The sequence below is a fragment of the Perca flavescens genome, chromosome 1 (assembly GCF_004354835.1).
Source record: "Perca flavescens isolate YP-PL-M2 chromosome 1, PFLA_1.0, whole genome shotgun sequence".
NCBI lineage: Eukaryota > Metazoa > Chordata > Actinopteri > Perciformes > Percidae > Perca > Perca flavescens.
In genome coordinates this window covers 15,014,153-15,086,241 of record NC_041331.1, presented here as the reverse complement: position 1 = coordinate 15,086,241, position 72,089 = coordinate 15,014,153, and the positions used below count along the sequence as shown (strand labels likewise).

The 72,089-nt window shown below is 40.2% G+C and overlaps 1 protein-coding gene across 5 annotated transcripts; it reads right to left on the bottom strand.

The window, feature by feature from the left end:
• Positions 1-28,666: 28,666 nt before the first annotated feature.
• Positions 28,667-51,823, bottom strand: LOC114559515 (kinesin-like protein KIF23). 5 transcript variants are annotated; one of them, XM_028584174.1, is made up of 23 exons: positions 51,714-51,823; positions 50,998-51,064; positions 50,667-50,795; positions 46,801-46,906; positions 44,058-44,194; positions 43,830-43,942; positions 43,523-43,693; positions 39,978-40,090; positions 38,870-38,991; positions 38,642-38,744; positions 38,426-38,505; positions 38,204-38,323; positions 37,763-37,922; positions 37,453-37,617; positions 35,989-36,155; positions 35,634-35,807; positions 34,312-34,515; positions 33,774-34,067; positions 31,801-32,034; positions 31,498-31,586; positions 29,790-29,850; positions 29,516-29,556; positions 28,667-29,388 (listed from the first exon to the last, which is right to left on the bottom strand). In XM_028584174.1, the coding sequence occupies exons 1-23, from the start codon at positions 51,725-51,727 to the stop codon at positions 29,373-29,375; spliced, it is 2,880 nt and encodes a 959-aa protein (XP_028439975.1). In that variant the 5' UTR covers positions 51,728-51,823; the 3' UTR covers positions 28,667-29,372. The 5 variants fall into 5 exon arrangements, with proteins under 5 accessions (XP_028439975.1, XP_028439983.1, XP_028439991.1 ...); XM_028584182.1 differs by having other exon boundaries at positions 37,778-37,922; XM_028584190.1 differs by having other exon boundaries at positions 37,453-37,614; positions 37,778-37,922.
• Between the last annotated feature and the right edge of the window lie 20,266 nt (positions 51,824-72,089).

Here is a 72,089-nt window from a genome sequence, read left to right as displayed (position 1 = left end):
TGATGTGATACTTAAGGTCCCAATACAGAACACCACACTGACACAATTACGTACCAAGAAGCATAGTTGGAGGATCTGTAAGAATGCAAGAATTTGGAAGCACCACAAGCCAAATCACAGAGTGATTCAAATATGTAACTCAAAATAATCTTTATGATTGTCAAGTTCACTTATACTGTTCGTACTGGAAAGTGTCGTTTAGAACAGCAGATTACAGTATATGGATTTGTCAATATAAGTATTTAAACATCTGTAGTTGGCTGGGTGAGCAAACACTGACATATTCTTCCGAGAAATGCAGTGTGCACATATATACCTGTACTGTGTATCCTCACCCTACAGTAAATTACACTGGCAGTTAAAGAGAGCAAAGATGCAGAGGGAACTTTATTTATTGTTTCCAAGAGCTGAGTTAAACATTAATATCATATAGCCATATACACCTAACTGTCCTACACCTATTTGGTCAGGACAGCTATGGCAGTGTTATCTTGACCAAATGACTCATGATCCTGCCCCCACAAAATAGGCTAGCCTCGAAGATGGATAAGGGGGATATAAGCAACATGAAGGTATTTAATAGGAATGTTAAAACAATATAGTGGAGAGGAAAGCAAACAGTACAGGAGTCTCCCATCTGCCCCAATTGAGGTTTTCTAACAGGAAAACAGGTTTCTTAAAGGGGTGATAGAATGCAAAACCGAGTTTACCTCGTCATAGTTGAATTACGACAGATTGGTGGGTAAAAGGACATACAGAGAACCTCAACGTCCCATTGACACCTCTTTTCTATGCAAATCTCACAATTTGAAACTGCTGCTGAAAACTCTGCTATTTTATTACTAAATTCACTTCTGAGACTTTTTTTATACGAGAAATCAACTATGTAGAGCTCAAACATGGGCCGTTTTACAAAAATTGATGGCTAACTGCAAATTTTGTCCGACTGTGTGTTGGAGTTCAGGAGCTCCACAGTCTAACGTGACAGCGGCCGGTGCTGCCTGGTTTTCTGCCTTGCTGCCCGGCCTGTCCTTCTTCACAGACCCCACTGTGAGTTTCAACATAAATTTTGTATATTTATACTTTGAATTTCTTCACAACATTTATGTCACAGCTACCCTAAGGTCTTACAAAGCTAACACTTTTGTCCGATTTTTTAATTTAATGCATTTTTGGGGAATTGAGAGGTCACGTTAGGAGGAGGCCAGCTAGCTATATTTCCCATTCAATCCTATGGGAAAAGATCGCAGCTACACTTTCTGGTGTGGGTGTGTGGGTGGGTGTGTGTGTGTGTGTGTGTGTGTGTGTGTGTGTGTGTGTGTGTGTGTGTGTGTGTGTGTGTGTGTGTGTGTTTGTGTGTGTTTCGCTCAACCAATCAGCGCGCAGCTCATTTAAATATTCATGACCATACCATCTAAGGCAGAAAATCAGTCATTTCAATCAGGCCTATTTTACAGGGTTGCATTAGGGCCCATAGAACAGCAGCCGGGCCATATTCAGCCCAACCAATGCTACATACCCTATTAGGAGACCTTAAGGAACAGTGTGAAATACCCTATATAATCATTCTATCACCCATCACCCCTTTAAAAAAGGGGAATTACCAACCAAACCTAAACCCTACCAAAGTAGTTGCAATAAAAGTCAAAGCAAACAAAAACTGTTGATACTGTCCTTGCTGTAGTTATGTAATACCACATCAAACTTGACTCATTTTTTTCTGAATGTTAGTCAAAGCCTTCCCAGTATTCTGACCTTGTGCATATCAGCTCCACTTTTATTTGCTAAACAACAACGGGGATTATGATTTTCCTTTGTGAAATGATAAATAAGTGACTTATTCTATGATTACACAGATGCTGGCACATTTTATTAGTCTTTTCCACAGAGATAAGCAGATTACATTACAGAGTAGATTAGGTTCAGCCGTTTCTAGTGGCCACAGCTATGCTTCTTGAAGATAAGAAAATGGTTGAAATGCCAATGTGGTTTAATGAGGGTCTGCTTAATTCAGTGTGTTGCAAGGGTGTCCAAATTCATCACTGCAGTAAAAGGAAATTTTCACTTCACTCAACTTTTTAACCTTTAGCAAGACCTACCCAGGTTAAATTCAACTTCTGGCAAAGCTATGGCTTTCACAGTTAAAAAGATAAACCAAATCTTGATAACTAAAGCCATGTCCAAAATAAGCCAGTTTAAACAAAAATGTTTCTTACTTTTAGAAAATCATTCACTCCCTAAATTGTGTTTTTTCTCCAGGCATTTCAAAGTGTTGAGCCGCAAAGGAGCAGCCAAAATTTCTTTAAAAAAACAAAAACAAAACTTCAAGGCCAAATGTATCCGTATATCACTTTCAAAACGCTTTATGGCATGTTCCCAATACAGGACTTTATCACTAATTTTCCACTGAACCTCCCTGACAAAAGTCCTAGATTAGAGGCAAATTGGAGTTGGCTCGGCGCTCATGTGCACACGCTCGAGCGCAATGTATATACTGTTTAAAAACGCAAGACGAGAGGCTGGCCAGTGACTCACAGATGCATTCCAGATATCTAGCTGGCTAAATATGTGGAGCTGTCTGGGACTCTGCCGGGGAACTACAGCCAATGAGAGCCCAAGACACGGGCTGAGGGGAAACCAGAGGGAGGGGTCACCTGTAACTTTACTGTATGTGTTGCATTTGCAACACAGACCAAAGTTGTTGTTGTTGTTGTTGCACCTAAAGAAAACAGGCTATAAATAGTAAAAAGAAAAAACGCGGAAACGTTTTGGTTATATTGCTGCAAATCAGCCACCAACAACTTGGAGCTCTTGTTTTTGGTGGACATGTAAAAATCCTGTCTTGCGTAAGGTATCACACCATGTCTCATGTCACTTTTCACACGTGTTTCCGGAAAAAAAAACGTAGGTTGGAGAGTCCTAGATTCCCGTTAGTGAATAATCTAGTAATGTGTAGGGATGTAAGAAAAGAAATCTATACACTTGAATATCGCAATATTTTATTTTGCAATACTGTATTGATTTTCAAAAAGTCAAAATCATGTAAGACATTGGTTCACGTTTATGTTGTGTTTAAACCCGCTACCGCTAGATGGCTATGCTGAGACGCACCACTAGTGTCCTTGCCTAACAGTGCCTGACTTTTTTTACAAGAAGCAAACAATGTAGCTATGCCTGAACTTTGGCCTACTTTAGCATATGCTCTCTAAGAACCTGCGAACCACAATCCAAAACTGGCAGTTTGATTTTCTGTGTACTGAATTGTTTACCTAAAGTAATTGAGAATTAATTTGACTTTTATGAACATCATGTCTTTTTTTAAATATTAGTTTTTCTAAAATTATACATAAAAAAAAAAAAATCTCAATATATCGCCTTACACACAGTATCAAAATATATTGCAATATATTGAATCGTGACCCATGTATCGTGATACGTATCGTATCGCCAGATTCTTGCCAATACACAGCCCTAGTAATGTGTGAGCCCCTGTTGCCGGTCAGTCAGGTAGTGTGAAAACACTACAACAACACAGCAAGTTGTGTAGTGTGAACAGTAACACAAACTGCCAACTTTGCAAGTCTTGTAGTGGAAATTTAGCTTTACACATTAAGGGGCAGTCCAAACGGAAACGTTTTTTTGTGCAAACGCACATGTTTTGCATCGTTTGGGCCAACCGTCCAGACGAATCCTGCAAACGCACTGCCTGAAAACACACTTTTTTGAAACCAGGTCTCAGGGTGAAAAAATCCAAAAACGGCTCTCGTTTGGCTTTGTATGGATGGTGAATACGGATCCGTATTGATGATGTCATCGCCACACCCCTCTTTTACACCCTCTCCCACGGCCGCTGACGCACACACAACTGCGGGGAAGCTAAACGAGCATGTCCCATCTCCATGGTCAAACCAGCTCACTTCATCTAAATACTGCGTCTCTGCTCCCTGACCCTTCCCTCTGGACTCTCTACACAAGATATATTGCTAACGTTATGTAGCCAACGTTAAACATCGCTAAAGTAGCTGACCGCTAAAATAGCTGATTGCTCCAGCAGCGAAGTAATGTTAACGTTAGCTGCTATGGCTATCTGTTTATAAAGTGGAAGTAGATAACTTATCAACTAGCTAGCTAATCTGTCTGCTTATCAACTCCTTGAACGGATTATAGTAACTTTTACCACGGCTTATTGTAGAAAGGCTACTGCAAGAAAAACGTATAGATTATTAAAAAGACATCATTCATGGATCATTGAGGTTTGTTTGACTGCCGATGTTAGAGCTAGCGAACGTTAGCGCGCTAACGTTAGCTCGCTGCTAGCGCGCTGCAATCATGCAAAATAAAAAGCAATCCAACAGCACATTATACAACGTAAACAAAGACACATTTTCTTGCGGCGACCTTTATAAAATGAGCAGTGGTGGAAGTTATTTTAGTCCACGGATGTATTAAGAGAAAATTATAATCTAGCTAGTCATGTTATATTGTTACGATGGGAAGTGGAAGTGACTATGCTCTTCTTCTCCGTTTTTTGGTGAATTTCTGTAGCAGAAACAGCGCCGCCTATAGGCCTGGCATATGAGGTAGCGTATTGAGTCATTTGCAAGTGGATTCGTTTGGACGCAACTATTCTTGAAACGAATCCAGGGAAGACGGGTAAAAAAAAGATCGTTTTGGTACGTGTGGACGGGGCCTCAGATAAGGACAATACAGAATCTCACACCACCCCCATCCCTCCTCCACACAGTTGCTAGTAAAATCAAGGAGGACACAGAGGAAAAAAAACAGCATGGACTCTTCAGAAGAGGTAATTATCTTGTAATTTTTATGTCCTCCTCGTCTCCAAAGCTGCTGTTGTTCATTATCAGCGGTGACGTAAAGCGCATCACTCGAGCTTCTGGGCGCAAATGTCACCGGACTACACCATTTTGTAAACATAGTCATACTGAAATACAGAGTGTTTTGTGGAGCTGATAGTCTTAACTAGCTTTGTATCAACTCATTTGGCAATGGTTTGAATGTAACGAACGTCCTTTAATATAAAATAATTGTGCACTATAGCATTAAGATTTCAGTCCTGGTTGATTTAGAATTTCTATTTTGAGTGAAAACAAGGGAATTGTGCTGAGAGTTAAGCAGTCTGGAGCATATAAATGTTATCTTGGTTTAGTAAATCTAAGTTTATTGACCAAAATTAAACCGAGTTGAACATGCTAAAAGAGGGGGGCTCCTCTGTATTCCTTACCAAAACATAATGGCTAATAGCTAGCTAAAACGTCAGTAAGCCTATGTTTCTTTACAAAACATTTAATTGCTTGCTAGCCATAGATATATCTAAACTTAGCACAAAAAGTAAGGAAATTTGTGTTTGGTAGATTTCTCTGTGTAACAATGCTTTTTAGCAATAAATCTTATACTGTTGGAAAGCCGGTTTAGTTCCCTTTCAAATGGTGCCCCATTTGTAAGGAACATGCATTTGTGGGATGAGCAGCAGCGCTGAGTATGTGGGTTGCGCCCATGAAAAGTTTGCCAAATCTTGCAGAGAAGATTTGGCAACCCACATACTCATGTGTTCGGAGTTTTGCCAACCAGATACAGCAAAAGTTTAATCTATCAACTAGCTCCGCTACCTTCTTCGTTGCTCTGGTTGGTTGTAGCGCTATCCTATTGCGTGCAGAGGGAATTTGAAAGACAGCCGTTTATCCCGCCCCTCGGATTAAGCCCTGCCAATGGTGAGTTCCCAGACCCAACATCTAGATGTGGATCTGGCTTGTCAGGCTAGCCAACTCTGGGACGGACAACTGACCCGTTCTGACTGATAAAAGACAGACTTTTGTGCGACTTTTGGATGGTCAAGCAAAAGAAATACCAAAACTAAGCAACACTGAATACATTTTACAGATGAAAAATGTGTTTTACTGTTCACTTTTAATAGTGGATCACAGTTAAATTGGAGTTTAAAGTTTTGGTGCAGAATTCAGAAACAGAATTCAATTTAATCTAGATTAAGAGTAAAAACTAAACTGACATTTAAAGAGAGGTTTAAATTTATTCTTTCTTAATTTTAAGCTAGTTTAAAGTTTGGTGCAACACGATTTAAAGTTATATAAAGTAACATGATTTAACCGGGTTTAGTAATATTTATAATTCTGGGTCCTAAGTAGATGGTTGAGAGTGCTAAGTGACATAAAGTAGAAACGATAGAAGAAAGTGCTGTGTGCGGTGATGCAGATGGATAATTTGCATTAATAATGTCAGAAGATGTAAAAAACAGGACATGGCTTCTAAATTATTTTGTAGTGGCGTTTGGACACCACAACAGCATAGATAAAAGCTCACAACTTCAAAGTAAAAGAAGACTGGGAGTTTAAAACAAGGATGATAAAGAGAGTGAGAAAGCAATAGAAAACCACACATACAGTACTAGACCGCAATGAGTGAGGGTGGATGGAGATCAGCCTAAACACTGTCATCACAAAGATAACCACAGCCAGTAAAAAGTCAGCCTGGGATTCACAGCGCCTTAGCAATACCACACCACTGACAGCTGTAGAAACTGAAGGCTCTGCCAGGAACACAAGGAAAGCATCCAACCCACTTTGGCTGAAAGAGTTTATCCCTCAACAATGCCTTTCAATATTTTTGTTGATGCAAAAACCCAGAGCTTTCATTGTTCTTGGCAGGGAACTTCATGTCCTGGTTGGTGTTGACGAGGAACCGGCTTAACGGCAATCACTAGCAAATGTATTTATCTTCTACAGCTCATGATTGCAACGGTTTTCCACCCAGGCCAAAGCCAGGGAGTGTGAGTTGAGGTCATTATTTGGGAATTCCTAAAAGGACAATTCATTTTACTTGCATTTTATCCATTTGGGTTTTAATATGGTTAAAAAAAGGGTAACAACCCAGGTGACTCCGTGAATTACAATGAGCTATTTTAACAGTTTAACAGCTTTTAAGCCAGGGAGTCATTACCCAAAGACAGAGGAATGGGGATGACAAATGAGGCCTCTAAATGAAACAAAGCCAGATTAGCACATAACTCTCCTCTGAATAAATACAGAGAGCATCATTTTGGGTGGATAAAGGATAAGGCCCTGTGTAATCTATTTATAGTATTTGTTTGTATTGTGTTTGTGCTGTGGCAGATGGTGTAGCCCTGCTCGGAGATAGCATTCCTGAATGGGATTTTGTACAAATTCAAAAGTTATGGATATGGCATTAGTACTGTGCCACAAGCAGATACATTTTTTGAGAGCAGCTTTTATTTCATAATGTTACCAATATGGTAGTGTATAAAGCACAGCACATTCAGTAATGTGGGGATTATGGCTACAGAAGGGTAATGCATAAATCCAAGGATGTAAGATATTGTCTTAGTGTTTCCCCTATCGACCGTCCTCCCCCCCGAAAGAATGACAAAATTATATAATTTGTTAAATATAAAAAATAATGGCTACATTGCACACATAGCGTATGTGTAGCAGACGATCCAACACTACGCTTTCACTAGAATACATGAAACTGGCTACACCGGGCACGAAAGCAGTGCGTAGTGGTGCGTATGCTCCGCTCTACAAGCGTAAAAATAGGTTTTCAATTTATATTTGTTACGCAAGGTGTGTGCGGCCCATTTACACACAAATGGATCATAAAGTGTCATTATTTCTTTTTAATTAAAGTACAGACATACAGGAAACGACTTAATGACTGTAAATGAGCATATCGGCAGTTTGATATTGAGAATTTCTGTGTTTATTTCTTGTTTCCCTCACCTGCGTCCTCTAATGACAGCTGACAGTAAATTGACGTTTTCACAGTGCTGTGCCAGCTCCAAAAAACTCAAGAAACAACAACAGAGCAAAAGCTCTCCATCTCACCTGTGACTCACACAAACCTACGCCGTGTGTGCGCAGAAGGTGTAGGCAGTTAAAACGGCACATGGTAACAGTCCGCATAAGTTACACGTTCAATGTAGCCAAAGTCGTGCAACCTTGCCTCTATTTTCAACTGTTACTTACTGTTGCCATATAGTTGTGTGATGTGTAAATCAATGTTTAAAAAAAAAATAATTAAAATAAAAAATAACTTCCTCCTCCGTGTTAAACGACAATGCTCTAATTGCTGTTCATCTTCATCCCAATGTCCCCCTATTCCAACACATTAGCACCCAGACAGTTGCAGCCCTGACATATTGAGATGTAGTGCAAGAACTGTGCTCTGGGCACCAGACAATGTTCAGCTAATGCACTTTGCTAATGTATTATTTAGAAAGTGGCCTCGCTAATTGAGTTTTAATGTCAGTGGCCGCTCTCCCACATGTGTTTGACCGAGCACAGGGGAAAGTTTAGATGTTGATCGATTACAGCTGGCCACTTGTGGCAGCTCCAAAGGTCATGGGCAATGCTGGAGCAACCACTATGACCTCAGCTGTTTTTTAAATAAATCAGGCTCCTTTATTCACACCTTTGAACATTTTACTCATGTTTTAAAAAGCAGACATTATTAAACCAGCTCTCCACTTGATAAAACAAAGTGTGGTATATGAAAAAGCTTTAACTGCATTTTCATAGCTATGTTTAACACAGCAAACACTGGGTTTATTCAGAGATAATGCAGGCATCAAGTAGATGTGAAGGCTTCTAATAAGATACTCCACATATATATATATATAAAAAAAGATAATATTAAAGTGCAACTGCATCACTCAAGGCATGTATGTGAAAAATATGAAAAGCTCATTAAAACATATATAACACCTCCGCAGGGCTAAGAGGAAACTGGTAAATGTTTGTAAGGAGAACTGAATCATAGTTGGGAAATGGTACAAGGTTTGTAAGTTGGAATTTGAATATGCTCCCTGAATAAACAAGTAGAAATTTGCATTTTAAATAGCAACACATTATGCGCTGCAGCTTTGTGGAAATCATTAGTTACACACTTCCTTGCAATTATTTTGCAAGTTCACCCCACACGTTGTCTATGATAGGAAGGCACAGAGAAAGGCTCTAGTCTTTATGAGAACCACTCACCCAGAGCACAAGATAAGGAAGAGCAATAACTTATTTTAAAAAATCCCAACTGGCTAATTAACATTGTGAATTCAACCAGAAAGTCAGCATTCCTTTGACTAGTTTAATTGCATTGATGTGTGAGCCACAATTTAACAGCTCAAATAGAGAGCTGCTTTGGCTCCCATAAATGACGGTATTTCCTCACGTCAAAGACTAACAGGAATTTTTTTTTAAGCATCATCAAGTTTAGCTTTACCTGAGCTCGTTTGATGATTTAATAGACTTAAATGAGTTTTCCGCCCAAGGTTAATTATGAAGCACTGAATTAAATTTGCCACTATGCGATTGCTTATTTATAAAAATGTATTCAGTTCTGCTCTGAGGTAATGTGATTATTGGATTGAACGGAATATCAGCCAAAGCGTGTTGTGTGTTTAAGCATGCTGATGAGTTTGTAGGGTTACTGAAAATGAACATATTCCTTGGCTGTAACAATCAATGCATGTAAAACGTGTGGTCTTACCACTACATTATAGACTTTAAATCAAAATAATGACTACAAAAAGGTCCAGTCACTGTTTAGTTTAAATTGCGTATAGTTTGTCACTGGAATCGGCCATTCAGTTTCTAATCATTTGCACAGATCAGCAGGCCTGTTGAACTTTGGATTACTATTCCAGCCAATCAGCACCAGGTGGCGCGTGCAAGCGAGTGATGGAGGCGGGGGGACAGGGGGGAGGCAGCGGACGGCCAGGAGTTATCAACAAGAAGACTTGGCAGCGAAACAGCAAAAGGACTATAGAATACAAATTGAAAAAATAAGTTGTATGACCGGGAGAGCAGGAAGAGCCTTGTTAACGTCAGTTAGGCGTTTCAACCATGGTTTTAACGCTGCAGAAACCTCTTTGATTTCAAAGGAATAAAAACTGATGAGGGCTCTCATTATGGACGAATTAACAGGTCAGTTTAACCTCGTCCGCTTGCTATTGTTTGTGATGGCTGCTCCCAACTGGCTGGCATTGTGGAAGTGGTTGCAATGGCAATGCGCGTCCATGAATCTGGGGGGCGGAGATTCTGAAGGGGGTTGTTTTGTTTGGCTGTGGAGTTCAAATATCAACAATCTTCGCGCAGCATCACGTACTGCACCTTTAAATTAGTTTGTAGATGCCATTTTATGTTAGAAGAGACCTCTTCAAGACTTGCACTACTGCATCTACTGTGTTTACGGTAACGTTAGCAGCTGCCCGTTATTAATTGGATTTAGGGAAGTTTACAACTGCAGCCACGTTACCCAAGATAGTGTTACATTAATCAAAATCCTCTGTTAGTCCTCATTGTAGTGTGTGAATTTCTTTGCCTGGGACTTTAAACAGAAAAGGTGTAGCCATCAAGTGCCTATTTAAGCCTTAACCCTTTTACAGGGTTCTAGTTTTAAAATTAGTCAGCTGGAAAAATTAAAAAGACAGCTCAAGAATGCATTTTCAACCAATTTATGATGTTAGTCATTTCAGCCGGGGAGAAATGAGATCTGCTTTTGTCCACCCCATCCTGAACTCAAGGACTCAATATTTTTTTTTTTTTTTAAATGACTAAAAAAAATATACAAAAAAATGACAAGCATAGCAACAGTAACCAAGGGCATAGGCTTAGTGAACAATCATTACATGGATTAAAAGAAGAACCTAACAAAAAACAAAATAACCAAATAAGCCAAATTAGCAAAATATGTACCAACAAGACCTATAGATGATGCATATAGATACAATTAGTTTTCAATCTCCCCACTCCATCTCTCTTATACCATAATCTTCTCTTTCAGCCAAACAGTGCTCTAGCCATCTATCTGTGACAGTTTTTTTTGTTTTTTTATCTTGGAGTTTTAGAACACCTCTAACATTGTAAAGCGTTGCTCAGAAAGGCCACTGGAGAACCAGTGCTTATATTATGGCACACCTTATCAAACACTACATGGTCAAAAAGCAGAGCTCTTGATATGTTAGACAAGTTTAATGGCTGCCATTGCATGACCTTATCCACAGGGCCTCCATGTTAGTCACTCTCCAGCAATTTCAGATTAAAACAGAGCCATAGCAACTACCGAATATGTGCAGAGAGAGGAGAAAGAGAAAGCACGTATGAGGGAGAGCAAACACAAGAGATTCAATCCCCTCTCTTAGGGCCCCTTTCTTCTGTCGATGCCTGGTATAGCTGACAGGAACACTTGAAACCATCATTATTAAATGGTAAAATGATAGTTAATTAAACTTTAATTAAAAGTTATTATACTTTTAAAGAACAATGAATTGATGATTTATAATGTTTACTAAATATTAGTTATAATTTGTTATTTTATAATAAATATATATAATATTTGTTATTAGTTTAGTGCAATATAAAAAACTAGTTTATAACTTTAGATAGTTCATATTTTGTCAATGGTTGTTTTGTAAACCATCTATGAACATTATTTGGAAAACATAAAATTGCAACTAATGCTTGTAATTAGTTAATGATTAATAATTGGTTTATAAAGCATCAAGTAACATTAATTTGGCCCCATTAAATCTTTTAGTGATCTATAAAAGATGAGTTTTATTTGTGCACTGATAACTATTCTAATAATGTTTATAGATGATTTCTAAAGTATGTATTAACCATTAAGGTATTATCCAAATAATGTTTATTGACACATTCCAAATGATTTCTTAAAAAGGTTTACAAATATTTTGATAATTAACTGTTAACATTAATTATAACATTACTAGTAATTAGTAAACATTATTAATCATCATTTCATTGTTAACAGTAAAATAACTTAACTTAAGTTTCCTTAAAATTTGTTTACTATTTATTTGTTATGGTTATTATAAAGTGTTACCTTTGACGGACATGGGAATGGGTGTCCCAAAAGGGTGGTAGTGTGACAGTGTCTTAGTATTTCACAGTGCAGTGTTGTGTGGGTACAACGAGGGACTAAAGACCACCCCACTTAGGGTTCGTCTGAAGACTCCATCAACCGTAGCGAGCCTCTGCGCCGAGGCTTTTTGCTATCAGGTGCATGGGTACTGCTGGAGATTGGACTTCGATGTTCACAGTGACAGCGCATCAGAGCAAAGCAGCAGGTGAAAATAATCTATCTTCCACTCTGTGATTTATGAATGTAATTCTTCCGGTTTGACACCGGTTGCAGTTGCATCCTTAGAGCAATCTGTGAGTGGTAATAGACTTTGGTGGAGGACTAAACGAATGAAAGTGTATACTAATGAGTTTTTTGACAGTTTAGCATGAACCTTTAGCACAACATTGTAAAGAAAATACATAATGTTTGAGGCCTAACGAGATTAGTAAAAAAGGAACAGAATGCTGTTTAAACTCATTTAGGCTACATTTACATTGCTAGTTTTGTTTTTTAAGCAGTTTTGAGCCAAAAGCGATCTCTGTGCACACAAGTGCTTTTACCTCCAGTAGAAGAACTAATCTGCGTTTAAACTGACACGCCCAAAGCGCACATCTCATAAACATTCTCGTATACTGGGCATGCGCGTGCCGGGGTAAACAGCATGTATAGTCCGCCCCTTGCTGGTAGTTGCCATGGTAACGTTAGTAGCTTAGTCTCAGAGAATGAGAAGTCATGACCGATAAGACCCAATCAGGCAGTGAAACTTTGGCGTCAGTGTCGGCGTTGCCAAAAGGTCTCCGTTTGCGTCCGTTGAGACTGCAACCACGCAAAGTCGAAACCAAAATGGGTCAGAAGTTTTTTTCAAATTTTGAAAAACACCAGAGCAGTGTGAATGCGAGGTGTAACTGTAGCAAAAGATATTAGTTTTCAAACCAAAAAGTAGCAATGTAAATGTACCCTGAATATCAAACAGCTCATCATCCGTTTAGAACCATTAAATAGAACCACCATCCGCTTCTCATTATCACAATACCCCTCCACCCTGAACGACCTGCGATTACCCTCATCCTGCTTATGGCCACCCTGGCATTCATAAATGAATCAATTGACAATTACAATTATGGAGAGTGACTGAGCTCATCCCTCAAGTTCCAGCACCTGCTTCTGAAACATGCAGCAGGTTCTGTAAATGGAACAATTAAGATAATTGACTGTACAAGGCCCCATTAACAAAGCCTGCTTTCAGCTCGGAGCTGCGATTAGATTAATTCTAATAATGGACCAGCCCTTGTTCCTCCATTGTTCTCCATTTGCCCTCTTCAGTCCAGGTGCCAATCATATCCTGTGGGTAGGTTTTCATGTTGGACTGAGATCACGATGATTTATTGGACATCAAGAGTGAAGGACAGCAGAGTCAATGTAAAAGGTCACAGGGAGAGGCACATTGCTCATTGACCTATCTGACGTGTCTTGACTAAACAAATTAATTTTTTTAAATACTTCAGCAACAACTGTGTGAATGTTTTAATGCATTTAAAAGTTATATCAAGTAGTCAAAAAGAAGGCTTTCTACATGTAATAACAATCTTTCATAGGCACGATAAGACTTAATGGATACAAAAAACACCTCTCCCAACACTTGCCTGCTAAGTTAATGTCTCATTTTTGAAAAGGGAAGCAAGCACTACAACTAAAGTCAAAACCACACTCTGCGGGCATGGAGGTGGCAGGAAGGAGGTCCTGTTTGGCAAGGTTTCTCTTCTGCTGCCCAGAGATTGGAAGTCGAGTTTGAGACTCGGACTTGAGTTGCAACCAAGTAGCACACACAGTGACTTCAGACTCGTCTTTAAAAGACTTCAGACTCGAGTCAGACTCGAGATGCAAGACTCGTGAACAATCTTTATTTTTTGGAAACGTCTGATGAGCTGAATGTTATTCCCCTCACTGCGTAACCTCTAACCTGCCTACGCAAAACGTAATGTATCTGCTGCGCACGGCCACTGACCATACATCAGAGAGGACCACAAACATGTTGACCGCTTTGGCTTTAAAAACGTCATACAACAAGGCCCAAACAAAAGAAGCGCTGAATGCTAAATATGTCGTAACAAGATAAAGGATTCTGGCTCAACCACGTCCGATTTTATCAGGCACCTGAAAACCTTTTCTGATAGGTTAGCTAACATGTTTAGCTCAGCATTGGCCATCTAACTTGAGCTTGCTTCTTGCTTAAGCTACGACCTACGGAGGTAAACTCAGACTGTCGTTTACTAGATGTTATGAAAAGATTAAACTTTTCGGGGGATTTAACGCTACATAATCATTTACGTCCTGCTGGCTGCCTCCACGTTAATATTAACGTCAGCTGCAACCCGGTTACAGGTTTATTGTTTATCATATAATACTACAGCTTCATTAAGTTAACGTTACACTGGGTTTGAGAGTCTGGGGAATGGGTTGACTTACAGTAGTTTATATGCTGTCATTAACTGTTTATATGCTGTCATAATTATGTTACTGGTTACATGGCGTTTGTCGTTCGACTGGCCATGACTGTTTTCACAAGATGGCGCATGCATTGATACATGAACGGTAAGGTCTTTATAAACTTTTAGGTTTATTAAAAAGGTCTTTTTAATAAACTGTACACTTACAAAGTTCTCAATGCTTCGGTTTACATGTAGGGACCCTCATTATGCTACCATCAAAGTGTGGTGCTATTTTGAGCCTTGTTAGTGGTATAGAAATAGTGATTTCTTTTTTTTATAGGTTAATTTTGCACCAGATTTGTCCTTTAACGTGAAAGTAAAGCATTCTTGGTGGGGTTTTTTTGTCAAATTGCCTGTTTACTAGGGGTGGGAATCACCAGAGGCCTCACAATACGATATCATCCCGATACTTATGTCACAATACGATATTATTGCGATTTTAAACACATTGCAATATTCTGCAATATATTGCAATGTATTACCTTTTTTCCAACTTCAGATTTTTCCTAATTTCAAATGATGTCCCGAAAGGACAATTTTGTCAACATCTGTTGTATCTAAAAAGATGTATTTCTCCGTTTGTTCATCTCACTTAAAATTTTATTGGTGCAAAATGTGATTGTCAAGCAGACAAACGGACCAACACATATATCATAAAAGATCGATACTTGGCGTGTATCGATACAGTATTGCCCCAAAAAATATCGCGATACTATGCTGTATCGATTTTTTTCCCCACCCCTACTGTTTACACTTATTATATACCAAACAACTAATCAAAGCTAATACTGTATGACAATAGATACATGAGTCTGAATAACATATTACATGCTTTAAATTCCTTATATATAGCTTTGTAGTGTTCTGAGCAGCCTGGATGAAACGCAGCCGGTAATAACACTCATAATGCTCAAAGACTTGAGACTTGACTTGGACTCAAGCTCAGAGACTTGAGACTTGACTAAGAGACTTGTGAGCATCTCTGCTGCTGCCACATTAAGATGGACATTCTGGTTGGGTTGGACACAAGAATCAAGCAGCCTTGGTAGCCTGCCAAAAAATAAGTTTAAAAAAAAAGAAAAATAGTACTAAAGTGTATGCTGCACTTTCGAATGGCGTAATCAATGCAGACTTAAAGGTTGCTCTGGCTCAATGACTGGATTTAATAAGAGCCCGATATAGTAATGCCATTATTGAAGTCAGATTGTGCAAAGTTAATTTACCAGCTATTACAAAAATGTCCTAAGCAATACTTGCCTTTTTTGCCTGATAATATCTATGGACTGTTTATCTATTGTATCATGTAAAATCTGAATAGGATTATTCACATGAAATACCCATGCATTTACTTTACAAAACACCTGAAACTTTAAATTAGTCAAAACTGTACTATAAGAATATAAGAAGGCACACTGAATCGGCCCAGTTTATTATATGTTTGGCTGCATTGTTATAACACATTTTTTTCAGTACTGCCCAACAAGCATCAAGTAAATAATGCAAGGATGAAATGATGTTGTGAGTCTGACTCACTTCATGTCTTATATGAGCATGTTGTGTTTCTAGTGCTCATGTTACAAAGAGTCACTCATGGCCTGTGTGTGTCTGAGAGGTCATTATCTTAGTAATATGAACTGTGTGTGCGTGTGTGTGTGTGTGTGCGTGTGTGTGTGTGTGTGTGTGTGTGTGTGTGTGTGTTTTACCGGGAGGAACTCATTTTGTGATGCTAGTTCCCATACCTTTCTTTGGTCAATGTAAGAGGAAAAGTGTTAAGTTACAAGCACTACACACACACTCTCTGTATGGGTCTCTGTGTGTTCGGCCACCCACAATATCTGCATGGTAGTCCTACACCTTTCTATACTACCGCCTCTCAAGGCCTGGCAGACATCCCTTTTATGTGGATGGAGCATGGAGATTATGCCTGAAGCTTTTGCTATTAAATTTTCCTTTTCTTCAGATGTTATTCTACAGAACACCAGGCTCTCTTTTCTGCGGTCAGTGCCTGTCCAATTCATTCAAGAATGATATGCATACCTCAGCTGCTTACAGCTAGCTGCACTCCAACAGCTCAGGGCCAAGCAGGACAGGTTGAACTGCCAAAGGCAAGACAGCTCATAAAGTGGCTGCACTTATTGGACACTGGTTTAGTAAAACGAATGATAAAAAAGCCATATAAGACACAATACCACAGTAGCAAATTGTTAAACATATTACTTGGCAGATTGACAAGTATAACTTTTTCTTTTTGAAGAAACAAGAGTACACAGCTGATTCAGGTTTGTCCTATTTCTGACCATCTGCAGTAAGAGCCCCTTCATGATGTCTGTAACAGAAGACAAACCAAATACCATCTGAATCAACACAACCCTGATCCGTCCAGCCGTTGAAAAACAAATAAACATGGGCTCACGCTAGGCAGCACTGGCAAATCCACTCAGGAATTTCAAACACTCCTGAATTTATTTTCCATGAGGTCTTTGGAGCAATCTTGGCAATCAAAGAGGTCAATTTTGCTTTGGAGAAGAAAAATATTAGGTAAATATTTTCAGGGAAACAGGTCATACTTGAAATGGAATGGTTTCCCTCACCCCCTGCCCTCTGTTTTCCAAACATGTACAGTGTACGCACGCAAACACACACTTTCGTTCTGAACATTGACAAGTTGCGTTTGGGACACCGATACATACACAAATGTTTTTTCTGCAGTCCATTTTTTTGGACTGTTTAGTGCTACTCCCCTGTCGCCAGACCGACTGACACGCTTGTTTATTTTTCCCATGCCCACTTTAAATTCCATCAACACCCCCCCCCCTCCGCACCCGCCCCAACTGAAAAGGCCTATGTGTGCCTGACCAGGAGGACAAAAGTTAGGAAAATATCAACAAATCGTCATTTACATCAGAACAAAAACAAACAAAACCCAGGAGAAAGGAGCTGCTAAGGAGGTCCAAGGCTTTTTTCCACCAGAAATCCTTCTCATGTGGCTTCAGGCAGCCTGCCAGCCAAATCTAATATGGATTTATATACAAAGAAAGTGCTTAGTTTAACACAATGAATATTTAATCATGCATGGATCCTGTAAAGCAATTTTGTAGAAATAATTGAAAGCAGACTTTGTCTCGAGGCTTCGAAAAAAAGCAACAGCTAAACTGTTGACCCAAAGGAGCCCAAAAATCTCACGCTGGATTAAATGTTTACACTGCTGGCATACACTCTGATAAATGAGGTTAGGAATCTGGGGTGGAATCAACGGGTGTTAAATCTGCTGATTCTGTCAGGGCAAGAGAACACACAGATGCCTGGCTGTGCAAATAACACATGCACTTGTTGGACAGCTCCATCCCGCACCCCCCAGCTGTCTAACACTGACTATTTTACACTGTGACTATTTGTATTCCTTCATTCAGTGAGCCGCGAGTGCAAAAAGGAAAAACATTGGTAATGCAAAACCACCTGTTTGAAATTTAAATGAACTCTTGTGTAGCGTACATTTCCTATCTTACTACTGAGAACATCCAGCGATATTGCCGATGAATGTACTGTGACAGATGGAGGAGAGATACCTCGGTTTTTAAATCACTGCCTATACAGAACTATTTTAATAAAGCACACAATAAATAAAGCTAATCACTCAGCCCCAGGTCCACCAAACAAGACAAATGAACAATTTTCAATAGGAGAGCAAAGCCAAAGTACAGACAAGATAAAATACAAGTCTATCAAAAGAGCAATATTACATCATATGAAATACTTTCCACAAGCATGACTTGTGCCATTCACTCTTTTGTAAATTATTAGCTCTCATAATAGTATTAACAATGAGACTGTGACGATAATACTGCACGGTCTAGGGTCACAGAAAAATACAAGAAATAGCTAAACTTGTATAAAATAGGGGGGTGGGGGTGACATAAGCGGATTTGAGGGAAAGTGTTCACTTATGCAAAATAAAACAGGTTATCAGGTCTATTTGGTGATTCCCAGGCACCCTTAATAAATCAGCTTAAGGTGCGGCCTAACGGCTTCATTCGCCCCACAAATCTCTGCACTGCAATAACATGCGCCAGCGAGCACAGATTAATTTAATAACTCTTTAATATTCTCTGTGAAAAAAAAACAGGAGACCAGCGAGTCCGGAGCATATGGGGTGGGTGGTTAAGGGGGCTATCTGTGGAATAGGATATTGCTGCAGCAACAGATTGAATATTACATAACGATGTCATTTATATTCCATTCGAAGTGCTAGCTTCCCAGGCTGGAGACTCAAACAGAACTGGGGATTTGTCTGTGATAGAGCGTAATAGGGAGAGAAGAAGTTTGTGGGTATAGATGGCATGAATAAAGACGAACGTGAGCTAAGAGGGTTACAGTGCACTGATTGGCTGTCTAACAATATCTGAATTTGTCTTACTGAAGACGTAAAATCCTCACTAAAAATGTCTCAAGTATACATACCGGTATACTGTATGACCAGCAACTCACCATTAAAAATAAAATGATACCACAATACAGGACGCCTACATTCAAAAATATTCAGAATCCTTAATTAATCCAACAACGGTGAAATTCACAACATACAACATTCAGTAAGATGAAATAATGTGTTAATGAATGGTTTCCTACTTCACATACTGTATTTATGTCAGCAGTTATCCTTGGTCCCAACCCACTCCCAACAGTCATACATAACTTATGTGTGTATACAGCTATTTAGCATCGTTGTCTAGTGAAAACCATGCATCTTCAGATTTGCTGATTTGTTCATTTTCACATTAACTAAATAAATAGTAACCTTTTGTGGTCTTAACACCTTAATATGAAGCAATATATCCCCTTGTGACCCCTTTTTGCAGGTTTATATGAGCGGTCCTCTCAGGTTGTTTTATTTGAATCATTTTTATCGTCTTAAAAAGGGTAAAACTAAAGTATTTCAGAAAAGGTATAAAAAAATAAATATTGTGTGCAGCAATTTAGTCTTTCATTTCCTGCTTAGGCAACTCATTTTGCAAACCACTACATTAATTTCTCTACCCCTTGTAGCAGTCCAGACCACCAGGTTGGGAACCACAGTTTAGGCTAAACAAACCAGTTAACAAACCAAAGGATTGCATTGTCACAAAGCTGAAAACAGTTGTTTTCGTGGCTCATTGCTCAAGCTGGTGTTTTAGACATACATGGTTTTCACAACCACAGGAAAATAATGTCTGATGCCTGCTTCCCATTTGTGCTAAAGTTGATAAATATCTTCTAATCAGCAAAACAGAGCATATCAAAATGACAGGTCTGCATTGAAAACAAGTGTTGAACAAATCAGATGGCGCAAGGAGCGCAGGTGAAGCTTGGAGAGAATAAACAGAGCTTGCAGACGTTGTAATGAGAATTTGCTCCATTTGGCAGTCGCCTCCAGCAAAGGTCTCCCATCTGTTTCCTATTGAAAAGGGATTCAACCGTTTGGAGGGGGAAGGATGAAATGCAAGAATGAACGGGCCACAGTGACATCTTACGGCAGCAGCTGATAACACAGTGTGGATGGATGCATGCATGCAATTCCGACCTGCGTCCCTTTGCTGCATGACACCCCCCCTTTCATGTCTAAGCTGTCCTCTCAAATCAAGGCCTAAAATGGCAAAATATCGTAAAAAAAAATAAATAAATTGTTAAACCAATGAATTAGTGATACAGGAAAGCATTAATTAATTCACTTGCATTTAGTTTCAGCTTTGTGTGCGTTACTTTAAAAATGGCAATTAAAGGGCACCTAAGTAAAATGGGAATGCTAAGAGATCCTTACACTTAGGTAAAAATCTAAACAAAACAAATGACTGCAGTAGTCACAGGTATTTATCGGCTTTGATCGGGCAGCGATGGAAAAACTGACACCACGATGACACCCTAACTTTCACCCCTTTTTAGGCATGCTGCTATGACGCGCACCATCTCAGCCACAAATTCCGTCCAGTCTCCGTGCAAGCAGCACTCAAACATAGTTCCAAATTAGTTGGCACCCAGTTTAAAAGAGACTGAATAAGTAAAATTTTTTTTTTTTTTTTTTTTAAAAGACGTAACCGTAACATTTTCACTGGCCTCCATGCTGCTTTATACTGTTTGCTAATCGTATGTTGTAAGCGTATCTCTTTTGGAGAGTGGAGTGCATGTTAGGGGTAAAAGAAAAAAGAATTGATACACTTGAGTATCGCAATATTTTATTTTGCAGTACTGTATCGATTTTCAAAAAGGAAATATCGATTTTTTTTTTTTTTAAACGTTCAAAAATATTCATGCAAGACAGTGGTTCACATTTATGTTGTGTTTAAACCCCCTACCGCTAGATGGTTATGCTGAGACCCACCACAATTGTCCTTGCCTAACAGTGCCAGACTTTTTTTTTTTATTCGTTTTTCTAAAATTATACTTAAAAAAAATTCCAATATATTGCCTTACGCACATTATCGAAATATATTACAATATATTGAATCGTGACCCATGTATCGGGATACGTATCGTATCACCAGATTCTTGCCAATACACAGCCCTAGTGCATGTGTGCTGACAGAGTTTGGTTTCACTCTGAGGTGAAATGATTCTGGCTAAACAAGTTTTAATTTTAGAGCAGCCTGAAAAAAAAAAAATAAATAAATAAAAAGAGTTAAAATATAGCTTTAATTAGCAGCCTGAACATTTTTTCAAATATAGCTTTAATTGGACATTTTCAAAGCTTTTAATTTTTAAATCCTACATCAGAATGGTCCGATATTACCCGAGTGACAGTCTGGGGTTGGAAGAGTGATGGTGAATGCAGAGCGTGCAGTCTGAGTGGAGGAGTTTAGTTTAGTAGCAAAAGATATCAGGTGAATGTTCATCAGAATTTGCAGTTTTGTGCACTTTATTGGAACGCTGTAGCAGAAAAAGTTAACACCTACAGTCCTTCCCCTATGATTTACAGGCCAACGGGAACCCCTGCCAGGCCAAAAATAACGGCATCTATTGTGTATCCCCTATATTCACCGCCATGAACTGCAGTGACATACTGCTGTGAGTCCATTAACAAGGCAACTGTCTGTGGTTAGTTCATGTCTGTAACGGAAGGACAGCCGAGTGCATTATCCAAACTACTAAAGTCAGTTGAAACATTGTCAGTAGCCTAACTGTTACAAACTTTAGCTAAGCTGGACCAGAGAATATGCGGTTAGAACAGATTGGTGATGCTATTTTGCCCTCACTGTCGGTGGATCCAATTCATGGCGATATAAAGAGTGCTTCATGTGGATTTCATAAAGTAACTGACAAATATTTAAAACAACTTGAAAATGTTACATTTACTCTAACCCACTGTCTCTTATTTGCACATATCTTTAATGTACATAGTCACTCCTTGCCTTCAGAAAGAACAGAAAGTGGGAGACAGCTTTCTCACAGCAAAGCCTCCAACATCACCTTCAGGCTGACCTCAAAACTAAAACGAAGAGCAAAGACAAAAGAACAATACAATTCTGAATGACAGAAATAGAATGTGTTACAATATCTATAATGTTTGATGAAAAAAATGTGTAAATGATTTTAAAATAAACTTAGATCTCATGAAAATGCAGTCCTGCCCTATTTTTAGTTGACACATAATGCCATAGGAGCACTGACAATAACTTATATTGGCTTTAGGGTCTAATATTTTAATTATTCCAGAAACAAAGAATGGTCTTAGCTTTGTCCTTGTGTCCGCCTTCTCAAAAGAACATAGGAGTTGGCTGACAGTGACAAAAGATTTGTTTGCATTTCAAGTGACGGTCGTTTGTGCAGGAAGATTAAACACTAAGGTCAATGTTGAACCTGTAAAAGCACTCGACAAAGAATGGCATTACAGTTGTTATTAATGTGTGTGTTTAAAGTGGGTACACACACTTATGTTGTGTGTGTGTGTGTGTGTGTGTGTGTGTGTGTGTGTGTGTGTGTGTGTGTGTGTGTGTGTGTATAGTGTGTGAGAGGCTTTTAGCAAAATCAACAGGCAAAGCAGCTAAACAGGCTGAACTGTGGCGATCACCTGCGGAGGATGTTATGACTTTACTTAGCACACAAGCCCTGCCTTTTAACTTTCAAACTGTGAAAGCAAGATATTAGGGGATTTTCACAAGTCACATAAAGAATCATCTTAGCTGCTGTCACAACTATACACACGCAAAAATATTCCTGTGTCCAACATGAACGGACTGCTGTCACAATGTGTTTTGTTAAAAATCCAGAAGAAGTACTGCTGTGTTACAGAAGACACACATTATTGTGTACTACTGCTTATGGGTTATAAACACTGTCAGTCAGACCATTTATGGGAAGTTGGAAAATAATTCTCACCTGACACCAAGTTGGATTTGATGCCCCCTTTATCTACATCAGTAAATGCTCAGTTCTTTAACAAAACACTTGGGTCAGAAAGGAAAAACTACACAAACAACTATTACAGAGTACAGACTGTGACTTCTCATCCTGAAACGTGTCCTAAAATTAAATTCTAATAATTTGCAACAAAAAAACAGTTTACATCACAATTCCCACTGATGGCATGATTTGCATTTGGTTATATAGGTAACTCCAAGCGCTTGGTTAAACTTGGGGGAAGATCATCACCTTAGTTAAGTGTTGAAAAAGTCAACAGTGACATGAGACAGGGTGTGTTTACTTTCCCAAAAGCAAAATCTCTGCCTTACCCTAACCAGAGCAAACTCTGGTCTATGGTGTCAAAGCCAGGCACATTGTATGCCCACCATCCCCTTGACTACCTGCCTAAAGTACTACTTCTGTTCTGTGTGGTACAAGAATGTAGCACTTCTTGCCAGTGAATCCAGGCAGCAATTATGTTGTTTGTTTCAGTGGTCTGTAAACATAATTTTAAGGAGACAAGGTTGCATTTGGCTGTCATTCCTCATAACGCCTTCCTTCCACCCACAATGAAAGCGTCCCATTGGTTAAACCCCATCCTTGCTAAGTGCAACATTATTTACACTTGCTACACATTTGTTTTACTATCACAAATGTGATAAAACTGTGTTGACATTCACTTAACAAGGTACGGTCTAAGGCAATAGGTATGGACCACTGAAAATTAAACGGAAAACAAGGGAAGCCAGTCTAGCTTCAAACTAGAGTTTAGATTCTCTGCCCGAGCCCGTTATTTTCCGCCACTATCCTTTACACATAAAGAGATGCAATGGTGTGGGCAAGTTGCTACAGGTACCAGTGGTAAGATGCAATATGATCCAGAAAATAATACTATGAGGCCTGATTTACAAAGGAAAAGTTATCACACCAACAATCATTTTATCCTGTGTTGTTATGATTGCAAAGTAAACAGCAGAATTATGCCTTATACAGTTACAACGTAATCTCTTAGGAATGTGCTCTTGCAGGTACTTGATTAGCCATCATTGACAGATATCGATGCAGCAAAAGTTGAGCCAGGTTCAACTTTTTTGCCAGAGCCCCTGTATCAGCACCCCCACTGTGCCTGCTTTCGTTCTCATTGAAATGAATGAGCAGGCCATGTATTTTTTTAAGTGATGTTATTGGTCTAAAATACTGCCCTACAGTACACAAGCACGAACAACTACTAAGCAAATCTGACAGTGACACATGACTCAAACTGGGCCCTTTGCCAATGCAGTCTTGAAGAACCCTTTCCTAACAAATAAGGGATAATAAACTGTAGCAAAAATGAAGCTATGTTACAAATAGGCTAATTTTTAAGAGCACAGCACAGCACATCTCAACTTACTCATCTTGTCTGCTGCCTTCAGTAACATCATCAGATGACGTGGGCCGGGTTGTTTCTGATGGCCATGTGTTTCAGGTTTCCAAACATTGCTCACTTAGCCTGAAAGTAAAATATAAGAATTCAATATCAATTTACCAAATGTTATTGTAGCATCAGCACTTCCTCAGAAAAAGGCGTTAACTATACATCTCAATCTTTCCACTATTCTCAGCTAAATTAGTTAACTTAACGTGAGTTAAGAATGCTACTTTGCATTTATTGTACGTGCACTAGCTAACTACATGTCATTAACGTTAATCGAACTGCAATAAATTGAGCTAGCTAGCTAGCTCAATTTATTGCAGTTAATTAGCTAGCTAGCTAGCTAGCTAGCTAGCTAGCTAGCTAATTAACAGTAACATTACAGCCACCAAAATAAATCAGTATTGACGTTAGCTAATGTTAACGTTAACCTTGAAGCAGTTACATTAACAAGCTCACCTTTCGCGTGACAGAAATGTGTGTACTTCTTCTTTATCTGTTCCTAACGTATTGTTTTTTTTTAATGACCTAACTTGACTTAAAGAAATGAATCGTGTTAGCCATGATCTTGACCCTAATCAATCAAACTAGCTACTGCAGGTGCGGACTAGCTAAACCATTTGCGCCGTGAACAAATAAAAAAAAAAAAAAAAAAAAAAATAAAACATTTTGTGCAACTTTAGGGCCACAACTTATATATACACACAATACAATATTTTTATATATATAATTATTTTTTTTCAAATACTTCCGGAGCCAACAACACAAACCCAGTCCCACCAGCAAAATTACGAATCACACTATGGCCACGCCAAGACCCGCCCTACGAAGCAGCTCGATTGGTTGGGGTTAGGCATTTCACCTGGAGTGGTTAAGGTTAGGGTTAGGGGATTGGTCAGGGGATAGGACCTGTACATGTAAGCATGGACGTCTGGCCAATAGTAGTGTGTGAACGCTATTGAAGGGCGGGTCTTGGCGTGGCCATAGTGGGATTCGTAATATATACATTTTTTTTTTTTTTTTTATAAATACTGTATAAGAATTAAATGACCTTAAAGCAAAACAGGAGCAATGGTTTTTGGTGCACAACGCCCAATCATGTATGTACTATTGAATACTAACTGATGACCTTCTGTCCTACAGTGAGGGTCACAAGCCGATACTCCACCATATTATTAAAGTCAAGTGGTCGCAGCTTTTTTCATTGGTCTGAAAGAAAGTCCACAAATTTAGCCTCTCACGCTACAACCTTTACAGAACAGCATGCTTGTTTTTTCCAACACATCTTTGTGTGTACACAGGCCAACAAAACCCACCACACACTTTGTATCTACATCATACTTGTGTCACACCAGAAAGAACATTTCCCTGAAAGTAACAGCTTGAGAAATCAAATAGAGCAGTTTGTAATCTTTCACTTTCACTGTACAGAAGTACACAAAAAAGGTGACCTGTTTAATACAATGCACCAATGCAAACATGAAGTCCGCAGCGGATAAGAGGAGCCCTGTTTAAGCAGTCGTTAGCAAGTGTTTGAGTTAAAGAAGCCATTAAGTAAAGCAGTCTTGTCATGGGGTATTTGCTCCGACACTGCTTAAAGGCTGGCTAGTTAAACAGGCAGGAAGGAAGGGTCAATATTTTCACAGGCAAGCCTAGAGACACAAGGGTTGAGATTGGCTGATAGCTACTTCCCACATTCTTACCAATTCCAACTGGTGCTGGGCCACAGACAGGATGGACATCCTGCGGTCAACAAATATCAACACAGGATGAAATGACCAACTAATATTTGTCAATTTATGGTGAGAAGTAATGCATTAGCCTTGTCATACAGGTACTGTATGTCAAAATCCCTGTTAACATACTGTGAGCCAGGGAATAAGAGGAATATTTATTGACACTTGTTTATAGCTTTATTGGTCTAAATATACAGCACTGTGAACAAAAAATTGTATTTTATTTCTAGGTATTAAAGTTAAATATGATGACATTGCAAAGGACATACATATATAATGGTCAACAAATATCAACATACACAGTAAAGTATATAGTTTGCAAACTGCATGTAACCAAACAGAAAATCCCAGTATCGCCTGAATAAATAAACAAAATAAGTCTCGTCTGGGGAAAATAAAAAAATAAATCACCAAAAGCTATTCAACACACCAGGCGTTTATTATTTAAAATCTGAGATCTGAGCATTCAGTCTGTAGGACTTCATGTTCAGTGGCCTCTAAATAGAAACAAAATAACCTAATTGCCTTCCATAGTCAATTAGCCAAGTGCACATTGCCCATTACCACGCACACTTTTCCGCTTAATTTACTGTGTGGAGTAAAAATGTGTCAATTTCAATCATAGGGCGACATTAATGACAGCTCATCATCCAGGCAGAAAAGTAGTTCAGCAAATCAGTGACTTCATCATCCTGGTTGTCCAGGCATTCACTGTGAAAGGATACCGAATAGGCAGCAGAGCATCCTGGGAAGAGCAAAGCTGTCTAAAGTCAGTGGCAGTGAGTGAGTGAGTGGCATTACACACCTCCTTAAATGGACAACTGTCAAACTATCACAGATCAGATTTGACCTGAAAAGGATGTAAGCCCAAACTTTAGCCATTTGAAGCCAATCTAAAGCACTTACTGTATTCCTCAATTACCAGTTTGAAAATATTTGCTCTCTAAAGGAATTTAGTTCCACCTGCTGTTCACATTGTAAACTACAAGTGTTCTGTCCCCTCTGCTAAATGGATGCATGGCAATCACTTTACCTGACCAAATAGTAAATTGTCAATAAATGTTACTGCATACATACTCCTTTCAGCACAATATTAATAAAGCATACTTCTTAACAAATTAACTTTGGAATGTAAAGTTTCTGTTTGGAGATCCATTGATGCCAATTGTATATTTAAATTACCTGTTAGGAAGGTCAGATTGAACTTTGTAAAACATTGTTTTTCTCATGAGTATTCATAGAGTACAGCACAATACACTGGCCTAAATGAGCCTTTGGGAAACTAAAGTATTAAAAAAAAGAAATATTAGGATGAAAAAACTGGTTCTGTGCAACATGCTTTGTATTGGATGGAGGATGGCATACCACACCTAGAAACTGATGCTACAACAATCAGTAATCCAAAAACCAACATCCTCAAAGCAATTGAAACTGGAAACAGGAGTGTAAGCAGAGTTCCAGTTCCACAGGACTTTAGCAGTGGTGAGAAGAAAAAAAATATACAGACTTGCTAGTGTATGCTTCTACCTGGTTGTGTAGTTTGGTTTGACATTTGTCAGCCGTTGACAGGTGAAACATGTTGCACAAACAGGCATGAAGTGTCTACTTGTCAGCAAGGCAAACTGTGTGCTTAGCCTTAAAGTGAGCCTTTGACTGTAGGCTGACTGGGTCACTGTGGCTTTGACAGAATGTCAGAGTAAATGTGTGTTTGACCTATAGCTTGTGGAGTTTAATCTCTCTTTGTACAATTTATTGACCCTTGCCATTAAGATTAAAGGGGAACTATGCAATTTTTTTTTAGCTTAATTTACCTTAACTGAACAGCTTCGGAGTCATTGGAATGGTTATATGACTTTTTCGGGTTGAATGGTGGTCGTCTCGCTTCCCCCTAATGCCTGTGAGCCAGCAAAAAAGAAGCAGAAAGAATTGTTGGAGGAACAGAGAAAGAGGAAACGGCAGACTGACTGCGCGAGGAGTCACAAGTAAACATCGGACCTGCGTTTTCAGAATGGAGACAAACCGAAACCTGCAAATCCGATGCTGACCTGGCATTCTCGCTGTTGCACTTGTGTCTTTGGGATAACCTCAGTTTAATCTTTGTATTTCTTTTTATTGTGACCTCAGGATGTATTCTATTGTCTGTAAAGGTTTTTATTATGATCGCTGTCAGTTATGGGCTTACTAGCCGTCTACCTGAGTGGACATGACTTTGTGCGTTCGCCAGCTTCTATGAAAACAAATGCACATGACCAGAGGAAGAAGATGGGAGGGGGGACAGTCGCCAATGAGTTTTTACAACAGTGTTGCCAAATATCTATTCTGAAGCTGTAGGGGGAGCTCTATAGAAAACCTGCGAGCAAAAAGCAAGAAAACAGCAAAGAAATTTGCAAAACTACATAGTGCCCCTTTAATTAAACGGTACAATTCCCAGCACAACATGGATGGAATTCAATTCAGAATAGGGATTGTAGAATGTATTCAATATTTTTCATTAAGTCAATCTAAAACAGATACTAAACAAAATTCAACAAACAAAACACACAGCATTTGTTGTTTGTCTTGTTTTCTTCTACTCTGATCAAATAAGTGGAGAACCTTCCAATACCGATTGTTAACACTGTAAATTAACTGTCAAACACAGCTTGATAAAAGGAAAACAAAGGATGTCTTTAGGGTATGTTCAAGGCCTTAAAGATGGAGACCAAGCCCTTCTGTCTTACCGGATTATGAAAAGATGACGGTGACACTTGGTGTTTGAATAAATTTAATGCCAGCAAAAATGGTATTGTGTTACACATCTCAGGAATGGTTTCAATAAACTTAAGTAAAAAAGCTTCATAATACTTATTTACAGTTAGTCAGATTGATTACAGCAAAACCTACTTAGCAGCTTTATTTACAGGTCTATACATTGTAATTCTAAAATAACTATGTTCTTTACTCTATTTTGTATTTTTTATAATCAGCCATATGCTCAGTTTAACATCCAATAAAGGAAAAACCTTTGAAAAAAATGGCAAGCAATGCCAAACAGTCAAAATAATAAACATGTTCTATTGTTGAAAAGCTCAAAAGCTCAAATATTCTAGTCTTTGGGTAAAAAAAAAAAAAGCTGTGACAAGATTATGTAATACATTTCTCACAGAATATCCATGTTGTGCTATTTAACATATCCATGTTGTGGTAATATTTCTAGCATTCAAAAAGAAAAAAGGACACTAATCCAGCAAATTACAATGGATATATCCTACATTGTTTAATCAATCATTTCGGCAATAATTAAATTAGAATTGCACTCTAATAATTTGCAAGAAGATAATCATAAAAGAAAAATGCCCCGACTCTCAAAAAGATGCATAGTTTCACATGGTAGTCCCTTCATGGTTCCAAAAGTAAGGCAAAATCTTACATGTTTTCAAGAGGAAAAATAGTTCCTTCATATGTACAGGAAACTTAAGGCTTTCTGCGTCTGAAAGAAAGAAAACAAGAAAAAATACAAAAGTTTATAACCCTCATTTTAAATCCAAGGCAATTGCTGGAATCGTATATACCATGGTAAACAGTGCATGCAAACAAACATGCTTTTATTGTCTTACTTTTGATACCAAAGGCTTGAACTTGTGCTTGCCACTGGAGGCTAATGGGAAGAAAAAAAGTTGAAAAGAGGGGACTGTGCACACAAACACATATCAAATTATCCAATTCATATTCAATTTAGAATACTATGAAAAATAATTTGCAAAAGACCCTAATTATTGATGTCTAAAGATGTGTTGAAAAATATTAAAAACGATCATATGGTAATTGCACACTAAAATGACAAGATTTTTTATTTTCATGTCATGAATTTTTGTTTAATTAAGAGCTTACCCTGTTTTCTATGTCCTCCATTTGAGCTGCTCCTTCTCCAGACCCGGAACGCCTCTTGCGACTGAAACAAAACACACAAGGATTGTCCAACTTGAATTACATTTTTACAAATTACTCACAATACTGAACAGTGTAATTAGAATGCGTTTACGTTCATCACTTAAGAAACCGAGGCTTGATGAAATAGTGACTTCAAAATCGCTGTTGGCGTTAACATGAACCTACTGACATTTTAGCTGTTCAGTACCACAAACCTTTAATTTCCAGTTTAACCATACTAGTACAGTACCCATTGAAAATGTGCCTGTTTGGAATGGGCCGATTTCTTGGCCTGTGGTATTGCTGGTTGTAGAATTATACAAAACCAAATTGTAACCCAAAATTACTTACATAAGGACCCCAAACCACTTAATATGCAACTCCACTGTATATCCTCCTACTGACTTACATTGTACAGTGTTCTACATCAGAGGAAGACATTGTACTACTGTATTTACCTGACAGAGAACAGGGCAGATTCAGAATGTAATCACAAAGAAAATGTGGAGTAATCAGACATTAGCTTCATGGACTACTGGCAGTGTGCTACCCACCAGGCCCGTTAGGAGAGCTAATCAGCACCTATCTGTGTTAATCAACCACCAGAAAGAGACAATCTCACATTTACACATTGTGTGTGTGTGTGTGTGTGTGTGTGTGTGTGTGTGTGTGTGTGTGTGTGTGTGTGTGTGTGTGTGTGTGTGTGTGTGTGTGTGTGTGTGTGTGTGTGTGTGTATAGAGAGAGAGAAAACATTTTAGTGTGGTCTTTTTTTGTCACCGATATTGCATGTTGGTATCACGTGCATGTTGATTAACGACGGCTGCGTTGTCTCGTCTTATTGTTAATGAATTGAACACTTCAGCAGAGTGGCTTGACAGTTAAAGTTGAAGTATGGATTTGATTTGCCGGGGTATTTTGCCGACGGTAATGCTATTAGTATAATAAGTTAGCAGTAGGCTACACTTAATTAACCGGACCCAGGGTGAGTGATGAAAACTGCGGTCTTTGGCCGGTCAGCTAAGAGATTTTCTCGCATTGCACAGCGCTGTGGAGGAAGCTCCGGGATTACATTATGTTCTGCCTGTGTTTAGAAGTGGTGAATGTACAGCTCACAGCAACTTAATACGATATAGTGTCTGGCTTTGGTTTGATATTTAGTGTTGGCAAATGGCTTTTTATGGAGTTTCCTCTTAGTGAAATAATACACGGAAAAGCCAGCTTTATGTGGCGCCTTTTTCAAAGACCGACGCACACACCCCCACACACTTTTTTTTGGTTTGTATTCATTTTGATCCTTCCAACATTACCCACTTCTCTGTATTCATGTGTAAAGAGGGCAAAACTCCAGCAACACTTAGACCAATAAAGCTGTTCTATATACAAGTGTTGCTGGAGTTTTGACCTCCTAGACTTCTTTACCCTCTCCATGCACATTGGAAGTATGTGAAGTTATGCCAGAAACCCCCCTCTGTTTCTCCTGTATAAATGTTTAAACAGTTCTTGCTGCAAGGGGAAAAAAAAGTATGTGGCACCTAAATACATTTTTAAACTCAAATAAAATAAAATATTTTGGTTGGACATGAAATTGTGACATGATGTCATCAAATACATTCAATCATCACACACACAGAAATATCACAACCTGTAGTACTTGGGCAAATACTGTACCTTGATGTTGTTGTGCACTCTTGTGTTAGAGTCTCAATGTCAGTGAACTGCACAGCTTGTCCTCCGCCTCTCGTCTTAAAAACATTGCCCTGAGAAGGTCAGAAAGAAAAAACATAAAACTCAGATGTCCAAAGGAGAATATAGGAAAAAACCCATACTCACAATCAACAGCTAAAATAATAGCAGTGTCCCAGTAATATCTAAAATAGGATCTCAATGTGATATCATACAGAAGTTGATATAGCCAAAGTCATGCAAGACATAAAATAATCAGTCTCAAATTAAGCAATTATGTAGTTTTACCTTGATCAATTTGGTCTCGATTTCCCCGTCTGAGGCAAGCTCTTGATGTCTAAGCACATACTTGTGGCATTTCGACAGAGCTTTCTCGTTCGGGGTCGACACCTTGATTGCATTGGGAATGATTGGCTGCATGACAGTGTCTAGGTCCAAATTAGAGGCTGGTTTGTGGTCTACCCATTTCTCCCCACCCGCAGAGTGTGAGCGCCTGTGCGTTGGATGAACTGGAGGGGCCGTCTGGCGATCCCAGTGTAAAAAAGACAAACCAGGAAGTTATTCACAGGGGACACCAGCAGGGACCATTTCAAGTTTGTCGGGTGTTAGTAGTGAAGGTTGGTGATTAGAGGGTGCTAGCTTGTGTTGAAAATAAATGTACTACTGGAAGTCCGAGAGGGACTGTGCATGTCCCACTGGAGAGAGTTTTAAACATTCATCTTTAGAATTCCAGGGGGAATAGGTATTTCCATGGTGTTGTAGCCCTCTACATGTAGACTCAAATTACATCCCAAAACAAACAATATTCTGGCCTTCCAGCAATACATATTTCCATAAACTAACTAAAAAATACAGCATTGACAACAGCCCAGTAGAGTAAATACAAAATGAACATGCAAAGCAGTGCAAAAGTAGTGTGGAAATTAGTCTGGCAATTGAGACTACATGCTAACAGAATTGAAATTGATACAGTGAATTATTAGACTATTATAAAGATTATTCTGTTTTGGTCCCAACATACTGAGCGCGTCAATAAGGAACTCCACTTTTACTTGGTGCTCCTAATTGGAAGTTTTGTATGGCCTGCTGTGGTTCAAAGAGTAAATTTTGACATGGTAGTGGTTAAAGTCAGCCTGATAATCAGAGTGAAATTTTTCGTTTCACTTCATTAATCATTCATTATTTGAAACGCTGAAAAGAATCTGAGACTTTGGCAGCAATTCAGAAGTCTGGAGCCAGGCTAGGTAAAACTATAATTTTACAATACAAAGCAAATCAAAGGCATGAGTCGGACTTTGACCAAAAGACCAAACAGTTGCACATGTACATATTTTGTAAGAAGCCAAGTATCTCAATATGGAACTTCAGGTTTTAAATTTGGTGGTATATCGTGTACAGTCATGCCATTTCTAACTCAAGTAAAGGTTGTAGTTCACATGTACAGTACATGAGGGTACCCAAAATCAATATGTTTGCTATTCCCATGAGGACATTAAAAAAGGAGCACTAGATGAACTGATTTTTTTGATTATAGGAATTGTTAAAAGCGGGACACTTAGGAGGTTTGTGCAAGATGAGTACACTGAAAATCATCAGCGTTGAGTGCCACATCAAATCACTCCATGCAGAGACTAACCAAGCTCCAACATTACAGTTCAATTCAATTGAAACAACTTTATCCCTAAAGTGCAATTCAGTTATATCTTAAAGAGTCCAATGACGATTTTGGTTTTGTTAAGTGTATTTTTCCTTACCCATTTTGGTGTACTTTTTATGAATACCTGATACCTTAATAAACGTGAACTTTCTGCATCAATCTTTTAAAATGTGAAATACTGCTGCTACCTTGACAGTTTTCTGGGATAAACAGTCGTTTGTGTGCATTTATTTTTGTGGCGATTTTTTGTCATTTTGCTACTGAAATGTGTGATAATACAGTACAATAAAAAAGCAATTCTAGAGAGCAGTTTGCAATAAGCAACAGAAAGAACAACAAACATGATATAACTACTGCTACTACTGAGGATGAAGTTGCAAGTCAAGAGGATTTACAAGCGAGACAGATCAGTGTGCCTTATAGTCTGGATAAGGATAAGGAAACACTAGCCTACACTGATGCAGCGTTTCTACTTGATGCATTTCTAAAACAAGCAGACATCTACTAATAACATTACGGGTGCAGTTCTAAACTTAAGTTCAGGAGCGCAGAGAAAAACTAAACACATCCTGAAGGACATCTAGGCTCTAACACACAAACTAACCCTTGTGCCTGCCTCTAGGTCGAGCCCATAGACAAGAGTCGTAGCAGGGGCACCAGTGTCTGTGGCCAATCGCTGGCCTCTCCTGCGACCCACGCTGCTGGTGCCGTGGCATTGGGCAGGAGTCCGGCTCCTAGCTTGGCTGCTTGAGTCTACAGGGAACTTGTGTTCCCAATCAGAGATGCAGGAGGCTACTGAGGGATAAGCTGAGGAGGAGGTGATGGTGGAAGTGGGGTAAGCGTCCTGAACTGCCCTAACATTGGCTCGATTTTGGTGGGAGGGAGTTTGGCTGAAGTCCTGAAAAGTGAGGGGATGGGGCCAAGCATTGTGGATGTTAGAGGCTCAAGATGAACACAAATACAAAACAGGGTAATATAGACGCTGTGTACAGAAAGCATCGAAATCTCATACAAGTCATGATTAAGATTTTCACAAATGATGATTAGCGGCATGCACAATTTAACATTAAATAAAAGTTTCATAAGAGAGTGATGCAGTGCACACTGAAGGAACAGGCAGTGTTACGGAGTAAATCACTTACATGAAGTGGTGATGGCGAGGCAGACCTCTTCTGGCCCGTGCCGTGATCTCTCTGCCTTGAGGGCCTCTCAGGGCGCTCGGTGGGAGTCCCATTGCTGCCACAGCTACTGCTCTCTGTAACAATGGCCTTGAGCTGTTTCAACTTTTCATCCTTCACCCACAACTTGTTCTGCATCTCCAGCTGCTTGGCGTTCACTCGCCTCTCCTGATTAGAAAAAAACAGCGGGAAACAATTCAAAGAACGGTGTCATCATCTAATCCAATACGAAAAGGTTGTATGGCCATAAATGACCTCACTGAAATGTAGAGGGACGCAGAATACACAATACACAATACACAAGCAAAAACCTCTGTTTTTCCATGCACAAGAAAGAGTAATCTCACAATGTTTTGGTGGTCTTTTACTTGTTTAGCAGTGACTGTATGTCACTAACAACTGAATGTAAATGGACTGTTTTTATATAGCGCTTTTCTAAAAGTTTTATTTTTTTTTTTATAAAAAAGGTGCTCTAAGTGATGTGACGCGTCTTTTAGGCTACAACATTTTTTGTCACATACAGCAAACATCTCCTCACTATCTGCTAGCTGCTTGTCCCCTGAACACACTGTAAAAACACGCGGTCTCTGAAGACAGCTAAGGCTCCACAAACGGCAACAAAAACAAACCGTGCCAACCTGCACAACGAACCATAACAAACAGTGTTCCAGCCAATAACAGACAAGAAGGAGCTGGTTGAGTCATGAATACGCATTGTGGAAGTAGCCTACGTGCTAACGCTGCTTCAGTGATGGCTCAACCAGCTCCTTCTTGTCGGTTGTTGGCTGGAACACTGTTTGTTATGGTTCGTGGGGCAGGTTGGCGCAGTGTGTTTTTGTTGTCGTTTTTTTTTTTTTTTTTTTACAGTGTGTTCAGGGGACAGGCAGCTAGCAGATAGTGAGGAGATGTTTGCTGTATGTGACAAAATGTTGTAGCCTAAAAAAACGCATCACCTTTAACGACTCCTCAAAGCACTTTTACATAGTACAGGAACCATTCACACACACTCGCACACTGTGCCGTAAAGGTGCCACCTGCTCACACACATTTACACATATGGCCCAGCATCGTGGGCAACTCTAGGTTCGGCGTCTTGCCCAAGGACACTTCGACATGGGACTGCAGGGCCGAATGGCAGGCGTCCGCTCTAGCACTGAGCCACAGCCACAATGAAGAGGACAGCATGGCACAAACCACTCCATTGATGCAAATTAGTGACAAGTATGTGCTAGCCCTCAATATACAAACCCAAAAATAGTAGGGTTACTGTAGATAAATCCACTTACACACTCCTTCTCCCACTTGAGTTTGGTGTCTGTGACCATGCCATGCATTTGCTGCTCCATGCGCCTCCTCTCTGACAGCTCTCTCTGTAGCCGTTGCTCCCGGGTCTCCAGCTCATGCTGAAGTGAGCGTTTGTCATGCTCATACATGTCCGTTGTCTTCTGCAGGATATCGACCTGAAGAGAAGGACCAGTAGTGCAAGAAGAAAAAGAAAAAAAAAAGTCAAAACAGTAACTTCAAGCTTCTCTTTAAAATAAGTGAATTCACATATCATTACTTGTATAGGCGTGTTAAGCATGTTGTAAACCAAATGTAGAAAAGAGTAGAATAAGATGATTCTCTAAGTGAGGGAGACACCTTGTATTCCAGGGTTTTGGATTTTTTCTCTAATCGCTCTAGCTCTGTCCTCTGGTTGATGATGAATTTTTCTTTCTCGCTCAGTTTGCTTCGCTGATCATGGAGGAGCGTCTCCTTTGCATTGAGCTGACTGTCAAACTGCTCAATCATAGACTTCAGTGTACTGGCTGCAGGAGAGAACACATTAAAGTTAGACGGTAAACATTTGGCTTGAACTGGTTTTTAAACTTTACAGTGTTTCCCAGACAGACTAATTTGTGGCAGTGCGCCAGAGAATCAACACCGGCCACCACATATTGCGTTTCGTTATTCTTTTTTTCTACGCTATTTCAAACTCAAAGCGTAGACTATTCGTTCAGTTGCATTTACTTTCCCTGCTCTCCCTCAGACAGACAGTTCAAACTATCTGCATTTATAATGGCTGATAAATTAATATTTTGTCTGACATGGAACAAGATATGACAAATATTGAATGTTACTATTCTAACTCATTTTACCTCAAAATAACTTACAGAAGGTCCCCAAATTACTTAAAAAGAACTGTATACTACTGATTTACTTTGTACTTCTACTTCAGAGGAAAACGTACCACTACATTTCCCAAATGTTACGGTTCACATTTCAGATTCAACTCACAAAATATAACAATTTTAAAATGACGCATTATTATTCATTAAGCTATCCAGCATTATATTAGAGTTGAAAGCTGCACCGTGAACAGACATTAAGTAAATTTAAGTACATTGTGCTCATAATGCCTCTTTTTCAGTCTTCACTTTAAGTAAACATTTCAAAGCAGGACTTGTACTGTGCCGAATTAATATTTTTACTTTAGAAAAAAATGTTTTGAGTAGGCCTACTTCTTTTACCACTGGGAATACCAACATTTTGCCAGTTAGAGAAAGTGTAAAAAGGAAGGACGCTGTTTGCATGGGACCCAAGTCGAGTGGGAGCCAACTGACTGAATTTACATTGTGCTTTTATTGTGAAGGGTAGAACTGGAAGAAGTGATGCCATTGTTATACACTATGGGAGTTAATAAAAGTGTGTGGGCCTTCTTGGTTCAGATTACGGATCCTCCGTGTTTTAGTTTTATTATCCTCGGCTACAGCAGTTAGCTCAGAGGGCTAACTTAGCTTGTTACTTTTGTAAATGTCTTTGTCAGCCTGAACGTCCCACGAACGATAGTACACAGTGGCCTCCATCTTTACTCCGTTAAGCCAGCGTGCTGCGTGTGGCATTTTGTTATTTTGCGCATGCAGGTCAGATATCCGGAGCGCTGCCGGAACGACAGAGACTCCTGCTTTTTATAGATAGATAAAAGGCAGGCTTCTAAAAAAAAAAAAAAATACTGATGCATCATGCTAAACTCAATACATGAATTAATTCATTGCTGCCAGACATCATAAAGTATGTTCTCTATGATCCAGACAATTATTTGTGGTGTAGAAAATGGGCCTGTACCAGTTTTGTTGAACTGCTCGGCCAACATCTGACGGACACGATGCCTCCTTTCCAGGACCTCAATCAGGCGGGGCAACGTCTGATCATCAGCTGGGTCCACCAGCTCACAACGAGGCATGGCTGGAATGCTTTCCATCAGCTGATTCAGCAGAGCTGGGTCATCTACTGTGTGAATAAGAATAAGTCATGGAAAGGTTTGTGTGTAATTAGTGACATACAGTAAGTAAAACAGCAAAAATTCTGAAATGCATATCCGACATGTAAGAATACAGCATGACATATGCACAATGAGCTAGTATTAGAGATTTACAGGCATTACTGGGACCTCCTTGCTCTTCCAGGCGACGTGACAGCTCATCCCTGAAGGCACGGTTTCTGTGCCTGCGTCCTGCAGCAAGGGCACAAATTGTCCGGTCAACCGGCCGCGCCACCTCCACCTCCTGGGTCATCTCTGCAAAGCGCATCACCAGCTGCAGCACATTCGATGGAAAACCATTAGAAATACACTCCCCAACTTCCTTAAAGCACCCAGCAGTGCTACAAATCAAATACTGATGTTTTGAAACTCAACAGTGAGTATATGTGATGAAATTTGTATATTTGGGGGACCAGGGATTATATATTTAAACATCCTGTCAACTTTTCATTGTGGTTCAGACTCAAGATAAGAGGATTTTCTTCTAGGAAAGCAAGTCACATTAGATGAGATTTTACATTCAAGCCATTCTGCATCACAAATGCAATGCCTTACCATAGTTTCGTCATAATCATCAGCCTTTGGGTTGACACACACGATCATCCTGACTTTTCCTTCTCCGTCAAAGTAGTTTTTAAACAGATGTGTAACTTTAGAGTCCCTGTATGGCACCATCTGGAATAAAATAAAGGCTCTGTGAAGCTGCACCTACTAGAAAATTACCAATGATAACAAGAGAATCATCATATACAACAATACACATGATAAAATACCAACCTTATTAGTTCCACACATCTGGTTTTCACGTAGAACTTCCATACATGTGCGCAGTGTCATCAAGGACTGGTTAATATTACCTGTTAATGAGACATTACTAGAAATGTTTGGTGCCTGAACAAACATAACTTAATACACTGAAAATCTGCCAGATACACTGAAAAAAAAACTTATGGTTGATGTTTAGCAGAAGCCCACAGTAAGGAATTAACTGACCTGCTTCACGGAGACGGCTTCCCTCTGCTCTGGTTCTGCTGGTGCGTTCACTGCCTGCCAGGTCAACCAGACAGAGCTGGCTCACATTCACCTGGTTTTTGTCCTGCAATTTAATAACACGCTGTTAGCGTCACCAAACATCGGCTGGAATCCTTTGTGATGTGTACGTATTTGTCATTTGTCAAATGAAAACCTTTTTTAATATGTAACTTTGGAGCTGCGTGTCACCTGTAGAATGTGGTCCCCATCAGCATCAAGTGGTGCCTGGGCCAGCTTTACTGTGAACACACTGTGTGAGCGACTGGATTCACGGTTAAGTTGTGTGTTGGCTATCCTCCTTTTCTTTTGCCCTGGAGACACAGCAAGTCATCATTAACAACCGTAACAATATAAGTCAAATCTATTCTTTATTAAAGGTCCCATGACATGGTGCTCTTTGGATGCTTTTCTATAGACCTTAGTGGTCGCCTAATACTATATCTGAAGTCTCTTTCCCAAAATTCAGCCTTGGTGCAGAATTACAGCCACTAGAGCCAGTCCCACAATGAGCTTTCCTTAGGATGTGCCATTTCTGTGCCCGTAGCTATTGAGGAGGAGAGAGGGAGGGGCAAGGTGGAGGGTGGGGGTGTGGCCTTGACCAACTGCCACTTTGCTCATTTGAAAGCCATGATGCCTCTCTCTCATGGGTGGGCCAAATTCTCTGGGCGGGCAAAGCAGAGAAAGGGGAGGTAACCTTGCTTGTTATGACCTCATAACAAGCAAGATTCCAGATCGGCCCATCTGAGCTTTCATTTTCTCAAAAGGCAGAGCAGGATACCCAGGACTCGGTTTACACCTATCACCATTTCAAGCCAATTGGGGACCATAGGCAGGCTGGGGCAACGCATATTAATGTTAAAAAACCTCAAAGTGAAATTTTCATGCCATGGGACCTTTAAGTCAACAGATTTATTGCTTTGTCCATTTTTTACTGAGGATATGATTGGTAAACTCAATAGGAATGCTAATAATGGTCAGTGGAAGTTATAGCTCAAAACTGCAATCTCTGCACAAACATTGTAACAAAGAAAAGTCCTGGCTGCCTCCTTATCCGCAATACAGACGTTTAGTTAAACTCTTTAATAATCATCCTGTTAAAAGTATTTTAATGGTTTCCATCACAAGAAGATACAAAAAGTTTAGAATAAAAATATTTGAAAATAGGTTAAAAACCTAACCAAACCTGCCAAACTTTGTAATTCAAATTGGTCGGCATGTAAGGGGATTCCACATAACACAATACATAAAATATAATACAATGCAAGTATGCAAGAAGAAAGTTATTATTAACACTCACCCTTCCAAAAAACCCCAAAGGCCTCCTCTGTAGATTTGACCTCAACTTCAGTGCAGCCAGCCACATACATGTTATGATTCTGATCTTCCCGGAGAATCTTGGATTGGGGCGGTCTGAAACAAGTTAATGAAAAGAATCAACATAACGTAACACACTTATGTGTCCCTTTAGTAAGACAAGCAGCAAAAGCTAAAAATGCAAATGCTTGATTCCCCGCTAGATACAATCTAGGAATACACAAACAGGTGTAAAGACTAGGGGTATAACGAGACACGTAAACGTATTGAACCATTCGGTACGAGGCATTTGATTAGGTACGCATTACAAACCGACAATCCTATTTCATTTAGAAAAAAATAAATAACTAGAACTGCAAGCAGTTATGATGGGGCCCAAGCCTCCGATGCCATTCGCATCTGATGCCATTCGCCTCCGATGCCAGTTGTCCCCGACGCCCCGGGGAGCCGCGCCAGTCGCCCCAGATGACCCACAAAGCTGCGCCAATGCGGGACCCGAAGCATTACGTAGGGGGGGCAAACGTTGGTGAATATCGAGAGGTTTGATGCAGGAGGTCTGCGGTACTCTGCCGTTGCAAATGTAGTGGTTAACAGTTCATCTCCATGCATAAACAGACTACTTTTAACAATTCTCTACTATAAACAAACTTCTTAACCCCAATGACCACAGGGGACAGCAGAGAGAAATGAGAGAGTGACTTAGAGGGTGGAGGTACCAGCAGGTATGGTGGTTGAAAAAGCAGGGGAGGTGGTCAGGTTTTTGTAAATGGTGTCATAGGCGCCGATTGATGTTTTCCTCCGCGGGTGGTCACAGGCGCACGTCGTTCAAAAAAAAAAAAAAAAAAAAGTAGTCAAAAGTTGTTTGCATTTCAAAACCTTAGGAAAGGGACAGTGGCCGACACGAACACACGCGCCTATTAACTCGATAATAAAACCGTAAAGTAGGCTTTCAACTCAGGACAGCGCCACTTCTCACAAATACAGATAGGATTGGAGATGAGAAGTTTAACTGACACGTAACCGCGATCACTTTCGTGGGAAATTAAGAATCAATGCCACCAACATACCCAATCACACTATGACAGACTCTCCACTTAGCACCAACTGCAATGTTTAATTGCACGGTATCAGGGTATATGAATGGTGTTGACTTTGAATTGAAAAAGTCGGAGAAAAGAGTTACATTTGTCCACTGTGAAGGTTGTAGAAACTTTGTCAGGTGGGTTAAGAAGTTTGTTTATTGTATATAACACCAGGGGAGCACGCGAAAGCGAAAACCAAAACGTAACGGTAGGAGGTAAACATCAGTAAATATTGAGAAGTGTGAGCTGCAAAGTCTTTGATACATTCCCATTGAAAATATTCCATTAACATTGATTAACAGGGCAAAACACTTTTATGTTGATTATAGCGCCCGCTAATGGCCAATCTTTGCCAAATTTGCTACAGCGCCTCAGAATGAAATGCCGAACGAGCACCACAAATTGTGTGTTGATTGCTTTTACTGTGGCAGAGATATTGCAAATGCAAATTTCCCATTTAAATGCATTGAGAAAATTGGAGGGAAACAAATAAACGTTGCTTATAGCGCACCCTAAAGGCTGATCTTCGCCAAATTTGGTACAGAGTATCGGCGTCAGATGTTGAACAAGGACCTCAAGTTATTTGCTGATAACATTTAATTTGGCCGAGATATGATAGGATGTGTGTGTGGTAGCTAGCTAGACTTTAACGTAGCAAAATTCCTTCAATAACTTTTTGTCACGTCCAGCTGGAGATGCTATCTACCAGGTTTGGTGCAGATCGGTCACATTGGGTCCCATAGGCCACGCCCACTTTGACGCCTCAGTACCCCACTTTAGGGTTGGCCTCAGGATTGGCCCTTGATGGTACCCATCAAATTTTGTATAAATCGGACAAGCCGTTCATGAGATATAAACTTTTTGTAGTTGTAGCGCCCCCTAGTGACCAATTCTGGGGATGCTATGTTCCAAGTTTCGTGCAGATCGGTCGCACAGTCTAGAGGAGTTTGAAAAAGTAGGTTTTTGATAAATCGCAATTTTCACGCATAAAAGTCTAGGCGAAAATGGGCGTGGCCTATAGCACGTGATTCAGTTGGATCCAGGAAACGCGTGGATGTATGGTTTTTGAATGTCGGGTGTACGGTGTGGGAGTTATAGGGCCAAACGCGTCTTTGTCTGCTATAGCGCCACCTAGTGGTGGAAATGGGTCGATTTTTGCGCCTGAGGTCCTTGCAGGGTTTTGGACCAGTCCTGAAAATTGCAACCCGCCACCATGTACGGTTTAGGTTGCAGTCAGAGTTTTAGGAGGAGGAGGTGAAGAAGAAGAAGAAGAAGAAGAAGAAGAGGGTTCCACGCTCCGCTGGAGACGTGAACCGCGTTGCCTTGCAACACGCGGTTCCCTTGCCCCCTCGGGCTTGGACCCCTAATAATATAATTAATAATATAATATAATGTTCTCAGTGCCGCTGCACTCAACAAGGCAGTCCAAACGACGTAACAGGCAATGTGCTGTCCGCCCCTCCCACTCCCGAAGAAAAACACTACTCCAGTCAGGCATGCTAAGCTGAACTAGCTCACGCAATGTGGCTAGTAACGTTAATGCGACTATGACCAGACCAGAATTAGAAGATCCTCCAATAATCACCAGGTCTGGTGTTTGGAGCCACTTTGGTTCCCCTTAAGTTATGAGGGTGATGGTACGAGAGTGGTGGATTAAAAAAAAAACTGTATCTGCTACACGAGAATAGGATAAATCAGTGGGAATACTGTCAACTCAATTACGCTGACATCACCTCAGTGTGTCAATAACTGGAACTAGACGAAAACAAGAAGCAACACCTAACCATGACACCACTGTCTCGTATTCAACCGAACCTTGAATTTTGTTACACCCCTAGTAAAGACACATGCAAACTGGGTTTACAAACAGACTTGAGCCATCATGTTATGTTTTTAGGGAGCCAATCCTTGAAGACAACAACCACCAAAATGATACAAAGCAAGAAAATTACACCTATGCTTTTTACAGGATTTTGGATTAATGGGACGGAAATGCACTGATAACCTCTGTGAAAGCAGCTATAGCCAAGTTAAAACTATGAATAAACAGAGTACTGTGTAATGTACTTTGCCTGGCAACGTACACAAACACATTTATCCGTACAGGCTTGCCTCCACCAAGCCACCTAACAGAAACAGGATTTTGTGCATCTCGTCAACATAGAACTACAAAGCATAAAAAGTGTCCGTCTCAATGAACTTATTCAGCACATACATGGAACATAGTCAAAGTGGTTACATGCAGACAAGTGGTTGCAAAAAACATTTGTAGATCACATTAGTAGCGAGCTATTGTGTAGGTTCAGTTGATATATTTGTAGAGCCATTTCCTACATGAAAAGCCCCACAAATAACCTGAATACAAATAAGTGTTGTACAGACAGCCCTTCAACATGACATTAGGTTTCAAAAAGCATGGACTGATTTGAAATCTTGTCTCTCATACTTTGGTCTGATTGGGTCAAAAGGAACATCTTCGAGGAGATCATAGATGTAGTTGTTGTAGACCTCGATGTAGGACACAAAAACGCTGTAACAGCAGTCTTCATCCACATTCTCAGATTTACATGCCTCCTCTGAGCTGATCATATCTGCGCAGTCTGGGTCAGCCTTCAGTCTTAAAACACAAACCACAAGCAAAGCAACGCAATTAACAGCAGTCAACATGTAATTTAAATTCAGTTGTCTCCAACTTTATTAGTACTTGTGAACACCATAAATCGTATAGAAAGTAAAAAGTGAAATATAGCTACTTGGAGGATGGCGTTCTGGGCACTGACTGCTGACTGTCTCGCTTCTGTCTCTCCAGGAGAGCATCAACTTGACCCTGGATCTCCATCCCATTTTTGTCATCGGGTTTGAACACCTGAAAAACAAATAAGATACAAAAAGTCAAGTAAATATCCCACCATTCATCCAAAAATGTAATCTTTTTTTTTTTGAGACAATCTACACAACACATTAATAAATGAAAGTCTTACAAATCTTTTGGCCTGAACGGGGTCGATGCTGTTGAAGAGCATGTCTAGACAGCGGGGGAGGAGTCCACCTTCCCCAGGAGAGCCGGTCATGGTGAAGGTCTTGCCACTTCCGGTAACACCATATGTAAACAGCAGACCTATAAACATGGAATATCACAAATAAATAACCACTTTTCACACAGAGGATTAGGGCAGATGTTGATGATACAGTATATTAAGGCTGTTTTATGCTTCTGCGTCGAATCGACGGCGTACCCCTGTAGACCCCTCTGCATCAACACACACCCCTCTCCAAGCCCTCTGCCTTAGCTCGACGCGCACCACCCAAAATTGGTAACTTCGTGTTGAGGCTACACAGTAGTAGTAGATAACTTTATTGTCCCCGTGGGACAGTTGGGTTTGCGGCACAATGGAGGCTTGATAAGCAAATTGCAGGGGGTCCATAAGATGGTGGGTTTGGGATACAATCTACCTCTTTACCAGACGCTCCAGGCACTTCATGACCAGTGATGTCAGCGCTATTGGTCGGAAGTCATTGGACTCTGTGGGTCTTGGCAGTTTTGGCACAGGTACAATTGTAGAGGATTTCCACAGGTTAGCGACTTTACAGAGGTTAAGAGAGGAGTTAAAAATGTCAGTGAACACAGGGGCTAACTGTTCTGCACAGTGCTTAAGGATATTACCACAAATTTTGTCAGGGCCGCAGCTTTTCCGTGGATTACAGTGACTAAAAAGGTGAAAGACATCTTATTGACTGATGTTTAGGACAGATGCAGAGGGTGGAGGGGGCAGCACGATGCCAGCCCCAGCATCGCTGCCGCTCACAAAGCGACAAAAAAAAAGCTGTTTGCTTTTTTGCCCTTTCCAGTCCCCAAGCTCAGAGACTCCGCTGTCAGCTGGAGTCTCTCATCCCTCCCACCAGCCGTTGGGCCACGTCTCCTCATTTGAATTGTGTCACTTCAAAATGAAAAGCCTTAAATGTTAAATAGAAATAGCAATGGTGAATCTTAAAATGTCAAAAGGCAATTACCAAATGTAAAATTCAAAAGATAAAACTTCAAATTGAAAATTATAATTTTTTTCTATTTGAGATTTTAATTTTGTATTTCTATTTAAGCTTTTCCATTTCACATTTTGAGCTTCATATTTGATGTTTCTGTCATTCAATAAAAGATTTCAGTTTACGCATTTATATTTAAGCTTTTTTTTTTTTATTTGACTTTTTACATTGAACTTTACATTTTCAAATTATCATTTTACATTTTAACTTTGCTTTTTCAATTTCCTTTTTTAAATTTAATTATGGCATGATTTTTCCTAGTAGCGTATTAAAATAATAATTTTTAATTTGATCTCGCTTCGTTTTCTCTTTGGACTTTCAATTTGAATTATGAATAAATATATCCTCCATAGTCGTTGCTGGTAACTTACTCGTATGACAGAGTACACGGACCGAAGCTTTGTGACTAGCATCGAACGACTAGCAAGCACTGTCTTAGCGCTGCTGCCGTACAGTATGTTCCTTGAACATGCGCTGCAGAAGAAAGCACCCAGCTCCCTCAATTTGTGGCACCAAGTGCTAAACGGCTTCCTGTGTCCACCCTTTTCCTCTTGTCCTCTATTCATGCCCAGCACCATTTGTTTTTAATTCCTTTCTCAACTAAAGCTGTATCTACATGCTCCAAGTTTGATAAACTTCGCCTCCATTTTTTTTTAGCCGCATTACCACGGAGACCACACCACACTCTCGCTTTTCGTCAGAGACCCACCCTACTTTGTATCTGATTGGCTAGAACTCATTTCATTGGTAGGTGGAAGTTCGATGATTGGCTAAATCCATCAAAAACAAACCCCATGGGGACTTTTTAATTTATTTACCTTTTCTAAAATAGTCATACGCCAGAATCGGGCACCAGGCCAGAGTACTTTAAGCCCTGCGTTAGAGCTGCGTTCCTCTCATATGATTGGTGAAATCAATTGACTTGAAAATAATAAACCGAGTGCAAGTTCCCCGTTTTATTAAATTTTTTTCCTCACAGCCGCACACCGGAGATCCGGCACGGTGCCGGAATACTTTAAGCCCTGCAGACCCCAAGGACTGTGATTGGTCAACTCGTCCTGTGCGTTGATAGTTGGTGTTTCAAGCAGCCTATTGTGGGGAGAAGCAACATGCTAGTTCACTGACATAAGCGTTGCAAATAAACTCAGACATATTTTGGTTACAATGACGGGGTTATCCGTTTATAAAGTGTCTATATGTCAGTAACGTTTTGAAATTAGCACTTCACCAGCAAGCAGTACTTTATGGGCAGTTGTGCTAAAGTTTGCTTGCCAACATAAACTGGCTGGCAGACACCTCGCAAATAACCTCAGACTTATCACCCCTAGCGTTATGGCAGTGAAATGCACCGCGGTGCAAAGCAACCCCAACGCAGAACTCCAAAAAGGGTCACGGCACCGTAGGAGCGCCGGTGTAGCTACGGCGTGGAGTTGACGCAGAAGCATTAAACAGTCTTTATGTTGATCAGATAAAACATGTGGGTGATTACATGTTGTGTCTGAGCAACGGTCCAAATCCCAATCAGACTTCAATAATTAAGCAATTATCAAATTTGTTTGTTTTCAAACTAATTTTCTGTTGACCTAATCCTTTTCAGCACTGGAGGATACACAGTCAATTGATGGAATTCTGCACAGTGGACAGAACACGTTTCATGCTTCAAATAACCTTTAATTCACTTACCATTTTTACAATGAATAAGGTCCTCGATCAGAGGCTTGGCAACATCCTCAAACAGCTCCATTTGAGTGGTATTAATACCAAATACTTTTTTAAAGGAGTACTGTGTCTAAAGGATAAACAAAGAATAACATACAATACATGTGAATGGCATTTAACAGAAAATGGGATAACAAGAACAATTATTATTACCTCTGTGTATTAAACATGTTCGTGTCAAAGAAAGTCTCAGGTCTCTACTAGGGCTGCACAATTATGGCCAAAATGATAGTCACGATTATTTTGATCAATATTGAGATCACGAGTAATTATCACGATTATTTGTTGATTTTAACCAAAACAAATTTTATTGTCAGATAGGTTAATTATAACTGCTTTTACATCCATATTGTGCTACATTCCTGCTAATACATCCTCCTTTATTGAAGGATACTGTGAAGTTGTATGCCATTTCAGCTGTTGTGCGACCGCTTTCCATACATGCACGTTTGCCGTAAGGTATCTACCTGACGAAATAGCAACGCAGATTTCGGTGGCTCATTACACTGCTATTTACATGTACAAGCTCTGATGCGCCGAAACCCACGTTAGAGGCAACATAAACATTGCTGCATGTCAAGCTGGTAAACACTAATAACACGTTACACAGCAGGTAACGTTAGCCTACCGTTAGTTACAGTAGTAACTGGATTAAACACGGCTAAAATGCTGACTGCTAAACGGTGTAGTGTGACAGGATTCCAACAGTGGGACGTCAAACAGTCTGCTGCTAAAGCTATGAGCTAACAGACAAACTAGCACTGGTCACTGCTGTTGTATGAAAAACAAAAACAGACGGGACAAAATGTTGCATTTACTAGTAAACTGGTAAACATTGTGACAGGCTTATGATGACCGACTGCTACCTGTTGTGGAAATTTCCTCACGTTACTCTGTCCTCTGTGACTGTCGACATCTAAAAACTAAGCTGCGCGGTGCAGGGAACAACTCTGATTGGCTCACGGAGGCATGTGATCAGACAGTGGTTTATGGAGCGCTAGATTGGCTTTGCAAAAACTTTGATAAGGAGCGTTCTATGAACGGAATGACTCATTTTAAATATTGCTTGATCACGCAAATTTGATCGTGGGAAGCCAAAATCGTGATCGCGATTTAAAATTTTATTAATTGTGCAGCCCTAGTCTCTACTGAATACAATTATGACCAAAACCACTTGTAGGGATTTGTTCAGTATTCTATCATTGTACAGTAACAATAAAAACATCCAATCAAATCACAGACTTTTGTTGAGGTTATGCAGGCATGAAAACGGGTCAGGGGTGAAAAAGGTGAGAAGGATATTACCCCTCTAAGGGGGTCCATGCTCCCCCAGAAGAAAATTTTAAATATTCCATATTTTAAAGCATCAATCTGATGCATTTTGAGATGCATTTTTTGCCAACCAACTCATTACAGTTAAAGTCCTTCTGACATTACACAATAATAAAAGTCATAATTTTTAAAGACTAAAAAGTTTTGGATCAATTTTTACTTCTTCCAACCATATGTTAAATAAAGAGTCAATGTGGATTTAGGCTACATATTGCAATAATATCATAATCCTACAATGAATCATTGTGAAAACTAAAATTTACTACTTTGACCAGGTTATCATCAAATAAGAGAATTAATACATTCAAGATTTTATCCATGTTGATATTAGCTGCTTTATTTACATTTATTAAAAATGTTGCATTGTTTATCTTTTCATATAGCTAGACGTCTAAACTCGGGGACAAGGCCGTTATGTTTAAATACCTGCTGTGCTAATTCCAAACAGACAGCTTTGTCAAGGTTTGGGCTTCAGATAGCTTTTACAAATCGTGTTCCGCAATGAACATGCACACACGTATTGTTTGTATCACGGTCGGTCAGGAAAGGCGCAGTCGCAGTCTTAACGGTAGCGGTCGCTGCCGGTAACGGGCTCGTATGACAGAGTGCACGGACCAAAGCTTTATGACTAGCATCTAATGACTAGCAAGCACTGTCTTACTGCTGCTGCAGTCAATAGGGTCCAACTGCAGCTTGCAGCAGTTGCTCACGCCATGCCCCCTGCTCACGCCACGCCCCCTTTGCTCACGCCACGCCCTCCGCTCACTTTGCTCACGCCACGCCCTCCGCTCACGCCAGGCCCCTTGTTTTATTTGCCTTCAAAATAAAAGCTCCCTTATTTTCTTTGCCTTCAAAATAAAAGCCCCCTTCTTTACAGCTGTATGCTGTAAAGCTTGTAACGTAGATGAGAGATAAAGCCATGGATGAGCTCTGTTCCCGAAACTGCAGGCTAACTGCTAGCACTAGCTAGTAGCACAACATAATGATTAAATCTCCTTGGTTGTCTAGCTAAATACATCTATCGTTTATTTAGCTAAGCATGTAAACGATCAGGAACAACGAAAACACAATGTTTAACGTTAGTGAATATTTTCACAGTCCCGGTCACGGTTTCTGCCGCTGTTCTGGAAAAATATGGCTTTTGGTCTCGACCGAGTCAATGTGTCTTTGTTATGTGTATAATAATATTGGAGGGAAATGCTTGGACGGGGATGCTGTTGGCTTTTCACAAGTTTAGCTAGTTAGCTACCGATACCAGTATCGGTATCGGCTCCGATACTGCCTAAAACGCTGGTATCGGTATTGGGAAGTACTGGAGTTTATGCACCGATCCAATACCACGTAATAAAGCCCTAAAGAAAATCTACGTTAAAGTAGTTTATTTATGTTTTCTTTCCGTTATAACCGACTGTCAAACTGGAGAATAAAGAGAGTTGTACGACATTCATTGTTTGTGTTTGTTCATGTTTTACAAAGAGTTTAACCTGAGCCAGACAGACAACAAAGATAGAAATCATATCACATCCATACGGGGATTGTAGTTGTTAAAACACTGTAGTTGTTAAAACATAATAAAATATATGACCCACTGGTATCGGATCGGTACTCGGTATCGGCCGATACGCAAGTTCAGGTATCGGTATCGGGAAGCAAAAAATGGTATCGGACCATCTCTAATACATACAGGCTAACTATAGCCAGTTACCTTTGTGTGTAACTAACAAAAACTCACCCATCTCGTAGGAGCGAAGTTTAACGTTTCATTCAATAACATTATGGTTCAAAAGGAGCACTAACGCCACAGGTCTTATGTTGACAACGTGGACGCAGATATAGGAAACTCCGAAGGCAGTCGTAACATTTACCTAGCTAGCCGTCTAGGCTAACGCTCTTATGCTAACGTTAGCGAAACGTCGGCGTAGCATTAGCTAGCTGTCTAAACTTGTGAAAAGCTGAACAACATCCCCGTCCAAATCACGATTTGAAAGAATACAATTAGCTAATCGTGAAGACCGCGATTAATTGAATGTAAATATTTAGTTGAATGTTTGGTTTAATGTTTGGTTTAACATTTTTTATTCCTCTTTTTATTATTATATTTACTGTTTTTTTATATAAGATAAATGCTGGAATAATGTTATATATCACAGATTGTTTTACAGAAATGTCCTATTTTCAGTGGATTTTTCATTTACTTTTTTCCTTGATCGTAGAAGGTACAATATGTAGCAAAAAATAATTGCAAATCGAATCGTAATATCTGGCAGGAATAACTCAATTCGATTCCCCCACCCCCAAATCGTTCAGCCATAGTTGAGGTCAACTGAAATATATGACTGGTGGCGTGATGTCAGATATTTTTTTTTTCTGTTTACTTGCTTGTTTAGACAATAGCGCTTGAGTGAGATATCAGGAGGGAACAAAAACAGGTGTAGATTGTCAATTTGCTTTACATGCTCAGATGACTTGCCAAGCACAGAGGGCTGCAACACACTTACCTCTTTGTATTCCCCATTGCGGTTGGCTTTAAGGCCATCAGGAGCATGTAGCTGAATAGTGGAGCTGCTGATCATCTCCACACAACATTCCTCATCTTCTGCTCCAAGTGGACGTATACGGCAATATACCTACAAAGATGAACAAATAGATGAGGTCTACTTTGATGAAGCCATCACAACTGGAAGAACAACATTCAGATAAACCTAAATTGAAGAAAATATCTTGAAGACTCTATGAGCCTATGATGCCAGTCACTAATTCCATGTTTCCATGATTAACTCCACAAACTCTACAGTTTCGGGAACAACAAAGTAAGCAGTGGTCACTTACTCCAACAGGATCTTTCTCTATGTTGGATGCCTTTTTTGGGCCTGGCCTCCGAGGAGTCTTCCCTTTGCTGCAAGTAATAAAGAAATACAAAATCAATGTCAAACACACACAAAAATGTATGCAACATGAATAAGACACATGACTAATTAATAATCCAGATAATTCACCTCAGTAACTTAAACAATATGGACACCTGAACCTTACCTAGCTCACAATTTGCGGTACAGTCCATCCCCAAACTCTTTCACACCAAAAGTGCCCCCATACTTTGGCCATATAGCTAGTGTAATATGATGTGGAATACTCGTTACGCTAGCTAACGTTAGCAAAGTTAGCTCAGGTGTCACCTGCTAACGACAATTCACAGGTGACGGGTCAACAAAAATATGAACTTCACATTATGACATTATGACCCCTTGGATTTTGTTTTTATAGAAATAGAACACACACTGTTGACAGATTAGATCTACCGTCAGTTGAAAATTGAATGCTGAGCTCACACACCGATCAGTTGCGAACAGTCAAGCAGCGTTAGCTGACAAGACAGCTGCGAGCTATGCTAACAACAGGAAGCTACGTTACCTTTTTTGCAGTAACGTTATAACTGCAAGCAGATTACGTTATTTACTTGGATCGTTTTGCCAACACAAGGCATAGTTGTAGATTGTTAGTCATTTATCGAGCTCAATATAAAAAAGATAGATGGTAATACTCACTTTGGTCTCTGCATTGTTTGTGTTGTTAATCTCCTCTCCACTGAACACAGAGCGCCTCCTCTTCTCGATTTGAAAAATTCCCTCTGTGAAACGTTTTTCCGCGTGTCTAATATTTCAACCAATCACAGTGCAGATGCGGCGGTCAGCAGCGGAAGTTCTACCCCCAGCACCGTATAGTACAGGAGAAGCTCGCAAGCAGTTTCGACTTACATTAGCTGTTTAGGTTAATTACTAATGTTAATTAGCATGTTAGTTAGCAATAATTAGCCTGTGCTTATGTTATCTCCTTATATATACCTACACTCTCCGTCTCTGTAAGATTGGAAATGATTGAGATTTCTCTTGGCACAGCTACCAGAAGACTTACAACTTTCAGACACGTTGCGCACGTCACATTTACGTTGTCTCTCTCAGTTGAAGGCTGCAGTAAAGCAAGAGATCACCGGAAAAGTGCTTCTAATAGCCTTCACTGGTCTCCGTCCAGAGCGACGGGGTCTATTGGTCCATTATATATATATATATATATATATATATATATATATATATATATATATATATATATATATGTCAATGCCCAGCACCATCGTGTACTGACAAGCCCAATGGATGTTAGGCCAAGCCCCCAGGAAGAGCGCCATGTCTAAAGCCACCATGGGCTTAGCGGATAGGGGTGGTACTGCACCCATAGACAGTATAAAATGGACCAATAGACCCCGTTGCTCTCATTGACATATAATAGACCAATAGACGCCGTTGCTCTGGACGGAGACCAGTGAAGGCTATTATAAGCACTTTTCCGGTGATCTCTTCCTTTACTGCGCAGCCTTCAACTGAGAGAGACAACGTAAATGTGACGTGAGCAACGTGTCTGAAAGTTGTAAGTCTTCTGGTAGCTGTGCCAAGAGAAATCTCAATCATTCCCAATCTTACAGAGACAGAGAGTGTAGGTAAATGTAAGGAGATAACATAAGCACAGGCTAATTATTGATAACTAACATGCTAGTTAACATTAGTAATTAAACCTAAACAGCTAATGTAAGTCGAAACTGCCTGCGAGCTTCTCCTGTACTATACGGTAATTCCTCTACTGTGGTGTTGAAGTTAAAAAGTTAAAACCCGGCTATTGTTTTGAAAACAATGTACTTGCTAGATCTAATCAAATACACTAATCAGCATTTGACTGCCTCACCCAACCTCTAGCTTCTAAAGAATTAATTAGGTCATGGCTGTTATTTAGCATACTGTAGGAGACTCATTGTCCCCACAGAAAAGGTAACTGTTGTCTCTTTTTGGGGGAGCCATCCCCTGTTGAGCCAGACGTGATTAAGACAAAGAACGAGTATTGCTGTAGTTTGGAAACAATTGACACCGTCTCGGTAAGATCCTGTGACCGGGTGTAGCCTCAAGACACTGATTGGGAACATACACCTTTTCTTTTGAGAGACATCTGACCAATAGGGGAAGATTTCATTTGAGGAACCACCCAGATGTAGGGGAATAAATGTGTGATCTGGGGAATGTCTCAGGACTTCAATCTGTGACCCCGCAAGGGAAGCAGTTGGAGTCCGCTGTTTACAGTGTATTTGTTTGTCATGTCACATGACTGTTTTTATGTGACTCCGCAAGGAGAGCATGAGATCAGTCCGCTGTCAGCTACAGTGTAACATTTGTGTTTTGACTGTTGTTTTCACAGTGTTGTTTTATTAAACCTTTTAGTTAACTTTAAATTCCCCCAGCCTCTCCTTCCTCCTCCAGAAATCAGAACGAACACGTCTTTTAGAGATTTCTTAACATGCGACAGTAAGTCACTTGGTTATGACACAATCATTAGCCTATTTTTATAAAAGCGTCTGCTACGGAGCCATAACGTGAGATACAAGGTAATCGAGCCTTTTATACATTGTTGTGTTTCTTTAGAAATAAACAATGGACAAATAGAGTCTTTAAATGCTTCAGATGTAAAGTTATTCGCTGTCAAGTGACGTAAAAAAACAAATGGCGGTCAGTGGAATGCTAACAGGAGGTGAAACCTTTGTAGCAACAAAATGGCGCCATCGAAGGTTCGAGTTCTGAAGCAAAGCTTACCCCCTTGGTTGCTCTGGACGGAGACCATGGCCAGCTTACTGCGCAGCCTCTAACTGAGAGAATGTGACGTGAGCAACGTTTCTGAAAGTTGTAAGTCTTCTGGTGGCTGCGCTAAGAGAAATCTCAATCTTTCCCAATCTTACAGATACGGAGAGTGTAGGTATATGTAAGGAGATAACATGGGCACAGGCTAATTACTGCTAACTGAAATGCTAGTTAACATTAGTAATTAAACCTAAACAGCTCATGTAAGTTGAAACTGCCTGCAAGCTTATCCTGTAATATACGGTAATTCCTCTACTATGTGACACAATCGGTAGCCTATTTTTACAAAAACGTCTGCAATGGAGCCATAACGTGAGGTACAAGGTAATGAAGCCTTTTATACATTGTCGTGTTTCTTTAGAACTAAACAACTGACAAATGGAGTCTTTAAACGCTTCAGATGTAAAGTTATTTGCAGTCAAGTGACGTAAAAAAAAAATGGCGGTCAGTGGAATGCTAACAGGAGGTGATGGCTTTGTAGCAACAAAATGGCGCCATAGATGGCTCGAGTTCTGAAGCAAAGCTTACCCCCTTGACTGCACCCCATGGCCCAGAAAGACTTTTCACATAGACCAGTGTTTCTCAACCTCAACGGGGGCGGTACCGCCTTTTATCTATGTCAGTGTTTTTTTATTTTTTATTTATGTAGTAAAGAACTTATGTACATCGCCAGTATGTACACAAATAGTCAATACTAGAGGTACATATACAAAGAAAAATATATGTAGAAAATAAATAAAAAAGTAGAAAAGAAAAGTACAGTACATATTAGTGCTGCGTTCAGGCCACCTCGGAATAACAGGCACCGCCCCCCTGGTTACGTTGTTTTTCCGACTGGCAGCGTTCACATGGTCGGGATGAGTGTTCTTCTTCTTCTGTTATATTGGCGTTTGGCATAACAACTTTTTGCATGACTGCCACCAACGGTTGGCCATAGCCTAGAGCATCAGGTGGGTGAAAACATGGAGGCCACAATAACAGAAGATTCTCTGCTGTTTTCTTATGCGAGCATCCAAACAGCACATCGCCAGGTGTTTGTTTGTGTTATCTGCAGGACAAACAACGGGAAAAGACACGGATAATGTGTTGTTTTTTTATACATGGGCCTATTTATGAATCATTTTTGATAATTTTTGAATAATTAGTGCGGGGAACCACTAATAGCATCTGACCTAATGATCTCAGACTACGGGTGGGGGTATGTAGCTGTATCAAATCAGAGATGTAGAAAGGAACTTGACCGTGCAAGGCTCTGAAAGTAATGACCAGAATTTTAAATTGAATTCAATACTGGACTGGTAACCAGTGAAGTGCTGCTAAAACAGGCGTGATGTGTGCTCTTTTGTTAATGTGCATTAAAAGCCTTGCAGCAGAGTTCTGAACAGTCTGGAGACGATAAAGCTGATTCTTACTCAGACAAGTAAAAAGACTGTTACAGTAATCTAAGCATGAAGAAATGAAAGCATGAATGATCATCTCTAATTCATCCTTAGTGACAAGTGGTCTTAACTTAGAGATATTTCTCAGGTGGAAGAAACAGTTCCTAACTAATAATTTGGAGTGTTGATCCAACGACATAGCTGAGTCAAAAATCACACCTAAGCTCCTGAGACTCGGCTGGACAGACAAGCCTAAGTCCCCAATATGATGCTTTATCTCAGGGATACGACTTTCAGGGGCAATAATTAGAGTTTCTGTTTTTTCTGAGTTCAGAAGCAGAAAGTTGTCACATAACCACTGTTTGCTACTAAACAAACAGTTTATTAAAGATGACAGTTTGGAGAACTCAGTTTCCTTAAAAGAACAGTAAAGTTGGATATCATCTGCATAGAGATGGTACGATATGTCTCTAAATTGACAAATTATCTGTCCTAAAGGAAATATATACAAGAGGAACAGAATAGGTCCCAAGACAGACCCCTGAGGTACCCCACATGACAACTCTGCAGTTTCAGACAATATCTGATTAACATGAACACTAAAACGTCTACCAGAAAGGTAGGATGAGAACCATTTTAAAACTGATCCAGACATCCCAACCAGATCACGAAGTCTATTTATCATAATGGTATGATCGATAGTGTCAAATGCAGAAGAAAGGTCCAATAGGACCAAAACTGTAAAATCCTTTGAATCAGCTGACATCATAAGAGACTTTTAGAAGTGCAGTTTCCGTAGAATGCCTTTTACGGAAACCAAATGTATTATCGGTCCATACCCGCACTGTTTTTGTGTAATGCATTAAAATTGAAATCGGACAAGTGTTAGCTAAGCTTTATAAGACATTGGGGTAGATATTATATAAGTGGCATGACGAAGTTCAAACTGTAAATATACTATAGTTATTCCAAAAGTGTAGCTAGCTAGCTGCAATCGTTTCCCATTGTATTGAATGGGACATATAGCTAGCTACCTGCTCGTCCTAACAAGATGCCTCGTGTTCATAAAAATGCCTTAAAATCAAATCGGACACAACGGTTAGCTTTATAAGACATTGGGGTAGATGTTATATAAGTGGCGTGATGAAATTCAAATTGTAAATATTGAGAATGTGGAGATGACGTCACTACACAGCGCCCCGCCCCCTTCCACCATTTTGGGAGGATACCTGCCAGAACCGTTCATTGTTTGTGTTGGTAGCAGAGGAGGTTGTTGCAATTCCTCACTATTTTTAAATGCCTAGAAAACACTGCTTTGTAAAAATAAAAATGCTCCAGTGTCTCACACGATTGTCGTGGAAACCGTAGGAACCATTTGTTAAAGTTTTTTTGTTTCCCTACATGGAAAAGCATGAAGGAGAGCATGTCTCCAATGTGACAAGGAGACGTCGGATTTCTTGGGTGGTGTTGAAGTTAAAAAGTTAAAACCCGGCTTATGTTTTGAAAACAATGTTTAATGGGGCCTGCAGCTAAATTTGATCAAGTAACTACACTAATTAGCATTTGACTGCCTCACCCAAAACCTAGCTTCTAAAAAATGAATCAGGTCATGTCTGACATTTAGCATATGTAGAAGACTCATTATCCCCACAGGAAAGGTAACTATTGTTTCTGCTTTTGGGGAGCCACTCCCTGCAGGGCCAGACGTGATTAGACAGAATCGGCACTACCATGTGAAACGACCTTTGTCTGTGACCTGGGGTAAACCTAAAATCAGAGGTGTGTTTTTAATCAGAGACCCACAATTCCACAGGAATATAATTCGGAAACTGAGGTGATTTCGGCACTTCAATTTGTGACCCCGACCGGGGAAGCACGTTGAAGTCCGCTGTTTACAGCGTATTGTTTGTCATGTCACATGACTGTTCTTTTGTAACTCCGCAAGGAGAAGCATGAGATCAGTCCGCTGTCAGCTGCAGTGTTTTATGTTTTATGTTTGATTGTGTTTTGTCTTGTCGTTTTCATGCAGTTTCATTAAACCTTTTGCTTAACTTTCAATTCGACCCATGCCTCTCCTCCTTCCTCCAGAAATCAAAGAACACGTCTTTTAGAGAATTCTTAACAGATGGTGACCCCTCGACGTGGATTTTTGGAGGATTAAAGGAAAAAAGGCAAATTGAAAAACTGGAGTGCTGACTGACCTCTCTCACACACAGGGCCCGAAATGAAAAGGTGAGCCAGAACCTGTTTTTATCGAAAATCTGCAAATAGTTAATTTAGGAAGATTTAGGTGGGAGAGATCAACAGCGACAAACTCGTAAGTCTATTAAAATCTGAAAAAGTAATGATGAAGTAATACCCAATTGAGAACTCGTTGAGAACGATAAGTCAAAGGCAATGTACGTGATTGTGTGTGATTTGTATGTATAAGCTTAAAAAAGCCTGCACAGAAGGTCCATGGGAGTTTAAAAAAGCCTGCGAGGAAGGTCCATGGTTAAAGTGCACTAGAAGCCCACTCTTATGTGGCCAGGTTTAGAATCCTGTTAAATTTTTAACTAAAAAGACCTAAATGGGGCGACAGAATAAATTTCTGTGAGGAGCAGAGGCGGGAATAAGTCTTTTTAAGCCAGTTTTAACAAACTGTGAGATTGTGGAAACTGGTGTACCATCATCACGGTGACGACCGGGTGCTGTGTCCCAGATTAATGCTTCTCATTTCTTGCCTTTGTTGCCTAATGTTAGAAAAGCCTGCACAGAGGGTCAGAAGTTTTCCAAAGTATCTTGCCCTGTGAGTATTAATTTCTTTGAGGGCACGGAGGTAAATGCAATTTTCTTTCTGTGTTACTTAGTTAAAAAGAATAAATAAATAAATAAAAAACCTGCACGGAAGGTCAAAGGTTTTAGTCTCTGACCAAAGAATTTTTGGAAATTCTTTTGAGTGCACAAAAGCAAAATGCCGTTTTGTTGTTTTGTAGCTTAGTTTAATAAAACCTGCAACAGAAGGTATAAACCTACAAGGAATTAACGCCGTTTTGTTTAGGTGTAGCTTAGTTTAATAAAAACCTGCAACGGAAGGTAAAAACCTGCAACGGAAGGTAAAAACCTGCAACGGAAGGTTTGGTTCTGAGTCAAAAGACAGAATCGAGTTCACTAGAGTGGACATAGTCGGTGAAAATAGGAAACAATTAAATATAGGGTTGTACATAGCCTACTGTAAATATTTTGAAATAGAATTGTGTTGGGATTTGAGTCCGCGGTGATGTGTTGAAATTGTGTTGTGATAAGCTAGTGTAAATATGACGGAGTTTGCGGAAGGTGACTCCTGTGTTGGTTGTAACAGTAACTAACTCATTTTTGTATATAAGATTGGTTTGTGGACGTGTTGAGGTTGCGAGCGCAGTGTGGTTATAACTTCATTGTAAATAAGATTGGGTTGTTTAAATTGAGAGCGCGCAGCTCAGCGCTTGTGGACTAATTGTGGATATTTGTTTGTGTTGAATTGATAGCATTGATGATTCCATTCCATTTTGTTTCTGTTTTAATTTTGTCATTGTTTCATTTTTACAAAGTCAGGGATAGACGATTTAACATCATGGCAGAACCAGTCACGCTACAACACTACCCCATGCAGCACCAGAGACCGCACAAAAGAGGACAGTATATAGTTGGGTCATCTATAGAAGTTCCGTGACCGTGGAGAGGAAAGGTTTGTTTCTCACTGGATTTGTCATCTATGAAGGTTAAAAAAAGAAATTAGCTGGGGTGCCCCTCTCAAAAATGTGGGAAAAGTTTTTGGGAGCCCTATATCCAAAATGGCTGCCGTCAGCCTAGCTGGAAATTAACTTTTTAATGGTTTTGCCCACAGTACTGCATAATACATGGTTTCTGAGTCTATTTGGGTCAAGAAATTCATAAATGATAAAGATTTATTGATTTGACCTATTTTTGACCTTCAAATTCAAGATGGCCACCAATTTTTGGCTCTTTAAATGTCATTTTTTTCAAAATCGTCATAGAGCCTTAATATTAGGCTCAAATGAAAGCTCTGCTCATACTGAGTGCAGTCGTGGACAGTGTAGGAAAGCAAAATTAAAACATACACATATGTCATCAGATGTCTGGGTTGGAACCAATGAAAGAGAGGAGATTATTATGGCCCGAGCGCCGACAGCGGCGAAGGCCCTATTGAAACCGAAGGAATTATTATTATTTTCTGCATATTTATCGCCTTTTTGAGGGGCTTAACATATTCAAAAACTCACCAAAATTGACGGTCTCATTAAGTCTGGTGAAAATGTACATATTTTAAGGGTTTCAGGGAATAGGCGCGCAAAAATGGCTCACTAGCGCCCCCTACAAAGTTAAACAAAATGGAGCCCCTACAGTGTGTTTAACGTAGACTCACAAAACTTGGTGCACATATGTAACATGTCAAGATGTACAAAAAGCTTCATTGGAGCCATACCCTAAACCCAACAGGAAGTCCGCCATTTTGATTTCAAAGTTTGAAATTAGTGCAATTTTGGCGATTTCCACATGTTGTACTTTAACGAACTCCTCCTAGAGATTTCATCCGATCAACTTCAAATTCGGTCTGTGCCATCTTAAGACTTTAAATGGTTGATAGAATGATTATATAGGGTATTTCACACTGTTCCTTAAGCATCCCTGTGTTTTGGCCCTATTTGTACCAAGAGCTTTTCTTCCAAATATGGTATGCTCATGAATATTTAGATAACCTCCCCGCTGATTGGTTGAGCGAATCGCCATACACACACATTAGAGACGAGACAGCAGGTCTCAAATTCCAGGCACTGCAATGTTTCGTTACCAATTCACTTCTGAGACTTTTTTATGCGAGAAATCAACTATATATTAAGCTCAAACATGGGCCGTTTTACAAAAATTGATAGCTAATTGCAAATTTGGTAAGACGTGTCGGACTTTAGGAGCTCCACACAGTCTGACGAGAAAGCGGCAGCCTGCTGGGCTCCATACCCAGGGCAACGTCAGCCTTTATGGATTCCTCAAAGTAGCCACCCTTTGCTTTTTTGATAGCGCTGCAAACCCTTGGTATTCTCTCAATGAGCTTCATGAGGTAGTCACCTGAAATGGTTTTCACTTCACAGGTGTGCCTTGTCAGGGTTAATTAGTGGAATTTATCCCTTATTAATGGGGTTGGGTCCATCAGTTGTGTTGTGCAGAAGTCAGGTTGATACACAGCCGACAGCCCTATTGAACAACTGTTAGAATTCATATTATGGCAATGAACCAATCAGCTAAGTAAAGAGAAACGAGTGGCCACCATTACTTTAACAAATGAAGGTCAGTCAGTCCGGAAAATTGCGAAAACCTTAAATGTGTCCCCAAGTGCAGTCGCAAAAACCATCAAGCGTTACAACGAAACTGGCTCACATGAGGACCGCTCCAGGAAAGGAAGACCAAGAGTCACCTCTGCTGCTGACGATAAGTTCATCCGAGTCACCAGCCTCCGAAATCGCAAGTTAACAGCAGCTCAGATTAAAGACCAGATGAATGCCACACAGAGTTCTAGCAGCAGACACATCTCTAGAACAACTGTTTAGAGGAGACTGCGCGAATCAGGCCTTCATGGTCAAATAGCTGCTAGGAAACCACTGCTAATGAGAGGCAACAAGCAGAAGAGATTTGTTTGGGCCAAGAAACACAAGGAATGGACATTAGACCAGTGGAAATCTTTGCTTTGGTCTGATGAGTCCAAATTTGAGATATTTGGTTCCAACCGCTGTGTCTTTGTGCGACGCACTTGAATGAGAAGGTGTGTCCAAACTTTTGGCCTGTACTGTAGCTAGCTAGCTAGCTGCTCCTCATAACAAGACCTGTGACGTTCACAAAAATGCCTTAAATTGAAATCAGACACAACTGTTAGCTTTATAAGACCTTTGGGAACCTGCAATATAAGTGCCGTGACGAAATTCAAACTGTAAATATACCATAGTTATGCCGAAAGTGTAGCTAGCTAGCCGCAACCTTTTCCCATTGTATTGAATGGGACATATAGCTAGCTAGCTAGCTGCTCCTCCTAACAAGACCCCTCACGTTCATAAAAATGCCTTAAATTCAAATCAGACTGTTAGCTTTTGTTAGCTTTGTAAGACCTTGGGGTAGCTGTGATATAAGTGCTGTGACAGAAACTGTAAATATATTATAGTTATGCCGGCAGCCTGCCGGCATAACTGTAATAGTCGGTAGGCCTACTGCAGTAATACACAAAGGGTGGCTTTGCCCTGGGTATGGAGCCCAGCAGGCTGCCACTTTCTCATCAGACTGTGTGGAGCTCCTAAAGTCCGACACGTCTTACCAATTTGCAAATGGCCATCAATTTTTGTGAAACGGCCCATATTTGAGCTTAATATAGTTGTTTTTCTCGCATAAAAAAGTCTCAGAAATGAATTTGGTAACGAAACATTGCAGTGCCTGGAATATGAGACCTGCTGTCTCGTCTCTAATGTGTGTGTATGGGGGTTTCGCTCAACCAATCAGCGGGCAGATTATCTAAATATTCATGAGCATACCATATTTGGAAGAAAAGCTCTTGTTACAGATAGGGCCAAAACACAGGGATGCATAAGGGCCAATAAAATATCAACCAGGCCATTTTCAGCCCAACCAATGTTACATACCCCATTAGGAGACCTTAAGGAACAGTGTGAAATACCCTATAAAATCATTCTATCAACCATTTAAGGTCTTAAGATGGCACAGACCGAATTTGAAGTTGATTGGATGAAATCTCTAGGAGGAGTTCGTTAAAGTACGACATGTGGAAATCGCCAAAATTGCACTAATTTCAAACTTTGAAATCAAAATGGCGGACTTCCTGTTGGGTTTAGGGTATGGCTCCAAAGAAGCTTTTTGTACATCTTGACATGTTACATATGTGCACCAAGTTTCGTGAGTCTACGTTAAACACACTGCAGGGGCTCCATTTTGTTTAACTTTGTAGGTGGCGCTAGTGAGCCATTTTTGTGCACCTATTCCCTGAAACCCTTAAAATACGTACATTTTCACCAGACTTAATAACAATTTTGGTGAGTTTTTGAATATGTTAAGCCCCTCAAAAAGGCGATAAATTTGCAGAAAATAATAATAATTCCTTTGGTTTCAATAGGGCCTTCGGCGCTCGGACCCTAATAATCTCCTCTCTTTCATTGGTTCCAACCCAGATATCTGATGACATATGTGTATGTTTTAATTTTGCTGTCCTACACTGTCCATAACTGCACTCAATATGAGCAGAGCTTTCATTTGAGCCTAATATTAAGGCTCTATGACGATTTTGAAAAAATGACATTTAAAGAGCCAAAAATTGGCGGCCATCTTGAATTTGAAGGTCAAAAATAGGTCAAATCAATAAATCTTTATCATTTATGAATTTCTTGACCCAAATAGACTCAGAAACCATGTATTATGCAGTACTGTGGGCAAAACCATTAAAAAGTTAATTTCCAGCTAGGCTGACGGCAGCCATTTTGGATATAGGGCTCCCAAAATATTTCCCCACATTTTTGAGAGGGGCACCCCGGCTAATTTCTTTTTTTAACCTTCATAGATGACAAATCCAGTGAGAAACAAACCTTTCCTCTCCATGGTCACGGAACTGCTATAGATGACCCAACTAATAAGGGTAGACCAAGAGGATTCCCTGGCTGCTTCACTTGCGGGCAGCTTACACACTGGGCCAGAGATTGTTCTATCAGGGGTCCCCCAGCACAAATACCTTATGATTACAACAGACAATTGGTATGCCTACAGACAAACAAGAGCCTTGAATTAACTGAAGAAAACATACAGAGAATGCAGGAACAGGCAAGCCTCTGTGAGCCAAACCAGTGGCTTTTAAAAGGTGCAAAAAAGTCAGAACAAGGTCATTGGAGATCGCATGATGGCCGCGTGGTGGCTCCTGCGAAGCTCTGTCATTTGTTAAATAACTGTAAAAAGTGCAATGCTTAACAGGGGAGGGATATTCTACAACTGCCGGGGCTGCCCAGAGATAGCTCATTGTTGGATTTGTGGCAGATAAGAGCAGCAGATAATAAGGACTCTCTCTAATTTTACTCAAGTTCTTCTTCACAGGTCCAAATCTGTCACCGGAGCACCACAGAACGACACCAACTCAGGACAGGCCCCCTCCCAAACTAAAAAAGGTTAGAACTAATTTGACCACGCTGTGAACAAAAAGTAGGTTTTGATTGGCATAATGATGAATTATGAATAGACACAGCCGCCCAGAAAAAATTGCTTCTGGTAGTTTGGTAAACTCATTCAAGAACCCTTTTTGAATTTTGTCCCACAGTTATCTCATTTGATTTGAACCAAAAGTTTTACCAGTAAAACAGAATGGAGTATGAACTGAGTAAAATTAAAATGTAATTACATTTCCTGTTTGTTTTTAGTGTTGTCTTATATGGACAACCTTGGGAATACCTTAGTCTTAGATTTCTTTAAACTTTAAATCCATTTTCCTCTTCCTTTACTAAACTTCAGTTATTCTTCCAACAAACAAACTCTTACAGTATCAGTATCCTGTAAAATAATGGAGGACCGTTTAGGAGACACAGGGGGGTTTTCACACCTCATTTTAACACAAGCAGACAGATTGCATGTAAATTTACTCATTTTGACTAAAAAATTGGTTTGTTTTTCACTAAAAATGATAAATAACAGGCACATGGAGATAAATTAATTGTATTTTTAAGCATTCTGATCTTACTGTAGCTAATCTTTTCCACTATTTTCTTTTGTTTTGTTAGTTTTTATTCTTTTTCATGTTTCTGATGATGTCTCTGAGAAATCATAGGGTTGAGAGAGTCAATTAGTAGTAATTCCATTGATATTTCTTTATGGTTTGTTGATTTTTTTATTATTTTTATTCCCTAGTTGTAAATATTTTGTTAAAAAATAAATAAAAAATGGGGGGAGATCAGAGGATTAGTAAAGCCTCTGTGCTGGCCACACAGAGTGCTATGCAAATCTTCTGCTCAGAATATTAAAAGTGGCACAAAAGATTGATTTGTGACATAGAAATTGATTTAAAAAAAAAAAAAAAAGCAATTTGCTGACCAAGTTTGTCAAAAATGTTTTAAGTAATAGTAAAAGATGAATCACGCAGCCCACATTCCCCCATTGAGAAAGAAAATTGTGGAGTTTTTTTTTGTTTTTGTGTTTTTGTAATTGATGATCTGTACTGTATGTTTACAATGGACTCATGACTTTTTGGGATCATTTATTGTGTTATGGACTGAAGCTTTTTGCCCATTGTCTTAAGGACTTTGGAAAACACAGATGACAAAGGACATTTCTCCTTCCATGAGAAATTAATGGACAAATCAAGGACAAACTATCACATTTTTTCTTCTTCATTGTTTTCACCCCTAGACATTGCCTGAAATGAAAACACTAATATGACTTTTGCAAAAAGTCAGTGTGTCAAAGCCATTTTAATCACAGGTGAAAGCAGCCTCCAGATTCCTGACTACATCTGATCAAGGAATCCAGGACAGATTCATGCAAGGTGCTGCTGGACACAAGCGCTGCATGGAGTGGGAGAGACGCATCACAAGGAACCAGGTTCACACTTAAACTTCAAGCCCAGCAGAGTGCCTACAAGAACCCAGTTCATCTGACCAGACGCTGACGGAGAGCATGGAGCATCACTGCTGCTGAATTCCTGCGGTGGTTTCCTGACAGAGCAAGGAGACTGGATCCCACCCCTTGACCCTGGGCCTGCTGACACACCAAAAAAGCTAAGGATGGCTTTTTCCTACAGGGTGTAACGCTTGAATGCCAGCACAGTAAGATGTACACCAACGCCAACAAGGGGAGTGAGGAGAATTGGGTCAGCAGTAAATCCACAAGGAGACCCTGGGCTCCCCTCTGATCTGTCACCTTCATGTTTCAACAGTTAAAGGGCCAGAATGCTCAGGAGGATAAGAGCATTTTTTACATTAGCTGCAGCCAAGCTAGGCGCGCAAATGTGACATCAAGAGTGCGCCATAGCCTGCTAAGGTTTTTTGGTGACGTTGCCGCCTGTGCTGGGTGCATGAGAATGAACCAGCAGCGATCTGAGACTTTGTCCCAAATTTTTAGATTGGACAAGACTGAACAAAGAACTTTTCAAAATCTGGATTTCAGACCATTCCCAAGTCTGCATCTTTCACTACAGAAAGGTCATTGATGTGCTGTTTTTTAGCTCCTTTGAGATTAAGATCAAACCTAATTCATTTTTTCCTTGAGCCAGATAAAAGATATTTTCTGCCATAGAATAGATTTCAGCCCACCTGATTGCATTACAGATGTGAGACAAGTTATTCCTTGTGCAGTATTTGAAGTGCAGTGTGGAAACTTGAATTTGGTTTTGTTTTTCTTTGATTTCTAAGATGTTTTCCCTTCCATTGTCTTTACCTGGTCAACAGCTTTAATATCTTCTGATTTAATTAAGTGTTTCTGTTTTTGTTTCAAATGGAATGCAAGTCACTAATCACTGTGAGTAAAACCAGTGAAACATATTTTGTTAAGAGAAAATAACCTTGATACAATATATGGAGTCAGATAAGATGAGGTCAGAGATGAAAAATAATTTCTTGTATAAATCAAACACATTTTCCTAATGTCTACATTTTTATTGTATGTTTATGTAACGACATTGTTTTCATTAACATTCATAGTGTTTTCACACCAAAGGTGTGAAAAATGAGGGATTGTTGAAGTTAAAAAGTTAAAACCCGGCTTATGTTTTGAAAACAATGTTTAATTGAGCCAGTTGAGGTGGTTCGGGCATCTGGTAAGGATGCCCCCTGGGCGCCTCCCTAGGAAGGTGTTCCAGGCACGTCCAGCTGGGAGGAGGCCTCGGGGAAGACCCAGGACTAGGTGGAGGGATTATATCTCCAACCTGGCCTGGGAACGCCTCGGGATCCCCCAGTCGGAGCTGGTTAATGTTGCTCGGGAAAGGGAAGTTTGGGGTCCCCTGCTGGAGCTGCTCCCCCCGCGACCCGACACCGGATAAGCGGACGAAGAAGAAGAGAAGATGTTTAATGGGGCCTGCAGCTAAATTTGATCAAGTAACTACACTAATTAGCATTTGACTGCCTCAGCCAAAACCTAGCTTCTAAAAAATTAATCAGGTCATGTCTGACATTTAGCATATGAAGAAGACTCATTGTCCCCACAGGAAAGTTAACTATTGTTTCTGCTTTTGGGGAGCCACTCCCTGCAGGGCCAGACGTGATTAGACAGAATCGGCACTACCATGTGAAACAACCTTTGTCTGTGACCTGGGGTAAACCTAAAATCAGAGGTGTGTCTTTAATCAGAGACCCACAATTCCACAGGAATATAATTCGGAAACTGAGGTGATTTCGGCACTTCAATCTGAAGTCCGCTGTTTACAGCGTATTGTTTGTCATGTCACATGACTGTTCTTTTGTAACTCCGCATGAGAAGCATGAGATCAGTCCGCTGTCAGCTGCAGTGTTTTATGTTTTATGTTTTATTGTGTTTTGTCTTGTCGTTTTCATGCAGTTTCATTAAACCTTTTGCTTAACTTTCAATTCGACCCATGCCTCTCCTCCTTCCTCCAGAAATCGAAGAACACGTCTTTTAGAGAATTCTTAACAGTGGCTGCAATTAGAAGAAAGGACCTTTCTCTGGTCCAGCACAGAGATACCACACTGACTGGAAAGGATCTCTACAGAGATAGACCTTTTAGTTAAAGAGTAAGATCCTTTTAGTTTAACATGAAACAGCCCCGAAATCACCATCACCAAACTCCACCAGACTCCACTAACTAAAATGTCTATCTCTGTAGGGATCCTTTCCATAATGTTGTCAGACACTTAGAATAATAATCTGAGTCTGTCAGCGGCAACAACTGAACTTTTAGTGGACACTAACTGATTAATATACTGGACCAGTTTCAGAGATTGTTGTTCGTATCAAAGTGTAGCTAGCTAGCTGCAGTCGTTTCCCATTGTATTGAATGGGACATATAGCTAGCTAGCTGCTCTTCCTAACAAGATGCCTCGCGTTCATAAAAATGCCTTAAAATCAAATCGGACACAACGGTTAGCTTTATAAGACATTGGAGCAGATGTTATATAAGTGGCGTGATGAAATTCAAACCGTAAATATATTATAGTTATGCCGGTAGCCGGCTGCGGAGCCCCGGTAGTGCAGTATCCACAAAGGGTGACTTTGCCCTGGGTATGGAGCCCAGCAGGCTGCCGCTTTCTCGTCAGACTGTGTGGGGCTCCTAAAGTCCGACACGTCTTACCAAATTTGCAATTAGCCATCAATTTTCGTAAAAACAAAAGTCTCATAAGTGAATTTGGTCTGTAATATGAGATTCTGTCGCGTCTCTAATGTGTGTGTATTGGGGATTCGCTCAACCAATCAGCGCGCGTCTCTAATGTATGTATATGGCTCTTCTCTCAACCAATCAGCGTGCGTCTCTAATGTGTGTGTATGGCAATTCGCTCAACCAATTAGCGCGCAGCTCATCTAAATATTCATGAGCATACCATATTTGGAAGAAAAGCTCTTGTTACAAATAAGGCCAAAACACAGGGATGCATAAGGGCCCATAAAATATCAACCAGGCCATTTTCAGCCCAACCAATGTTACATACCCCATTAGGAGACCATAAGGAACAGTGTGAAATACCCTATATAATCATTCTATTACCCCTTTAAAGAATACAACAGGATGTCGCGGCGTAGTACAGAGCTCATTTAAGATGATGCTCTGACGTCCCGTTTCCATGAAGGCCACACAGAGCTGCGCCAAACTAAGCTCACAGAAGCACAGAAGAGTTAATGATACCCATCTCGTCCATTGGTCTCGTCCAATCGCAGTGCTGTAAACTGGCAGGTTTTAATGTTGCAGACCATTGATTTTTTAGTAGTTTTTTAGAAGCTCATGAACGAGCATGTTGCTACCGGTTGCTAAGACAACACAAAGAAATTGTTGCTAGTGCGCGTGTCCATCGTGACGTCATGGGCCAACAATGCGGAAGATCCGAGCTCCATGTTTGCTTTATGCGCTTTTGAGCACTCTCATTGGAACGTGCGGGGCTTCCTGCCGAACACTGTATCCAGTTCTCTTAATACATCCATGTGTTACGGTAGGGTTCCACACAGCGAAACACCTCGCGAATTTCGGCCAGCGAAAGTTTTCCTCTGGGGTGTGGTTGCGAAAACAACACGCAAGACCGCAACATTTTTTTAAATGTCCCGGGCTGTCAGAAGACAGGGCGGTAAAAATGCACAGCAGCAAACCACGGGTAAAATGTTAGCTCATAAATGCTCTGGTAACCTGGCTATGTAGCCTAGCTGCCTTGCTATGTTTACAATGAAATGCAATGTCCGAACATGCTAGCGGGTGACCTGTCGGCTAGCTGAATCATTTTGAGTGTTTAAACTATCTACAGTGGTCTATTTGGTGGTGTGTTTGCCCTGTTTAAGTTTGTGTGACATATAAACAACAATCCGTGTTGCTTCAAGCATCAATGTTTGCCAACAAAACATGTAATCAAACAAATGCACAAGTAGCCTGGCTAGCTAGCTACCTGGCTAGGCTACAATGAAATCCAATGTCCGAACATGCTAGCGATTAGCCTGTCGGCTAGCTGAAAACTTTGAGTGTTTAAACTAACATATTCAGTGATCTATTGAGTGGTGTATGTGCCCTAACTAAGTTTGTGTGTCATATAAAACACAATTTGTGTTGATAGAAGTACCGATGTTCGTGTAGAAACATTTTAATCACATCAAAATTTTCATGATACAGCGCTGATAACCTCCGCCATCTTGATCAGACTTTTTTTGTAACTCCTGCCTCCAAACACAACCACACAGACCTGATTGGTTCTCAAGTGGTCCTCATTTGAATAAAATTAAACTTTCGTCAACTTTATTTTGCTCCCCTTGGCGATTCGCTCACATCTCGGCGATCGCCACCCAATGCATGCCGGTTAGATTTGTGTCCGACTTGATCCCGACTTGCTCTGACGTCATGCACACGTGGGCAATGATGATCTCACAAGATCAAAGCGGCTGCAGTTTTTAGAGCCAGGCGCCGCAGTTGCTCTCCACCGACTGCAACAGCCAGGCGGACCCAGGGCATGCTGGGAAACGCTGGCCTCTCAGTTGATCTAACAGCTGATTGGTTCAGAATTGACTCAACATGATGACGTTTTATATAAACTTTTTATTGATTTTGAATCTGAGGGATTTTAACTGTGATTTGTCTGATTTAAAAGCTTATTCTGTACAGAACACATGTGTGACTGATAGTTATGTTTAGAAGTCAGAGAGACTAAATCTGTTCAGATTATGGATCATAAGTGTGTTGTTAATTAAAATCAGCAACAGATTGCATGTAAAGAATTTTGACAGCTACTCTGTCATAATAAAAACAACTGGAGACCGTGTACAAGCTGGGTCTGATAAGAATTTATTAAATCGGAATCGGACCACAATGTTTCTGTCAGTTCCTGTTCAGCCAGAAGGCAGCCGGAATCAGCTGGAAACTGTCCGACTTGAGAGCGGATTCTGCTCTCGTCCGCTTTACAGGCGAGGCGCAGTTCATCATGAACAAGCATATGAACTGCTCCTCACCTGTAAAGTGGACGAGAGTAGGTGGGAGCAGCCGGGGGCGTTGACAAACATCCAAAACAATGAAAAGGGAACTCCCCGCTGAGTTCATTGATACCTCACACAAGGGAATACCTTAAACGGTTGAAATGTTATGAAAGGGGGCGTGGCTTAAACATAGGGGGCGGGCCAAACCATCACCAATGAAGAAGGAAGTCTCTGCTGAGTTCAATGATACCTCACACAAGTGTTTACATCAATCAGGCCATTAGTAATAAAAGGGGGCGTGGCTTGAACATAGGGGGCGGGCCAAACCATCACCAATGAAGAAGGAAGTCTCTGCTGAGTTCAATGATACCTCACACAAGGGTATACCTTAAACGGTTCAAATGTTATGAAAAGGGGCGTGGCTTATGTATAGGGGGCGGGTAAACCATCACCAATAAAGAAGGAACTCTCTGCTGAGTTCAATGACACCTCACACAAGACTACCTTAAATGGTTCAAATGTTATGAAAGGGGGCGTGACCTGAGTAAGTGGGCGTGGCCATATTATAGGGGGCGGCTCAGTATCACACGTAGACCTAACATTCTGAGTTTCATGCAAATCGGATGATGTTTGTCATATAAGGCAGATTTCCTGTTGCCAGCAGGGGGCGCTATGACCAAAAGTCAATTTTGGCCTGTAGGTGTCCTCAGGCATGGACCCTTGTCAATTGTGAGAAATTTCGGGCAGATACGAAAATGTACACTCAAGTTACAACAACTTCTTTGTTCATCGCTAAACACTCAAAATGGCCGCCATGCCACGCCCACACCGTCTGACAAAAAGTTTTTCTTTTAATAACTTTTCATCGTTAAGGTGTTGGGATGGTACAGACCAAGTTTGAAGTCCATCGGATGAAATCTCTAGGAGGAGTTGGTTAAAGTATAGCACCTTGACTTTTAGGCCTACTTCCTGTTGCCACTAGGGGGCGCTATGACTTTAAGTAAATATCGGCCTTTGTTTATCCTCAGGGTTGGACTCTTATGTATCTTGAAAAGTTTCGAGGTTACACCCACTTCCTGTTTCGGCGGCGAAACGCACAAAATGGCTGCCCCGCCACGGCCACGCCCTATGACGAAAAGTTTTTCTTTTAACAACTTTTCATCTTTAACTTCTTAAGATGGTACAGACCAAGTTTGAAGTTGATCGGATGAAATCTCTAGGAGGAGTTCGTTAAAGTACGAAATGGCCAAAATAGTACTAATTTCGAACATTTAATTCAAAATGGCGGACTTCCTGTTGAGTTTAGGGTAAGGCTCTAATGAAGATTTTTGTACATCTTGACATGTTACATATGTGTACCAAGTTTCGTGAGTCTACGTTAAACGCACTGCAGGGGCTCAATTTTCTTAACTTTCTAGGGGGCGCTAGTGAGCCATTTTTGTGCGCCTATTCCCGAAACCCTTAACATACGTACATTTTCACCAGACTTGATGCAACCGCCAAATTTGGTGAGTTTTTGAATATATTAAGCCCCTCAAAAAGCCAATTTATTTGATGGGAAAATAATAATAATTCCTTCAGTTTCAATAGGGCCTTCGCCGCTGTCGGCGCTCGGGCCCTAATAATTCCTTCAGTTTCAATAGGGCCTTCGCCGCTGTCGACACGCGGGCCCTAATAATTCCTTCAGTTTCAATAGGGCCTTCGACGCTGTCGGCGCTCGGGCCCTAAATATATTATAGTTATGCCGGCAGCCGGCCGCGGAGCCCCGGTAGTGCAGTAATCCACAAAGGGTGACTTTGCCTCGGGTATGGAACCCAGCAGGCTGCCGCTTTCTCGTCAGACTGTGTGGAGCCGACACGTCTTAACAAATTTGCAATTAGCCATCAATTTTCATAAAACGGCCCATATTTGAGTTTTATATAGTTGATTTCTCGCATAAAAAAGTCTCATAAGTGAATTTGGTAACGAAACATTGCAGTGTCTGGAATATGAGATTCGGTCGCGTCTCTAATGTGTGTGTATGGGGATTCGCTCAACCAATCAGCGCACAGCTCATCTAAATATTCATGAGCATACCATATTTGGAAGAAAAGCTCTTGTTACAAATAGGGCCAAAACACAGGAATGCATAACGACCAATAAAATATCAACCAGGCAATTTTCAGCCCAACCAATGTTACATACCCCATTAGGAGACCATAAGGAACAGTGTGAAATACCCTATATCAGGGGTCATCAACTACATTTT

Excerpts from the sequence above, each read along its gene's own strand:
- LOC114559515 (XM_028584174.1), bottom strand. Across the intron at positions 44,195-46,800 it reads CCTTATTCATTGTAAAAATG|GTCTGCTGTTTACATATGGT; the intron begins GTAAGTGAATTA and ends CCATGTTTATAG. Across the intron at positions 38,324-38,425 it reads AGATGTGTGGAACTAATAAG|ATGGTGCCATACAGGGACTC; the intron begins GTTGGTATTTTA and ends ATTTTATTCCAG.